The following is a 72089-nucleotide window of genomic DNA, read 5'->3' as shown; positions in this document are numbered from 1 at the left end:
TTATTCCTTTCATTTCTTTCTCTTGTTTGATTGCTGTGGCTGGGACTTTCAAAACTGTGTTAAATAGAAGTGGCAAGAGAGGGCATCTTTGTCTTGTTCCTGATTTTAGAGGAAAAGCTTTCAGCTTTTCACCATTGAGTATGATGTTATCTGTGGGTTTGACATAAATGACCTTTATTATGTTGAGATATATCCCTGCATACCAACTTTGATAAGAGTTTTTATTATATATGGGTGCTGAATTTTGTGAAATGCTTTTTCTATGTTTATTGAGATAAGCATGTGATTTTTATCCTACACTTTTTTTGATGTGGTGTATCACATTGATTGATTTGCCAATATTGAACTATCCTTGCATCCCTGGAATAAATCCCACTTGATAGTGGTGTATCTTTTTTATATATTGTTGAATTTATTTTACTAATATTTTGTTGAGGATTTTGGCATTTATATTCATCAGAGATACTGGCCTGTAATTTCCTTTTTTTTATAGAGTTTTATCTTGTTTTGATATCAGAAAAATGGCAGCCTTGTAGGATGATTTTGAGACTTTATTCATCCCAATTTATTAATTTCTTCTAGCTTGCCCCATTGTTGGTATATAACTGTTTGTAGTATTCTTATGAGTTTTTTGTATCTCTGTGATATTTATTGTTGCGATTTCTCTGATTTCTTTTCTTATTTTTCCATTTGGGTCCTCTCTCTTTTTTTCCTGGTAAGCCTGGCTAAAGATATCAACTTAGTTTATCTCTTCAAAAAACCAGCTCTTGGTTTCATTGATTATTTTCTATTATTTTTTGGTCTCTATTTTATTTCTTTCCTCTCTGATCTTTATTATTTTCTTCCTTCTGCCAATTTTGGGCTTTGTCTTTCTTTTCCTAACTCCTTTAGATGGTAGGTTAGGTTATTTATTTGACATTTTTCTTGTTTCTTGAGGTAGGCCTATATTGTTATAAACTTCCCTCTGAGAACTGCTTGTACTACGTCCCATAGATTTGGAAAGTTGTGTTTTTATTTTCATTTGTCTTGAGGTATTTTATGATTTCTTCTTTGATTTCTTCATTGATCTATTGGTTTTTTCCCAGTAACATATTGTTTAATATACATGTATTTGTGTTTTTTCCATTTTTCTTCCTGAAATTGATTTCTAGTTTCATTCCTTTGTTGTAAGAAAGATACTTTATACAATTTCTATCCTCCTTAATTTGCTGAGATTGTTTTCTGGCCTTGAATGTGATCTATTCTGGAGAACTTTCCATGTGCACTTGAAAAGAACGTGTATTCTGCTGTTTTTGGATGGAATGTCCCATAGTTATCTATTAAGTCCAACTGGTCTAATGTGTCTAATTTAAGGCTGCTGTTTCCTTATTGATTTTCTTTCTGGGTAATCTGTCCTCTGATGTAGGTGGGGTGTTAAATTCCCCTACTAATATTGCATTACAGTAAACTTTTCCCTCAATTTTTCCCTTTATGTCTGTTAATATTTGCTTTATATATTTAGGTGCTCTTATATTAGGTGCATATATGTTAACGAGTATTATATCCTCTTCTTATATTTATCCTTTATCATTATATAATGCCATTCTTTGTCTTTTGTTATATATTTTTGTTTTAAAGTTTATTTTGTCTGATGCGAGTATTGCTAACCCAGCTTTTTTTTTTTCATTTCCATTATCATAGAATATCTTTTTATATCCTTTGACTTTCAGTTTGTGTATGTCTTTAGCTCTTAAGTGAGCCTCTTGTAAGCAGCATATAGATGGGTCTTTTATTTTTTATCATCGAATCAGCTACCCTCCATCTTTTTGTTTTTTAAATATTTTTTGAGGTGGACCATTTTTAAAGTCTTTATTGAATTTGTTGCAGTATTGCTTCTGTTTTTTTATGCTTTGCATTTTTTTGGCTGAGAGGCATGTGGGATCTTAGCTGCCTGACCAGGAATCAAACCTGCATGCCCTGCATTGGAAGGCGAGGTCTTAACCATTGGACCACCAGGGAAGTCCCCACCCTATACCTTTTGATTGGAGCATTCAGTGCACTGATTTTTTTTTTATTGAATTATAGTTGATGTGCAATATTATATAAGTTACAGGTGTACAATATAGTGATTCATAATTTTTAAAGGTTATACTCCATTTATAGTTATTATAAAATATTGGCTATATTCCCCATGTTGTAAAATATATCCTTGTAGCTTATTTTATATCTAACAGTTTGTACCTCTTAATGTTCTACCCCTATATGTCCCCTCTCCATCCCCCTCCCTATTGGTAACCACTAGCTTGTTCTCTACATATGTGAGTCTGCTTCTTTCTTGTTATATTCACTAGTTTGTTGTATTTTTTAGATTCCGCATATAAGTGATATCATACGGTATTTTTCTTTCTCTGTCTGACTTATTTCACTTAACATAATGCCCTCCAAGTCCATCCATGTTGTTGCAAGTGGCAAAATTTCACTTTTTTAATGGCTGAGTAGTATTCCATTGTGCATATAAATGTGTGTGTACATATAGCTGAGTAGTATTCCATTGTGCATATATATGTGGTGTATATATGTATATACATACACACCACATCTTCTTTATCTATTCATCTGTTGATGGACACAGTTTACTTCCATATCTTAGCAATCTTAAGTAATGCTGCTATGCATATTGGGATACATATATTTTTTCAAATACATACCAAGGAGTGGAATTGCTGGGTCATATGCAGTCCATTGACATTTAAAGTGATTGATAAGTATGTACTTATTGCTATTTTGTTACTTTTATTATTTTGTTTTCTGGTTGTTTTTGTAGTTCTTCTCAATTCTTTTATTCTTCTCTTTCTCTGTTTGATGATTTTCTTTAGTGATATGTGCTGCTTTCTATCTAGTTTTTGTGTACCTGTTGTAGGTTTTCAATTTGTCATTACCATGGTGTTCATATATCTTGACATAATTATACCTACTTATTTTAGACTGAGAGTCATTTAAGTTCAAACATGTTCTAAAAGGTCTATAATTTTTGGTCCCCTCTCCCACATTTTGTGTTTTTGATGCCATATTTTACATCTTCATGTTTATCCCATAAATGTTTATAGTAGTTGATTTTTTACCACTTTTGCTTTTACTAGTGGGATTTTTTTTCTCTTTCCTATAAATTCTTATTGTTGAAGTCTTTTCTCTTCTACATAGAAAAGAATTTTAACATTTCTTTTAGGGTCAGTTTAATATTGATGAACTCTTTTAGTTTTTGCTTATCTGAAAAGTTTATTGTCCCTCAATTCTGAATGATAACCTTGCTGGGTAAAGTATCCCAGATTGTAAGTTTTTCCCTTTCAGCACTTTAAATATATCATGCCACTCCCTTCAGGCCTGCAAAGTTTCTGCAAAAACAAAAATCAGCTAACAGCCTTATGGGGTTTCCCTTGTATGTGACTTGTATGTGACTCTTTGTTTTTCTCTTGCTGCCTCTAGAATTCTCTATTTCAACTTTTGCCATTTTAATTGTCATATATCATATATCTGTTTGGGTTCATCTTGCTTTTGACTCTCTGTACTTTCTGTACCTGGATATCTCTTTCATTCTTCAGGCCTGGGAAGTTTTCAGCCATAATTCCATCAAATATATTTTTGGCCCCTTTCTCTCTCTCTTCTTCTTCTGAGACCCCTATAATGTGAATGTTAGTATGCTTGATATTGTCTCAGAGGTCCCTTAAACTATCCTCATTAAAAAAAAATTTTTTTTTTCTTTTTGCTGCTCTGATTGGTTGATTTCCACTATTCTATCTTCCAGATTGCTTATGCATTTTTCTGTATCACCTAGTCTGCTGTTAATTCCTTCTGGAGTATTATTCATTGCAGTTATTGTATCTTTTAGTTCTGTTTCTTTCTTATATTCTCTAGTTTCTTGTTAAAGTTCTCACTGTGTTCATGTATTTTTTCCCCCAAGTTCAGTTAACATGTTTATTACTATTGCTTTGAACTCTTTATTTATTAAATTATTTATCTCTGTTTCATTAGGGTTTTTTCCCCCTCATTCTCTTGTTTGAAGTGTATTCTTCTACTTTCTCATATGCTTAAATTTCTTTGCCTCTATGAAATTAGGTGAAATAGTTACCTATCCTGGTCTTGAAAGGGTATACTTTGTGGGAGCATCCCTATGCGGCCTGTATGTGACCAGCGACTTTGGTGGGAGAGGAGGATCTGAAGTGAGCATGGGTCAAGTCTTATCCCTGAATGTGCTGACAGCTGCCATCTTGATGTGAGATAGGTCTAGAGCCAGATCCAGGTGTGAACTGAGGCTTCTCCTGTGCTCAATGACAGTCACCACCTTATGAGGTGGTTGGGGTTCAAAGGGCTGGAGCAAAAGTTCTGAGGGTTGGGTCCAAGGTGGTTTCATTTCCTCTATGTATATGCACCCTCTTTGGGAATGGCAACATCTATCCTAGTGGAGAGCAACGCTGGAGCAAGAGAGGCTGGAGCAGGTGCCTGGTGTGAGCTGGGTTGCAGGCTGGGGTGGTCCCAGTGAGCTGGTCAGAGATTCAGGAAGTTTTCAATCTGCTTCCTCCATGCTGTTCCTGGGAGTAACTGAGGATGTACATACATTCTTGCACATATGAGCAGAGTCTTACTTTCTTATAACTGTTTTCAAACCAGCAAAGTGGACTCCTTTTGTTGGACTCCATGGCTGGGGTTCTCAATATGTGGCCTGAAGCCTTCACTCTCCAGGGAGGATCTCTGAACCTGTGATAGTGCCCCTCCTTCCATGGATGCAGGGCTCAATCTGATTGCTTCTCCATCCTTCTTACCCAGCTCCATGTGGATCTTTCTTTACAGCCTTGGTTGTAGAAGAGCTTTCCTGACAGCCTCCAGTTTGTTTCCAGTGAGAATTTCTCCACATGTAAATGTATTTTAATGTGTTTGTGGGGGAGGTGAGGTCAGCATCTTCCCGTTCTTCTATCTTGATCTTTCTCCTCCCTCAAGTGGTTTAGAAACATCACTTCACAACATAAGACAATATATAATGAAGCACAAATGTGTGGGACTCATTGTAAATATATGATAAATTTTCCAGGGAAATCAGAGGAGAAACAAATCATTATTTATTGCAAAAATAATGCTGCATAGGAAACAACCCCAGAACTTAGTAGTTTAAAAAAAATTAGTAGTTCTCAGAAATTTACAGTTTAGCTGGGTATATTTTAATTTAGGTCAGATATGTCTGCCCTGGGCTGGGTTTATTCAAATGGTGGGCCAGCTGGGGGTGACTGATTGAGGATGGCCTCAGGTGGCAGAACATAGCTCTATTCCATGTGCTCTCGCATCCTCCAGCCTCCCTTCTGAGCTTGTTCTAAAAGGAATTTCTCTATTTCAGCTGTTGTCCAAATTTTTGACCTCAGAAAATCTTCACATTCATAAACTTCTTGAAGATCCCAAAGAGCTTTGATTTAGGTTGGTTATTTCTATTGATATTTACTGTATTATATATTAAGATGGAAAACTTAAAAATCTTTATTACTAGATTATAATAACAGTAATAAACAAAGTAGTAAAAAGCAATAATAAAATTTTTTAACATAAATGACATATTTGTGAAAAATAACTATATTATTTGAAACAAAACATTGGAGAAAGTGACGTTGTTTTACACGTTTCATAAATCTTTTTACTGTCTGGATTAATAGAAGATAAATTCTCTTATCTGTTTCTGCATTTAATCTACTATGACATGACCTTATGCAGATCTTTAGATGGAAGAGGGAGGAAATTGCAGACTCTCTAAAAGGTCTTGGGGATCCCTAGGATTCTTTGGGCCATACTTGGAGAACTGCTCAAGTTCTTCACAGAATTTATTATGGCAACCTTTGGGAAAAGAGTTAAAAATGCAGAAAGAACATATAACAAATTGTGATATTTTCCCCCCAAAATGGGCTATTCACAGTGAATGTCCAAAAAAAATGATTTCCTCTAATTTGTTGTAACAAGAACAACAACAAAAAATCTATGATTTTTGGGCCAGTGCCCCAAATCACATAGTCATCATGCCAAAAATGCAACAAATAAAAATTTAATCATGGGAAAATTTTTCAAAGGATCTGACTAAATGCCTAGGTTGAATTTGATAAAACTGTGATTTTAACTCCCATATACCTTGCTTTATTGAAGGGATATTTTTTTCACTACGCAAAAAATTCCAGCTAATTTCATTGAGATTCTTCTTGTTCCAGAAACTTCCTCAGAGCTGACCTTTCATTCTCTGGTGACCTGGGCAAGAATTTCTGAGAAATCAAAAGCCTGACTGCTCAGTCAGATTGGGAGTGGCATTTCCTAACATTTTGATTGGAAAAGAAACCTTGAGTTCTAATAAATTCATTTCAAAAAGAATGAGCTGAAGTTTCTCTGCCAAATGCCATTTACAAAGCTCACTACAAATTCTTAAACTAATGCAATTGATGAAGAAAGTGAATTATTAGTTCCGGTTTTAAAATCCCGTTATAGTATCCATATCTTTCTGTTCTACTTCAAAAAGTAGATACTAATATTAATATTCATCCGAATCTTTACTTTAGGTTACAGATTATAGAATAAATGAATTTAAATAACAAGTATCTTAAAATCTAGTTTTAAAGCATAGAAAATTTAAAAATTAAAAAGCATACAGGAGGAAAGATAATCACATAAAATCTTCTCCAAAAACTACCACTGTTACCATTTATTTTCCCCAATGTTATTTAGCTTTGCTGGCGTTGTTAATAAAAAGATATTTTTACATTAATTTTACACTTTTCCTTTTTACTTAAGACATATGATGGATGTTTTCCCCTTGTGATTAACCACAGGGATGGTTTTTTTGTTTGTTTTTGAAAAAAAATACACAGGGTACTTAGTGAGAGGAGTTCTAGCTTTACATGTAACCAATGACTTGTAAAAGGCATTAAAAGTGACCTCAGAGGGAGAGAGATGGAACAAGTCCCTAGGAAGCCTTAGATCCTCCCAGGCAGTGATGGCTGTGCATTTCCTTCCTATTACCCTTGAGAGGGACGTGTGGTTTGAGCAGTCCTCTGGGTTGACCCCTCTTGGGAGAATAATTCTGTCATTTCCATTAGGAAGATGATTTATTGATGGCAGTTCCTTTTTAGGATTGGACAGGAAAATCACCCTTGCAACCTGACGGAGCTTACTTCCTCTGCAAAGCCCTTCAGTGATGAGGTGGTAGCAATTATGTTGGCCTTAAACGGAATCACAGGCACCTCTCTAATTCCTTCTGTAATCTTATCTGGTAACACAAAGGTAACCACTGTGTCCTCCTGGTTTGGGGTGGATGAAAAGCAGGGAATGTAGCTCCCAGATTTCTCATAAGAGAGCATCCAGCCCAGTAATGGATATGCCCTAGGGCCATGCTGGAGAAGCCAGATGCTGCGGGGGGTGGGGTGGGGGGAGGTGGGGGGGAGGGGGTGTTACAGCTGCACAGACCCTTGTAAAAGTGAATACGACTGCAGCTGGAAAATAATTTTCTATTAAGGCATATGGCAAGAAATTTAGCTTCCATCTACGGATATCTCTGCCTACTCCCTTTATTCCTCTTTTGAGCCTCAGGGAACTCAATGATTCAGTCTCTCTTTTTTAAAAACTCTTCCTTTAGGTACAGCTAAGGTACGCCCCTCTGCATCCCAGTAGAGGGCAGTTTCCTCATGCCTACAGTAGTGCATCATTGCTAGACTCCTCTCACTTCTCAGATGTGGTGTTCACACCTTGTCCTGGAGAAAAGTAAACTTGTAATCAGGTTACAGGATTACACTGGCCACACGGCAGCTTGCGTTGTGCTAAACTGGTCATTCACACAGATGCTTCCTTAAAAAAACAAAAGTGAAGGCAGTTGTGGTTGTGAGGAATGAACACCACGGGGAGAGTAAAGAGATCTGGGTCCTGGTCTTGGATGTGTCACTAAATAGCTATGTGACTTTAAGCAAGCCACGTTAGCTCGATTCTGCATCTGCAATGAGTTGTTTTGAACAGTATGACCTAAAAAATTTTAGATGCAGTAGAACGTTCCTATAATATCTCTACAGCCCTGATAAAAATATGTTTCAAGGCTGAGAGTTTGAAGTTAAAGAAATGGTGCTATATTAAGTAACAGTAATTCAAATAGTTTCACTGATTCATGATTTCAACTTTATAGGTGGTTACCCCTCTATAAGAGTCGGACGAAATCATTTTTTATTTTAGGAAAACTCGACAGGGCATGGCATTTGGGAATGAGAACTGATTTCTGGCCTTGCAGTGGCTCCTCCCTAGCTGTCTGACTTTGAATGAATAGCCTCAACCTTCTGATTCTCAGTTTTCTCATGAGCAAGATGAGTGCGGTGAGCTAGATCCGTGTTTGCCAGAAGAGGACCAGTAGTTGAATAAGTTTGGGGAAAGATAAACAGGGGTCTATATTGCAGCAAGTCTTGAACCCTTTCCACAGAGTCATTTCACACATATTTACTGGGAGCCCTTCCCCAGAGTGACAGTTAGAACACTGAACAACTGGCCAGCCTGTCCCTGACCCATCGGGAAGGAATCCTGGCAGCTCTGAATCCTCTCTGGAGGCCCCCAGTGGCATCTGCCAATGGCTGCTGGGTCCTGGGGAGGTCTGGAGAGGAGCTGGATTCCTGGCGAGACTGTGCCCTGGTCCAATGGGTGTTTATTAGTCTATATGGAATTATGTCAGTATTTTCACAACTGACATAGCACCATATAAGTACCTCACACTCTCACATCAGCACAGCTCTAGGATAAAGAGTTCTCTCTAAGTTTGTCTCTCAAAACATGATGGCTGGGCCAGAGGCGGCAGCAGCCCCTGGGAGCTGGCTAAAAAGGCAAATTCCTGGATTCCACTTCAGATCTCCCGAAAATCCAGATCTGCATTTCCACATGATCCCCAGGTGATCAGTGTGCACCTTACAATTTTGGAAGTGCTGGTAGATGAAATAGGCTCAGTTACTTATCATGCATAGGAGTTTTGGCTGGGCCCACAGACGATCACCAAGGCGGGCAGGTTTACACTGAGAAGAAAAAGATACAGTAGTTTCTGCTGAGTCTGAGGACGCCTTTCCCTGCTGGTTGCCAGGCACTGGGAGCACGCCTGTTCTTTCGTTTCCTCTGCTCTGCCTGGTGACTGTGTACCCTTGGCTGCCCCTCTGTTTCCCTGTGGTTATTATTAACCAGGCAAGCACTCCTGAATCTTCCCTTCTCATAATTAGATGGGTTCTAGGTTGGTTCTTGATGGGCTCAAGGCCTTATCTTCTCAAATTCTACGTCTAGGAACTGGCTCTCCTTAGCTGGCTTTGGGACCAGGGCCAAACCATTTAACCCTCACGGATTTTAGTCTTCTAAATTGTAAAATGGCCTCAAAGGCCTTTTCCTCTCAGGCAGGGACAGCTACATCATTTGCAGGACATAACTGAAAGTGAAAATTCAGGGCCCCTCGTTCAATAAAGAAAATTTATAAAATGCAGTCGGAGTAAAATACACAGCTTTTCCCTTTAAAAATATTGTTACTAAGAAAATGAAATGGGAGTAATAGTGATAAATGTGTAACAGCATAAACTTACAAACACAAAATATAGTATTTCTGTGCCAGAGTAAAATAATAATAATACTTCTTCTCCATCAAACGTGATGATCTTTAGATTAAATTGCCCTCTGAAGCCTGCAGGTACCTGCTTCGCAATGTTGCAGCTGTTTTCAAAACCAGAGGCTCTAAACTGACAAATTCTAATAGTTCCCTGATATGTCTTATTGCAATGCCCATGTGTACACTTTGACTTTGTAATAATTTACTGACAAAGTTTACTGCTCGTGTACTGAAAGTTTCTGTCCCTGTGCTAGGGCAGAGAGTTAAGAGCTGTGCAGATACTGCGGGGATGCACTCCAGGCAGGGTCAGGCCAACTGCTTTCCCACTGAGGGTCTTCCCCCATGAGAGGCCCTCCTCTCCTCCAGGGAGGCCGTTGCTGCTGTTGCTGCCACTGTCAATGCCATTGTGGGTCTCGATCTTACCACGGCTGCTCCTGGAGGCCCTGAGGAGCCCAGGACTTACCCCAGGTGTGCACACTGATCGGCCAGGCCAGATGCTCACCGCCAGCAGTGACCGGACCTAAGCCCGCATGTGGGCTGGCTGCTTCCCAGTGGGTCGCATCTCCTCTGCTCATGAACATGCTTCATGGTCCCAGTGGGCTCAACTTACGCAACTCGGGTTCAAAGTTTGGATTATTAAAAATTCCAAGAAGGCAAAGCAGTGCTTAAAACCAATTGCTTGGCCTCTGCTGAGAGTGAGACCCTGTGTAACTGCTCAGGTGTGACACCCATGAAGGCCACCATGCCGGCAGGTGTGACAGAAATTATGCTTCCAAACTGGATCTGTATCATTATTGATTCAGATAAGCCATTCATTCTTTCTTTCTTTCTTTTTTTTGGGGTAGCACCGTGTGGCATGTGGGATCGACCAGATCGATTGGCATGTGGCATCTTAGTTCCCTGACCAGAGATTGAACCCGTGCCCCCTGCAGTGGAAGCGCAGTCTTAACCACTGGACCGCCAGGGAAGTCCCTCACTCTTTATTAATGTCCCATGTGATAACCCTTCTTAAGGGGCCATTGATATTCATAATGATGGATTCAGATGGAACATTTAAGAGATTGCTTTTGCAATTAGAAATTTATTCTAAATGAAAAATGAATAAATCACTTAAAAAATCCATGATCTGCAGAATATATTAATTTCTTGATTAAGCAGGTACTTTTCTGTAGGAGGTTAAAGACACAACATATTTAAACTCAGGCTAAATTTCTTTGTGAATCTGGAAGTCTGAACCAGGCCTTTAATGAATACTGGATGAATGAATAAAAGTTTTCTTGAGGAAAAGGTGGAGAAAACTTAAGTTAAAGAAAGTTAGAAATTGGGTCAGCTGTTCTAGAATGGTGGTTTTCAAACCATATTTTGCACTGAGAATCACTTTGGGAGCTCAAGAAAAAGGCAAATACCCATGTCTCTGCTCCCCAGAGGGTTCTTATGGAACAGATCTGGGGTGAGACCCAGGGATCTGTAGATCTAATAAGCATCCCAGGTGATTCTGATTCAGGTGATTGATGTATCAGCAAATTCAGTGTTTTAAGTCCACATAGGGGTTCTGGATTTTATCCCCTAGCAAAACCAGACCAAGAAATTAATGGGATTGGGCAAACCATGATGAATAGAGCAAGAATTTTCCTACCTGACTCTGAAGTAAAAGAGTACCTACCCCTTTAGCTATTTTTATCTCCAGATATTGATATTTATATGGCCTTCCCCTTTTATCCAGGAGCATGCATTCATATAGAAAAGCTATCAGGGAAGGGGGTTATGCTTTTGAAAGACATATGCTTGAATCAGGTAATGATGTGAGAAGGAGGTGAAGGGGAGGAAGAATACAAGGAACAAAGGAGAAGAAATAAAACTCAAAGATTGGAAAAAAATGTTAATTCCATTATGTATATTTTTTGTATGTCTACTTTATTCCAAAGGGAATTAGACCCTGGGGAATTATAAATGGAAAAGATCCAGTTTTTAGAAGAAGGTGCCCATGTTTTTTTCTTTCCCAGCAATTCTGCCTACTCATCCCAACTCTCATCTTACTGTCCTCTCTCCCATCTTAAGATTAATGAAGGAGAGAGGAAGAAGATGAAGGAAGGGCAATGAAGAACTCTGTACAAGGTAGTCTTGCCTGCTGTTATGTCTCAGCCAAATTCAAACCTTTTTGTATTTCCATTATTGTTTTGAGCTACCATGAAAGAGGTAAATTTTTACATCTCTGCCTTCATTTGGACTCTATTTCATTGCTACAACTGGTATTTGATTTGAATAAAGCTAGGAGTCATTAGTGTTCAAATATCTCGCCAAAAGTAGGAACTCAGTGAAATCCAAAGTTCTCAAAATGTTCAAGAAAATTCATCCTATCATAAAAATATCAATGCTTCATTCCTCAATCTTTTTTTTCTTTTTAGCCACCAGAGCCCAGTAAAATAATTATCCACGTTACAAATCATTTCAAAAGAAAGGAGTGCTCAGAAAATCAAACATATTTAACTGGCTAGAAACCATCAACTAAATGGGAAGTTCAAATTAAAACTAGACTATATGTAATTTATTTAATTAGCTGATTATCAATTTTGCTCTTAATAATTATAATAAATGATTTGGATAATCAATTAAAATGTTTTTTTGGATACAGGTTTTATCTATTCACAGCTAGATACAAAGACTTCAACGTCATGGATTCTATCAGTTTGGTTAAACCCAAGCCACATAAGTGACCTGTTTATTTCTTCATTTTTTGCAGGCACAGAGCTAATCCTAGGGCAAAGCAATGCCTTTAGGTAAGCCCTCATCCTTCTCTTGTGACTCTCGTCCTTGTCCAATCTTCCAGGTATTTACGTACTTGATGGTTTGCTCCCACTGGCATTTCCAGTGCTTCTGCTTGCTTAGTTTCCCCTTCATATGGAGACAATGAAGGTATAAAAATACTGTCCCTGCGAAAGAATCTTATAGCCTTTTGAAGCCCATGCTTCAGGTAGTTGTGGCACTTATGCAAAGAACATTGAAAATAACAAGAACAATAGTGACTCTATATGTTTACACACTTCAAAATACTAAGTTTCTAACTCTAGGAGAGGCATAAAGATCATATAGCGCAGTTGCCCTTTGGTAAATTAACTTTCTCCTCAGCTCCTGTAATAATGTCTGATGTCTTTTAACTTATATTTGAATATCTCCAGTGTAGGGAAACATATCTCCCAAAGTTCTGTTAGAGATGTCTTCCTTTCCATTGAGCCCAACCTATTTCTCTGTATTTATACTTAGTTTGTGTGTGTGTGTGTGTATGTGTGTGTTGGAGGTAATATTGAGTAGTTCCAGTCTTGCTTCCATGGGTCAATTCTTGAAATATTTGATGACGTCTCTTTTATGCAACCCGTGTCATCCCTTTTCCAGGCTAAATATGCTCATCTTCTCTCAACTATTCATTACATGAACTTGATATAGGGTCATTTCTAATACTTTCACATATGTCACTAGAATTTATGCTCATAGTAACCTTGTGATATAGGTAAGGATTTGTAAAACTCTACATCTACAGTAAGAAAACTGAGGGGGTTAGAAGAGAAGAGAACTGATACCCACTAGCTTTTTATATTATGACCTTTTTGTTGCCATATTAAAAAAAATTAACTATTGCAAGAAAGAAACAGTTTACTTTAGACATAAATTCAGGTCACAGAAAATTACATTAAAATTAAAATTTTTAGGTGTCTTAATGTTTAATCAAGTATATAAATTTTGGAAGTTCCTGAATATTAAGTTGGTAGATCATAAGATAAGAATGTGAGAGAAGCCATCCATTTTATTTACCCAGTGCTCTTCAAGAAATATGTATTGACTGAATTTTTTGTTTCTAGAAAAATTTCTAGACTCAAGTTAAAAAATCTACATGTACCATTTCCTGAAATAAAACAATCTCTCTTTGCTATAGTTTTACATGGCCTTGATTTGCACTGCCTCTTTTTGGCATCAGGAGTTCTAGAGATTTTACTAATGAGCTCATAAGTTTCCAGTTATTTATACATTAAGAAATAGAGAAAGAATACTGTTGGTCTCTTTTTAAATAGAAGGTGTACTTTCTCATGGGAAAAATGCTTATACCTGAGAGGTACAATTTCATTTTGTATGCTCTACCTTCTAAATGTTACTTTTCATGCTGTAATGAATTCAAGAGGAAACTCTACCCTTTCCTCTAAATGACTCATGATGTAATGCCTTTACAGATTAAAAGCACAATTTGACTAATGGGCCTCATTCTTACTTGTAAAGTTTTATACATTTCATCACGTTCACCCTGTTGGACACACCACAGACTACATAACTTATACGTTCTAAAAATAGAACATATGAAAATTGTTGATTCAAGAATCAGAGGTCTCATTCTAATTGAGATCTTTAGCTTGGAATTTAACCACTAATAATACTAACTTATAATGTCATGTAGGTACTTTTACGGATGGGTTGAGTGTAAAAAATAAAACCATTGACAGCATTATGGGATTGTTTAAAGTAAAGATTATCACAATGAACCATTAGATTAGAACAGTAACCATAAACCAAGTGGCAAAATAAGCCCACTTATAATAATGTCTATTTTCTCATCTATTGATTATTTTGATTTTTAATGGCTGGTAATCCATATTTGTTTTTGAAAATAAAGAAGTCTGTTTAGATAGTTGATCATATATTTTAAATTAATTGAGCCTTAAAGATCCTAAATAATAAAGTAAATAAAATGAAGGATAAAAGGTAAGCGAATAAAGATGGGAAGAAGGAGGGAAGATACTTAAGAGTTTTAGGGGAAATTGATATAATAGGAACACATTATGATTGTAATAAAGGTACTTCATGCCATCAATTTTTTTTAACCTGATAATTACCCATGCCTTTAGGAGAATCAGAAAAGCAATTAAACACTGGAATAATATTAACTAAGATATTAATGTCCTCCTTCCTATATAGTTAGTTTAGTCTTTTATGGTAGCATATTCTAGTTTTTTTTAAAAAAATTTTATTTTTTATTTAGGTCTTGCCGTGAGGCATGTGGGATCTTAGTCCCTGACCAGGGATCAAACCTGTGCCCCCTGCTTTTGAAATGTGAAGTCTTGACCACTGGACCGCCAGGGAAGTCCCTAGCATATTCAACTTGTGTATTCACCTGTTAAGCATATTTTTTAATAGGCGTAAAATACATCAAGTTTAGAAGTTTCAGATGCTTGTTCCATTTTACTTAGAGGAATTGCTTCATTTGGGATAGATGAGGTTCTGGTACCCATGAACCATTTGAACAGAGATGTCAGGTATACCTTTGGTTACAGGGGAGGCAAAGGAAGAAGCCTCAGCTGGTGGTAGTCATGGAACAGGATGAAATTGCCTTAAACAGAAAAAAATACAGTTATATACAATCTCATAGTGCTTTTATAGAAATGACAATTCATACCATACTTACATATTCATTGGAAAAAAACCCTGCAGATTTAGGTCTTTTTGCCAATTCTCCAGAATTTGAGAAGCCTGATCTATAGCTATAATGATTTCACTTCTGTACTGATGATAATTATGGACTTTCTATCTTTCACATTCTGCTTCTCCTCTCTGTCTTCCCTCTTCCTTGTACCCAATTTACTGAGAATTTTATTTAGAGAATTTGTTTTCTAATAATTGTGCCTAGCATAATTCACCTACCCTTACGTTTCCATAAATAGGCAGCAGTGAAAGAATGAGAATAATACACAGTTAATAAAATGCATCACTAATAGTATTTTGTCCCAGAATTTTCCTAGGCATAACTAATATTAGGCAGTTACCTTCTACACTGGGTGAAAATTGTTGTATCAGGATTGTGAACTGGGTTGACCAAATGTTCTTGTACCAAGGAACTAGTAGTTAGGGATGTTCCTGCTTCCCCTGAGCACATTTGGAAAATGATTTCTATTTGTCAGAAAGGATTTGGAAATTTCTGTGAAAAGGTGATACATTCAGAATATTAATTGCTTATTAGTAGACTATTCCCAGTTGAAACAATAGAAAACTCCAGGAAACCTGATTAAAAAAAGGGAAAACCCCACCTGTCCCCTCCCTTTTTATAGATCCTTGGGAAGGGTGCGGACAGGAAGAGGCATGATAGGTACTCACTGTATTCATAGAATGGAATGTAAAACTGAACACACTCTTTGCATCTGAGCACGAGTGACAAAGATTCCATTATGCACTGACCTTTAGAGGAAGGGGTCAGGGAGGTCTGAATAGTCAGTACTTGGGCTGTAAGACAAACCATTCCAGGACACAGGCTTTCTGTATGTATTGAAGCTTATCCCAGAGATCCACAGTAGCAAAAACAACACAGAATGCAAAGGAGGTCAAGCCAGGGATCTGACAAGAGGAAGTTGTGCCTACATAAAATAAAATAGAGTGTTGAGAAGCCAGCCACAATGCTCTCATAACATTGCAAGGATCTCCTTTCCATCTGTGCCCCTTGCAATATTGTTCTGTTAGGTACCAAGCAAAGCTGATTAACAAACATGAAAAAGTGGTCCTCTGCTTCGATTATTTTATAATCTAAGATACTCATAAAACTACTTCCTGTCAACCGAAGGCACTTTGGAATATTTAGCTACCAGTCTACATTGTACCGTACACAGTGTTTAAATCAGCAGATCAACATGGTAGTCTGAGAACTGGCATTTATTAACTTTGAGCATGTTACTTCATCTTTCTTTGCCTGACTCTTATCTGAAAAATGAAGATAATTGCTGGGATAACATACAAGAAAGCACTCTGTGAACTCAAACGTTTTACATGATATTACCAATCTTGGGGACAAAAAAGCGAAAAAAGCCATTGTCATAGAATCGAGTTTGCTTATCCAGTGAGAGGGAAATGGGAAAACTGCTGGCTCGGGCAGAGGAGGGAAGATCATTTGGGGAGTTCAGAGGCTTTTGGCCAGGGAGAAAATGATGTAGGGGTTGTCATTAAACATTTACAAATCCTCATTTGCAGAAATATAATTTTTAAAATAACTTCTCTTACTATAACAGCTTCCTTGTCACTCTCAAGGAAAACTTGGTTTTGCAATTTAAGTTGAATTAATCACTCCATCTTTACATTTATCAATTTAGGATTTAACTTGTGTCAACTCAAGATTCTCTCTTTCCCATTTACCTTCTTATCCTTTGGATTTAATTTGGGTCCCAGAATGGGCATGTGTATTATCTTGGCTTTCATGACATTTGCTTATGCTATTGACTTACAAAACCTATCCAGTGCTTTAAATAACTTTGTTTCAGACTATATCTGTCCAGGATTGTGTAAGGAAAGCCCTTCCTATTACTTCAGTGATTGGGGGAAGAAGATGGTAAAAGAAATGAAAAACCACAATGACAAACAAACATAAAATTATTACGCCTCAGAGGGAAGACAATTTACTCTTTTCTGGGTCCATCAAATTACTGTGCCAAGGTCACAGTGATGCCTGACATCTAAAGCCTTTAGCAGTTAATTCTTTGAGATGGACTTAACCTTGGAGGTGACGACTTCACAGGAGAGGCCTAGGGAAGGAGAATAGCCTTCAGCAGCTCCATGATTGCCCTAGAGATGGTGGAATGGAGCAGTGATTTGTCGTTAGTAATTACCTCTCCCTGTTGGAGACAGAGGGGATAGTAAGAGTAGAGGTGGTTATTGAAGGATGCAACAAGTGGTGGTAGCAGTAAGGAGAACTTGTTGCATTGATGCTAGAGCATCAGGAAGGTCCCCTGTGTGTTCTGGGAGACCCAAGTCAAGGAAAGCTTGATGGGTGAGAAATATTTAATGTAACCCTATTGCTGTGTATTTCTTCCTTTCAAACAAAGCAATGGTTCTTAGCTGGGACAGATTTTGCCCTCTAGGGGACACTTGGCAATGATGGAGACATTTTTGGTTGTCAGAATTGGGGGAGAAGTTGCGGTACTGCATCTAGTAGATAGAGGCCAGAGATGCTGCTAAACACCCTGTCATGCACAGGGCAGTCCCTCACAACAGTTATTCAACTTAAATTGTCAGTAGTGCCAAGGCTGAGAAAACTTGACCCAGAGGAAGATATTTTCAAGGGCTAAGATTCCACTGATCCACAGGGTGGCGTGGTAGAAACTTGAAATACAAATAACTCTTTTGGACAACATTTGGCAGGTTAGTACCTACTGTAAGTATTCAACACAAACTCAAGTGCTTAATTCAGACTATGTCTATTTAATGGTTTTAAAATGATCAAGGAAAAATAGCAACCAGTGATTAGAATTTTCTTTATGAGTTCCAAAAGAATCAGAATTGTTCAGGTCTATGTATTTCCCAATTTCGGCTGCTTCTCAGAATTACCTGTGGGGATTTATGAGTATTTTAGAAATTCCGATTCAGTAGTGTAATTGTGGAGCCAAACATTTGTGTTTTTTGAAAGATTTAGATGAGATTCTGATGCCCAGTCAGAGTTGAAAACCACCGTTTCATAGTCACATTAAGAAAGCTAAACTGACTTGAATAACATTCTCACTCTTGCTTCTCTGAATACAAATCTGATGGTTTAGTGGCTTTAGTTGGGAAGAGAGGGTCATGGAGATGTAGAAACATGTACCACTCCCCCTCCATTCTATATCTTATCCAGAGCCTAAGTTTAAAGAACAATACTAGTTTGGTGATATATAGACAGATGTACCTACAACATCTTTTCTCTTTCTTGCTTTTTCTAATGAATTCTCCCAGCAAAATAGTGCGGCCAGGGAAGATTTGATGAGCTATTCAGGCAATCTACATTACTACTCTTAAAGAAAGTGATTCCTTGTATTTCCCCCTTTGCCCTCTTGACCTCCATGTGACTTCACCACTGCTCCACAACCCCCCCCCCAAAACTCCCCCTCCACAACCACATTTGAATAAAGTTACTGATGAGGAAACAGGGTACAGAGATTAAGGTCTCCAGGTTACACAGGAAATCAGGGGGCAGATTGGGATCTCATTTCCAGCAACCAATCCAGAAATCCCACCTAAATAGTTTATCCGGAGTTCTGGAAGGGCAATTCATGCCAAAGCTGGTTTCAGATGAAAGAAAGTACAGGCTGGTTTGCCCATTTGAAGAAAACACCACAGAGACACACGTCCACACACATGCAAGGATTTAACTTTTACTTTTGGTTCTCTCCATTGTTTATTATCTCTTGATTTCAGTACTTCAATGTTCGAAACAATAGCCATCAGATTCAAATAAGCACAATATAGACTGTTAAACTTAAATCATATCTTTTCCTAAGTCTGTTCTAAAGAAGATGCTTTTTTTTTTTTCCTTTTCCTTGTTTTTCCTGCTTCAAACAGGAGGTGCATTCTCCTTCTTCTCCTGTCTTCAGGAAAGTCTGATTCCATAGTGTTATCAATATCCAGGGATTATGGAAAGACATCTTTAATTCTCTGAAAAAAAAAAGCAGTATTATTTTAGATTTTGCTATTGAATCCACTGCAAGCACAGCTCAAATCATTTCAAGCCCTCTTCATTTGCATGGAATAAATGACTAAAAGTGATTAATGAGAGCTCTATGAGAACTTTTGATGACAAGTTTATTGGGAAATGTGAATATGGAAACTGCTATCATTTCTGTTTCTAAAATCCATTGCCATGAAAAGAGCAAAAAACATTATTAAGCCCAGAAGGGCTTTGCTTTTACACCAAAAAGTGAAAATGGAATAAAAAGGCAAATCAATATAAACATTACGTGTTCCAGATGAATTTTACCACATGACCACAGAAGAGTGAGACAAGGTTCTGAGAAATAAGTGATAGAGACTGAACAAATGTAAACTGTAAGCCCTTTTCGTATTATCTAAAAAAAGTGTCACATTTTCTCTTGTGACTCAGGAAAAATGGTAGCTGATAAATATAATTTATTGTCAAATGCCAAAGGCAGATGTGACTGTCAAGATGCTTCTCTTTTGCTCTTTATTCTGGGATTTATGAACCAGCAGGATAAACTTGTGGGTAAAGAATTGCTTATTCACTCTGTAGGTCCATAAATGGGTATAATCTAAATTTTTATCACACTTTATAAAAATTTCAGGCAGGTTTGAAAATGCAGGAAAGGTAGACTACCTAGAACAAGGGTCCCTATTACCCAGTACTGTAGTTTGTTGCTTTATTTGTCAATAGAGAACTCAGGAAACCACAATTCTGAGCTACCCTTTGGAGTTATTAAGTAGAGGTAGCTCTGAGTTACCAACCTAGAGAATTCTCAAACCTGGCAATGTTCCTGGAGACAATGTGGCCAAGCAATTAGGAAGTTTCTAAAAAGAGAGGAGGACCTTTGGTATGTCCAGATATACCAAAGCACATTTCAGAGCTTCTGGACAGGATGTTCCACTTTTGAATGACATTATGCAAGGCCTGCGTTCTGATTCATCTTAGCGTGCTGTGTTTGAGAGCCCTTGTGTCGAGAGCACTGTGGCAGCTTTCTTAGTATTTGTGCTTAAGTGAAAAGCATAGAGGTTATCCCGGAGGCCAGAAAAGAGTAATGCATCTCCAGATAGCCTGATGGCATTGGAGTCCCAGAAATGCAGAACAGAGCCCAGAGCCAGCTACTGAGACGCTGAAATGTAACTTTAGCTTGGTTAAATTCTTGGTGGGGAATATGGCATAAGAAAAAGGGTTATGGTCGTATAACAATGATTACCTTTGGTTTCAAAACATTTACTTACAAAATGATCTTCAGGGGCATGTAATCACTGTGAAATTATAGTGTAACTCTCCAATCAAACTGCCTATGACCATCAAAGCGAAGAAAGGAGTAAAGTCAGTTCAGTTGTGATCTGTGAGCCAAGCTTGTAGAAAAAGACTGGATTCTTTGGAGTAGTTTATCTTCCACTATCTCCACACTGACAGTCAAATCACTAATCTTCCATGTGCCCTTTTTTCTTCAGTTGCAAAGTAACATGCATACCTAGCTCAGAAGACCTTTTAGGGAAAAACTAAGAAAGTGGTTTTGTTTTTGTTTTTGTTTTTTTAATTACAAAGAACAAGTTGCTATAAAAAGGTATAAAATTATTTAGGGGTTGCTGCTGGCCTACAAATGAAAGTATCTTGTTTTCTTTGATACTGCAAAGGGATTATTCTATGACATGATTTTATAAGTTGATCATATGTTATATTAAGTATCTGACTTGGAATGTACTTTGCTAAAGTATTTTAATAATAAAATCTTAACAGCAACAGTAATTATTTGTGAGTTTTGTAACACCGTGTCAGATCCTGTGACAGTATTTTATGTGTATTATCTCATTTACTCCTAAAAACAATGGCAAGCCAATCAGCTGCGGAGATATTATGAACTCCAGCTTCAAATATGGGACACCTGGGGTTTGGAGAGTTTGGAAAAGCTGGTCCTCCAGTTAGAAGGTGGTGGATGCAGGATTCACATCCACTTCTGTTTGATTCTAGAGCCTCTGCTCTTGGCCACTGTTGTGGCTGAGTTGTGCCCCACCCCTCCCTGCCAATTCATATGTTGAAATCCCAACCTCCGCTACCTCAGATTGTAATGATATTTGGAAATAAGGTCTTTAAAGAAGTAATTAAGTTTGAATGAGGTCATTAGGGTGGGCCGTAATCCAATACAACTGGTGTCCTTATAAGTAGAGGAAATTTGGACACAGACACACACTGAAGTAAGACCGTGTGAGGACACAGGGAGAAGACAGTCATCTACCAGCCAAGAGAGAGGTCTTAGGAGAAACCAACCCTGTCAACACCTTGATCTTGGACTTCTAGCCTCCAGAATTGTGAGACAATAAATTTCTATTGTTCAAGCCACCCAGTCTGCAGTATTTGTTATGGCAGCCTTAGCAAACTAATACAATCACCATTATATCTTAGCTCATCAGGGAGGAAAGATATTCAGCCTAGAAATCCTTAGCTAATCTGAGAAAATCATCAAGTCAGAGACAGATAATTTCAGCTTGTTTCTATCTCTACCTTATGTCTTCTAAACCTAGAAATTTCTCATCTTTTCTGTGGTAGATTACCTTACTATTCAGCAAATAGTCACTCCCCTCATCTCCATGGAGGAATATACCTCCCTGCCCCCCTTCTGTTTACTTGGTCACGGTACTTACCTTAGCCAATTAGATGTCGAATTGAGGTAAGACTGAGATGTTAAATTGAACAGAGTCTTGAAATGTGTTTGCACACTAATCTTGCCTTTGAAATTTGGACCCCAGAAAAAACACATGTTGAGCAGACTTGAACCTATTCTGCAGCTTGTATCAGGAGTCCAGCCTGGCTCAGCCGAGCTGCATCTGTCACCCACACCTGTGAGAATAAATAATCGTTGTTCTAAGTTATGGATATTTGAAGTGGATCTCTTCTGTGTAGCATTATTGAGACAGTAATGATGCACCTGTTATCATTTTATCATGTGGTATCTAGTAGCACACCACGTGTGTATCATATTGTGTAATGAAAGTCTCCATGGTTTCATTTGGGAAAAACTCATGCCAACCCTCCTCCGAATATTTCATACATCCTGGAGTTTAAGTCTGGAGAGGCATTCCGTTCAGTTTAAATGATTTCTGGTCTTCTGGAATCTTCTTCTAAAGGGAAATTTGGGCAGAGGTGTAAATTCCACAGACCAAATCAGCAAACCTATTGCTATTAATTGCAGCTGGAACAGGATAGACTCTATAGAGAAAAAAGACATTGAGAAGGGAGGAAAATATATAGTGGGATGCCCAGAACAAAGAAATAAGCAATATCAAAGGCAAACTTCATGCTCTTTGATTTTGTCAAGGATCAACCCTGGTCCTATTATAGAATAGCCCATATTAGGAATTACCCAATATCCAACAACAGTAGAATGAATAAATAAATTGTGGTATATTTATACAATGGAATAAATTATAGCACTTGTTATGGCTTTAATTGCATTCTCCTCCAAACTCACATATTGGAGTCCTAACCCTCAGAACCTTGGAATGTGACCTTATTTGGAAATAAGGTCATTGCTGATATAATTATTTAAGATGAAGTCATACTGAAGTAGGTTGGGCCTCTAATCCAATATGACTGGTGACCTTATAAAAAGAATGCCTTGTGAAGAGAGAGGGATACACACAGGGAGAGTGTCATGGGAACATGAAGGCAGAGGACTAGATGATACACTTGTAAGACCGGAAGTGCCAAAGATTTCCGGCAAACTACCAGAAGCTGAGAGATGAGCATGGAACAGATTCTCCTTTACAAGGAACTGGCCCTGCTGACACCTTGATCTTGGACATCTAGCTTCCAAAATTGTGAGACAATAAACTTCTCTTAAGCCATCTGGTTTGTGGTTACAGCAGCCTTAGGAAACTAATACAACAATGAAATGGACATATTGATACTTTTCTTCCATGCAACAACATGGGTGATTCTACTGACGATATTTTTGAGTGGATGAAGCTAGATGCTACAGAGTGTGTAACATGAATGTCAATTTATATAAATTTCAAACACAAGGAAAATTAACTTTTAGTGGTTACCTTTCAGGTGAGGGGACTAGTATATAGACTATAGATAGACTTTCTGGGTACTGCTGTATTCTATTTCTTGACTCTGCAGTGGGTACATAGATGTGTTTTTTTTTCACTTTGAAATAGTTTACTGAGCTGTATTCTTATGATTTACTATGTTTTTCAGGCACGCTGCATGCCAATACAAACGATAATTTAAAAGATATCCATGGGGAGACGAAGTGGGGGAAGAGACTGAAGCTAGAAGATTTAGAAGCTACACTTGACTTTGTAAGTAAGTGCATGAGAAGGGGACATGGGATGACACCCAGGGAACAGTGGAGGGTTTGGCTTAGACAGAAGGAAAGACACTCCTGTGCTTGCTGAGAAGATACAAGGTGCAGTATAACAGAAGTAGGGGCTGTGAAGTTTCCACTTTATCAGAGTTCTCTTCTTTCCTTTGTCTCCAGTAAAAATTGAAAGTAGTATTTCCAAAATATTTTTTTGGCGAGTCTCTTTGCATTTTCTAAAGTTCATTTAAGACACCATCCATTTCTCTGGCATAGCCAGGGAGCCCTTGTGTCCGTATGACATGACTCCTGTTGCTATGGTAATTGAATGTTTACTAGAGAAAATATTACCAGTTAATAATAGCCTGGATGGAAATAATAGCTACTGCTAGGCCCTTCAGAGTTACACACCATCAATTTCCAATTTGCTGAAATAGGTGCAATTTGCTTTTTGAGTTTCAAAGTATTACTTTTTCCAGGCCTTCATGATCCTTCCCCCACACCATGCACCGCAGGCCCACACCCACACATCCATATGCTTCGAAAGAATGTTCCATTTGTCCAAAGTGATGATTGGGGGAAGCTGTTGTGTTAGAGCCTGATCATCATCTCAACAGTAGGAATAATGAATAAATGAGAAGTTTACTATTTATTGGCTTTGGTTAATGGTGAAATCACAGAGGGAATAATCACAGAAAGAGAGTATAACTCATATTATTTCTTATACTCAATCTTTTCCAGAATCTCATTCCCAAAGAGCAAACCAGCAAGCAGATGTGTCGAATTACTGTGTCAAAAATCATGCCTGTGCATCACAAAAATGTCTTTCAAGGTATTCAGCCCACTCTCTCCCTGAGTCTGGGCTTTTTATGCATCTCTTCCTTTCTTGATTGATTGCTTCTTTGTAGGATCCATTACTTCAGCAAATGTGTATTGAGCTAGTCACAAACCTGGTTCCTGTGTGTACAGACCCTGCCCCTGCCATCAGAGGAGCTTTCAAGATCGTGGATGCAGTGTTTTGATGAAGTCACCCCTCCCACCACCAGCTTTCCCACTGGATGCCAACAGAGAGTACAGCTGGAAGGACACAGCTCATGACTCAAGTTCCATGTCCTCCCACAATTAGCCACCTTTTGCCCACATGTTGGAAGCTGTATGAAAGTACAGGGTGGGCGTGTAGTCTAGTGCCTGGGCTTGTGGGAGGGAAAAGCCCACCTCCAAAAGTCAAGAAAACAAACAGCACCTCTGAGAGACCAAGCTTATGCTTCCAGAAAAAAACCTGGAGAAACATTTAACCACCATGACGACCAGCTCTATCACATTTCCACCGGACCTATGAGGGTAGGAGAAAGGGCAAGTGGACCAGTTTGACACTTTGTGGACACGCAATAAGAAGGCCAGGTCATCTTTGGAGATGGGCTCTTATCCTCTTAGCCAGTGGTTCTAACACTTAATATACAAGAGAATTACTGGGTGGGGAGGAGAGGGGTTAAGAAATGAAGACAGGCAGATTGCTAAGCCCCAGCCCTGACTGTGATTCAGTATTTCCAAGGTGGAGCTCAGGAATATGCTTTGAAACTAACTGTCCTCCTTGTTTTGATCATGGTGGTCGCCAGGCTACAACCCTGCCAAACAAAGGACAGGTTGACACTTTAGGTAAAACGTTCTTAACGGTGGAGGGCACCTGAAGTGGGGAAAACTGAGGTGCAAGAGAAATTAGTTAGAAGGATAATGTTCCAGGTAATGCATAATGAGCCTGTGTAGCAGCAGGGGGTTTGAAGAGGAAAGGTGGGTGAAACTTCGAGAAAGATTAGGTCAGGAGGTAGAAGGGTTACAAGCCTGGCTATCTTCATTGTCCAGGGAGAGAAGTCACAGCACAAGGACCCCAGCTTTATATTTACTTGTGTGGGTCTGTATGGACTCACTTCCATCCCAGCATTTATCCAGATGCTTAGAGAAGGTTAAAGTGAATGAAAGAAAAGTGCTGTACATCTCAGTCTATGGGAGATACATACAAGATAATACTGCATTGTAGACTCAATGATGGTAACATGTGTAGAGATGGAGAGATTTTTAAATTTTATTTTTGTTTGTGTGTTTTCCTGTATGAGCATGGTGATGGGTTATGCCGGGAACCAATCTTTGGGAGGATCAAGGGGAACAGGGTAGCGGCCAGAAGGTGGGAGACACCCTGACCATTAACGTGCAATTGTTGAGGAGTTGCTGAGGTAGACACACTGATGGGACACTACATACTCCAGAGGAGTGTGACCCAAAAATAACTTGGATTATAATTCTTCTGCTCTTTAATATTTCGTTGTGGATCCTGCCCCTGCTGGTTAGAGCAAAGGCAATGACAGAAATTCTGCAGTGGTGGCTCCAGAGCAAGGAGGAAGGGAGAGGAGGACAGGTAGCCAAAGGGATGATAAGAACACCTAGAAATCATGCATTTGGCAGGGTCAAAAATACAGGATGAGATGATGGGGACTCAGTTACTATAAAATAGGAGAGCCATAGTCTGGAAGTCTTTGCATCAGAAGCCCTGTGTGATCAGCTGCTGTTTCCCTCATCAGAGACTTAGCCTCTACCACTTACCCTGAGAGAGAAAGTAAGACGGGTTGACCAGCAAGCCACTCCTCCCCAGGGCTAACAATGGTGTTTTGGCATTAGGGTCCTGCCCACAAAGGCTTGGGATCATGGAATGGAGAACAGATTACACTTATATAAGAATGCACATCATCTTTACTCTTTGCTTATAAGCTGCTTGTTAGAGAACTAGTTTATGTGGTAGCTAGGATGAAAGTCAAGGAAGCAGGTACTGTCAAGTATATTGTTTGGTCTAAGCGGTGGAAGAATGAATGATTAGTTTCAAAATAGATGCCTTAGCTCTCTCATATTTGTAACGAACATATATCCCTATTTTGGCACTTTGTCTTCAGAACAGGGATTGGCAAAATACAACTTGTGAGCCAAATCTAGCTATGTCCATATGTTTACATATCACCTATGGCTGCTTTTTCCCTACAGCAGCAGAGTGTCATAGCTGAAGGGACTGTATGGTCTGCAAAGCCAAAATGATTTACTATCTGACTTTTTACAGACAAAGTTTTCCAACCCCTACTTTAGAAGAATCCTTTAAAAAGTTAGAATCACTAGGATATATTTCCCTAATGATTAACATCAATGAGGAAAATAAATTTCATTAATGAAGGTGACTAATATTTGTAAAATGTTTTTACATACATATTAACCTCATGAACTCCATGAAAGGGTTTTGAGGTAGGTATTCTGAAACCTGTTTCATGAATGAATATGTTGAAGAGGAGAGGTAAAAGGATTTACTTGATTCTCACTTTGGGGAACCAGAACCAGCATCCCAAATCTCCTAAATTCATGTGACTTTCATTATTCTAACTCTACCTTCGAGCTGAGTGTATCTATTTATGGAAAACCCCATCATGTATAGTTTCCAAAGTGTTGAGAAAGCCTTTGAGCCCCCAGATACCTCAGCCCAAATCCCAGCACTAGAAATTCATTTCTTAGGAGCAACACGTTCCTTTTCCGAGATGTAACATGCCTCTGGGAGAGTAAGCATGTTAAGTGTGGCTACAAGTCACTTGCATTTTCAGATGAATGTTTTTCTCCTAACAAGGAGACGTGATGCCCTGTGGTGAAGGTGGGTTGGAGGAGGACGGGCAGAGTGGTCAGTGCAGAAGGACAGATTTCTGAGTGCGGCCAAGGATGCAAAGGAATAGATCTGGCACTGGGTGTCAAGGCAGTCAGGAGAAATAAAAAGGGTAAGTCTCCAGAAGGTGCTAAGTTTTCCTTTTATTCACAATTCTTCTTGTTCTAATCAGTACTAAGTGAGAGTGGTGCTTAAGCTTAGGAAAATGGATGATGGGTCTGATTTATTTAAGTGATTCATACATTCTTATCATCTTTTCCCTCCAGCCCTATGACCAACCTTGTGCTTCATCTCACAGTTGCCTGGATACTTGCAACCTGAGTGCTGACAAGCTTCTCAAAGATGAGAAATTTGCTTTTGTGAGAACTCTAGAGTTATATCCCCAAGGAGGTTTCTCACCACCAGAGTGTCCCTGGAGCAAAGCTGAATATTCTAGCAGGTTGTTAATTTTGCATATGGTGCTAGTAGAGAGAAGAAAGGATAAGCAGCAAATCTCAGGACCACATGGTTTCCAGTTAGCTTGTAGTCAATGTGATATTTGTATGATACACTGTGTTCTCTGTTCAAAGATGTTCTTGAGAGAGAAGAAACGTTGCATGTTTCTTTTGTGCCAAGTGATGAATAATCAGGAGTGAAACTGGGATGGAAAATCAGTTTTGGATTTGAGTGTTGTTAGATAGAAGCTAGAATTGTGATCCTTTATGTTGGTGGCATCTTCTTAACAAAGTGGAAATGCATTTTTCTGTCTCACTTGGTGGTAGATGACAGAAAATGATGTTCAAAACTGATATGTATGCCTTATGGATGTTTCTATTTTTGTTTTAAAGAACACTCTGTAAATAATAGAGTTGAAATACATGCCTTGAAAATTTGAAATTAACTCAGTGAATAGGTTAATTCCTCTATTTTAGGATATTACTAATTCAATATAGAGAAACATGTAGCTTTCATAGATGAAACCCAATAACCATTAGGTTTTCATAATGGTGCCATCTGTCCCTGTTTTTTGTTTTTAGAATTTTATTAATGTGTGGGGATCTTCCTTCATAGGGTAGAGAGAGAATTGAACTGGGAGTGTCATTCTTTGGATATCATCTCTATTCTTGCTGTTAACCAAATGGTTTCAGGTAGATCACTGTGTTTTTCTTACTCAATTGCCTTATCTGTACAATGAAGAGATTGAATTAGACAGGTTCTTTATTTTCTTTTACCTCTTAGGATATAATTAATTCTCTGCTTTGTTTGGGCCACAGACTCTGGTCAACATTCTTCTTCTTTCCTTTTTATCCTCTGAAATGCCACTTTCTCTCGGCTCACTAAAATTAGATTATTTGACTTCAGATTCATCATCTTTTATTCTTTTTGTTTCCAGTCATTTTGCCCTCTGTGTTAGCATCTTGGCTTCATTGAATTTGAAGAAGCATAGGTTAGAGTCTCACCTCTTATCCAAAACATCCTGATTCCTCTTGTTCCTCTCCAGGAACAGAAAGCCCGTAATTTCCAAAGCTCAATGCATTTATGCTAGCTTAATAATAGTTGTGTCAAATAGGACTGAAGTCTTGTATGAGTCTCTGACACATTAGATTCAGTTAAGGATGCCACCAATCTATTGTTATTATTTTTAATTGGAGTATAGTTGATTTACAGTGTTGCCATTCTATTATCTTTAAACCCATTTCTTTGGATAATATAATAGGCTTATTGCCCCTACGTAAGTGTATCACACAACCATTCTAACCAAGGTTATGAATCATTATGATTTCATCAAGTGTGAAGAGAAGGAAGGAATGACTGGTGGTATGAAGCAATGCCAAAAAAAAAAATCGCAAAACACATAGTTCTGTTTTTAACATTTGTGAAAGTGTTACATGCACAATTTTGCTTCGAGTAAAGGAGGGAGGGAGAGAGGAGACCGGCTTAGTAATGATGATGTGCTGTACGTTATAATGACAAGGAGGGTGATGTCCCAGGCTGCTCTGAAGAGTCCGTTTGGAGTGAGAGGTCTACTTCTAACATGACTGTGTCCGTATGAAACAAACGTATCACATGACTTTGCCCGACATCATTTTCCCTGTTCACTCCAATTGTCTGGAGACCATGGAATGAGATGCTGTTAAGTCATAAGCCCACAGCTATGTAGGGGCACTTAGCCAAGGCAAGGTTGGCAGCTTGGAAAGTTGTTTTATGACACATGCTAGGTTCATCTTGGCCTTTTTGAGAAAAGTTCCTTCAACACAGTGAATGATTCCTGGTTTCCCTGGGAAATGAAAGCCCAACAGGGGTGTATACACATGAGCAGTGGTCAAACTCTTGATTAAAAAAAAAAAAGAAACCTTTGAATGAAGTGAGAGATTAGCATTGACATATATACACTACCAAATATAAAACGGATGGCTAGTGGGAAGCTGCTGCACAGAACAGGGAGATCAACTCCATGCTTTGTGATGACCTAGAGGGGTGGGATAGGGAAGGTGAGAGGGAGGGTCATGATGGAGGGGATATGGGGATGTATGTATACATATAGATGATTCATTTTGTTGTACAGTAGAAACTAACACAACATTGTAAAGCAATTATACTCCAATAAAGATCTGAAAAAAAAAATAACTTTAGAAAAAACTCAATGGCCATATTGAGACTGCTTTTAGTCCAGGAATTGTTAGGAATAGAATTCCCTCATGTGTACACATTCAGCCCATTATGGAGCTGCTGCTTGAAGATGGGACATGACTGATGCTTGTCGACCATCTTGGCTGCAGTCTTTCTACTAAAAATGCATCATTTCACCTTCAACCCTCTTGTACTCTTTGAATCAGATTGTTTCAAATAATAACATAAGTGAACTACTAATAGTCTCGTCTTAATGTTACGATCCCAGGCCCAACGTCTGAAGACATTCATCTTCTTTTCTCTACAGTGTCTATATATACGCATTAAGATGCATATTAATAAAGGGAAAAAAATGAAATTCAGAGGAAGAGGTCACAGAAGGCTGCCGTTTTTAAATATTGGGTCTTGAAAACGACAAGCAGAGAGGAAGAAATAGGACAAGGGTATCAGTGTCCTTGGCTTCTGATTTATTTCAAATTCAGCTGACTTGGGAGTGTGATCCATTTCTTCCTAGTCTACGTTTGTCCCACATATGTTTCCTGTGTTTAAAAAAATGGGAGGCATCTTGGCTGTGTATATGTGGGGAAGGGTGGTGGAGAATAGCATTTCCAGAGGGTTTTCTTTTCTGCCTTTCAGTGTTTTGCAATCCGTGTTATAGTTATTAAGTGCCGATATGCCAATATCATTTGCTCTCGAAGTGGACTATTTAGAATGTTCATTTTAATAATTCAACAGATTTCTTTGGGCCACCCCATCTAGTTATTACCCCAAATAAATATTCCAAGTAAACTCATATGGAATAATTGCAGACAACTGTTTTCAGCAATCCCTTTAATCTATAGAACAAATATTTTATTCTGTCACAAATTGTCTACTGATGTGTATTTAAAATTTTTCATCTCTAGTAAATATTTTAATTGCTATAAAGTGAAGAATTAAAAATGGATGGATGATTTGATTTTGTTAGACTTAAGCAAAGGCCTGTGTATGACTCATTGGTTTGTTCTATTCTTTGAGAGACTTAAAATTAAGAATTTGGAGATGGTCTTCCCTGGTGGCGCAGTGGTTAAGAATCTGCCTGACAATGCAGGGAACATGGGTTCAATCCCTGGTCTGGGAAGATCCCACATGCTGTGGAACAACTAAGCCCATGAGCCACAACTACTGAGCCCACGTGCTGCAACTACTGAAGTCCATGCACTTAGAGCCCATACTCTGCAACAAAGAGTAGCCCCCGGTCGCCACAACTAGCAAGATAGCCCGGGCACAGCAACAAAGACCCAAATGCAGCCAAAATAATAATAACAATAATAAAATAATTTGGAGAAAAATTGGAGATTTGGATTATTTCCAGCCGAAGATTAAAGTGTTTTTGTTACCATAATATATTGATTTTGGGCATGTGATGTCCATAAATGGGAAAAGGAAAGAATAAAGAATCTCTAGCCCTTAATTTGAAGCTGTATGGACCACTTACGACTACGCTGATAAGAATTTTATCACCAGGATGTGGATCTGCTTAGAAGAAAGCAGCCGATAAGGTTTACCAATTTCAGCCCCTCATCAACTTATTTTCAGCCTATGGGCATTTCATTCTAATTTTCTCTACTTCAGAGGTCTCTCTAAGCTGAGCCTCAGATGGAGAAATTTCTTCTCTGGAACCTTTGGCATCTGGAGCAGACTCTGCATTTTCACCCCTTGTTCCAAATCTCAGCTGGGATCAATCACGTCTTCCTTATTTTATGTCCCTTATCTTCCTGTGTGTGTTGAACAAGTTCCCACAACTCAGCAAGTGACCCCAACTTGAGTCAGGCCTGTGTGCTTTGAAGGGAGCCAGTCTAGCACCAGCCCTGACCCAGAGCCCCTGGGAGAAACTGCTAAACAATTAGGGTTTATCCTTGGGAAGCACTCCTCTCTCCATACTTTTGGGACGTTAGTTAATAGGACAAAATTTACTTAATAGGAATTAATGAAGAGGCTTTGTAAAACCAAGAGTTCTGCTGTGTCCCAGGCCTCCTGGGAGCCCTCTGGTTATTCAAACATCAGAGGAAGATGTACCTGCCTTCCTCTGAACCTGCCAATGGCACTTCTGTCCTTTGTCACACACTCACCTCTTAGATTTCCTCCAGTTTCGAATGCACTTTCAGCTTTTCCTTCCCCAGGTCGTCCTGGGTCTGCTCCTGTTGTCTCTCTCGGCCATTCCAGGTCCCTGCATATGACAGGGATATTCTTGGCTTTTGCTGGTGAAAACATTCACTTCCTGCCTAGCTGCACACATATCTCTCTTCCACAGTCCTCCTGGAGCCTCAAGTCCTGAAACAGCATTTCAAAAATGTCATCAGGCAATATTTTTCCCTCTTCTTTTTATCCTGAGCTACAAATCATCGAAATTTACTGCCTATCCCACTTGCAATCCCTATTCTCTATAGGAGTATTTCTTCACAAATGTGCATGGGTATCACCTGCGTGGGAATTGGTGAGAAACAGAGTCTGTCGGTCCTCCAGTGTTTCCAGGTGGTGCAGGTGCTACTAGTCCCACAATCACACTAAGAATCACAAGGCTTTATAGTTCTTGATTTTCATTCTTTGGAGGCTGTACTAGGTTTCCAGGGTCACCATAACAGAGTGCCACCACCTCAGTGACCCAAAACAAAAGAAATTTATTCTTCCACAGTTCTGGAGGATAGATATCCAAAATCAAAGTGTCTTCAGAGCTCTGCTCCCTCTGAAACCTGTAGAAGAATCTTTCCCTGCTTCATCTTAGCTTCTGGTGTTTTCTGGTAATTTCTGGTGTTCTTGGCTTGTAGATGCATCATTCCAGTCAGAGGGCATCTTCTCCTGGTGTGTCATCATGTTGTCTTCCCTCTATGTGTATCCATCGCTGTGTTCACATTTCCCCTTTTTATAAGGACACCAGTCATATTGGATTAGAGTCCACCTTAAGGACCTCATTTTCACTTGATTAACTTTATGAAGACCCTATTTGTAAATAAGGTCACCTTTTGAGGTACTGAGGGTTAGGATTTCAACATATCTTTTTTGGGAGTCACCACTCAACCCATAAGAGAGGCATACTTCCCACCCTTCCCCCCAATTAACTTTATGTTATTTTTTTCTTAAATAGAATTCAGTACTTTGATCAACAACTAAAACTTGAGAAACTAAGGATCTTTAGATGGGCTAGGAAATGTGCAGATCTGGAATCACCAGGAAAGGAACTGTAAAATAAGAATATTTAAAAAGAAAAAGAATAAAAAAGGAGCCCTGGTGCTCTGTTCTTCCAGGGTTTAATAGTAGGAAAAGCATGAACTTTAGTAGGCTAGTTGTAAAATTTGAATCCTGACCTGTAACTTATTAGTTCTGTGATTTGGGGGGAAAACCTACTTGCTTCTGCTAAACTTGTTTCCTCATAAGAAGAATGAGTCTAATGACACTTGATAAATAAAAGATGGTTGAGGGAATCCATAAGGCTTCCAAAGTACCTGGAAGTAGTTGACATTGAATATATGGGATCATTAGTTTTGTAAAGTCTGTGTTCTGAACGTCCCAGTAGAATTGTCAATGGCACCCAGCCAATAATCCAACTGTCAGTGGACCCCCACAGGGCTGCCAGATCAGCTTGCAGCAAGTCACTGACTTTCTCTCTCCTCCCAAAACCACAACAGTGAATTCAGAAGAGCAAAAATGACAAAGGGACTACATTTTATTGTGTTTCTGTGTGATTTCCCATCATGGATCTAAAAGGAAAATACTATTTTCCTCTCTGTTTCTATATTTTAATTTTTACCATCATTTCCCTTATTGAATTCATATTTTTTAATAAATAATTTTCCCTAAGTTGATGCCTTATAGAGATATTTCCATCCTTTGATTATTGTTTGTGTATAAAGATGGACATAGGAGATATGGGTGCTTCTAAAATGAATGTAGCAGGACTCACTAGAATAAAGATCATTCACTGTGGTGTTTGGATGGCAAATGACATTATCTGTCCAGCATGTGAACACTTGTTGGTCATTTATATTAGAGATAAGATTTCTGAAATAGAGTTTGAATGAAAAATGGGAATAGTTGAGGAAGATATACGATAGTTGCAAATTCATTTGTTTCCTAGGTCTCTGTGAATCTTATACTGCAAAAGTAAAAAGACCATGCTTAGGCTAGGTTGAGGTTCTAAGCTGAATTTGGAACAAGTATCATATGTTTCTTAAGTGCCAACCACATTAGAAGCTTACATATCCAAACAGTAGGGTATGTGACAATGGAAAACTTTGTCCTCACGTTTCTGTTAATGTTAAGGCAGACATCATTCCTGAACTGGCCTATTATTATATGTACATATAAACTACAGTGAACTAAGAGGATATTGAGTGTGTGTGGGTGAGTTCAATATGCAAACATTACACATACATGTAATGTGATTACCCTTACAGTTCTGTATTATTTTACAATTGCCAAAGAGGGGGAAAATCCTTGTTTGAAAGGAATAAGGGTAAAACTTTTTTTTGAAAGTTATTTGATTGCCCCCCCCCAAAAAAAAAAACATTTGGTAAGTGTGAATGGGTTTGAAAGACTTCAGAGGAAAGCGGCACTCCAGTTAAGAGTTTACTTGAAGTGAAGTGAAATTCAGTTGTTTCACAAGTGAAACAGGCTTAAAGAAACATACAGGGCATTCTGAACGCTTGCATCTGGTTTGATTCAAATGGTTTCACATTCGTGGAGTTTCAAATGAAAATAAAGTTCACAGCAAAACGAAATGCTATTTAAACCGTGTGAACTGGAGCCAGTGAAAAAATTCATCCTTATAACCGCAATGTGTGAAGTTCTGCTTGGTAAGTCATTTTTCAGAGAAGGTATGCAAAATTAAACCAGATACACCTGCATGCTTGGGTTAGTTCTTGGGGTTAAATTAGGTCAACCTTTCTCATCCAGTGTCTCAGCAAACAGTTTCCTCAATTTTCTTCCCTCTAACAACTATTTATGGAGCTTCTACTATGTTGGAGGTTTCACCTAGGTGTGTTGGTGCTACAGTGATGGTGTGTGTGGCATATGATTTATGCCCTTGAGGAGTTTACACTCTGGTGGTAAAGACAAAAGCACAAGTTTTTACGTGGTAGAATAATTTACTGAGTACTAATGAAGCTGATAAAAAAGGGGGAGGAAATAGAATTGGTGGTTCAACTCCTTTAGGTCAAACAGCTAGAAACAAGTGGTTCTTTACCATGTGTGGCCCCTCCTAGGACTTCTGTGTTGGGCCAAAGGGGATTACCACAGCTATGAAAAGCATAAACTTGCTACTTTACAGGGTTTGGGGGAGAACGCTTTCATGGTCAATCACAAAGTTACCTGGATCAGGTACCTCAAACAGGCATTATTTACCTGTATTAGTCAGGGTTCTCTAGAGAATCAGAACCAACAGGAGATATACAGGAGAGAGAGAAAGACACAGACATATACACACATACACACACACACACATGGATTTAAGAAAATTGGTTCACATGATTGTGGAGGCTTGACAAGTCCAAAATCTGCACAGTGGGCCAGAAGGCTAGAGACCCAGAGAAGAGTTGCAATCCAAATCCAAAGGCAAACTCCTGGCAGAATCCCTTCCTGCTCAAGGGAGGTCAGTCTTTGTTCTTCCCGTTCATGCCTTCAACTGATTGGATGTCCTCCACATTATGGAGAACAATCTGCTGTAAGCAAAGCCCACAGATTTAAATGTTAATCTCCTCCAAAAACACCTTCATAGAAACATCCACAATAGTGTTTGAATCAAAGATGGTCACTAATTATAAGAAAATGTAAGTAAGTAGTGGTTTCCAGACAGAGCATGGACCTAAGCCCTTCTGGTTGGTTTTGCCCTCAGGTAGCATTCCCTCGAGGCCAGATCTCAGCCACAGCCTGGGATAAGAGATCCACCAAACTACCATTGAGTAGAAACCACAAATGTCAGTCATGCCCATGATGGGCAGATGGTGAGAACCTCCATTTTCCTTTTAGGAATCAAATTAACATCCTGGATTCTGGAGCTGCCCTAGATGGCTCCAGGACTGTTTGAGTTAGACTTTCTTATCATCTCTGTGGACTAGGAACTCTAGAACAGATAAAATTATATCTTCTAAAGCTTTAAAAAATACTGGAATTAAATTTGAAAAATTAAAGTTTAAAAATGGGTCTTTGGACTGAGATTCATAGCTGCTATATTAAACTAGTCAGAGGAGAAAGTACTGGAGGGAGAGTGAAGGGCAAAAGATGTTGTTAATCGGAACATCAAGGAAGACTGTGTTAAGAAATTAACATCTGCGTTTGCCTTGATGACTTGGCAAAATGAGACAACTCGTTATTGCTAATCCTCTCTGGGTGGAAAAATCAGGCCTTTTTCTACAACCCTAGCTTATGTTCTGCCATCCTCTGACTTCTTGGAAGCAACAGAGGCCCATAGGTCATGGACTCTTCACCTCACAGTCTCTCTTCATCCATCATGCTCACAGTGCTCTGAGGTTGTATCCTCCAGAACTCCTTCTTTAAACCCTAAATACAGTTGACACATACAACCTTTGAATTTCTAGAAATACACATTCTCTTTTCTCTTTTATTCCTCCTCCCTCTACCCTCCCCTTTTCCTTTCCTTTTAGTCAGTTTAGCATGCCTCTATTTAAAAAATATCTCTCCTTTCCAACCTCAACATCAATTTTTATGAGTCTGAACAACTAGAACCCTACAGTAGGCATAAGTCTTGGCATGGAAATGAGGTAATAGATGTACATATATTAAATAAATTAAAGCACAGTATATTATTACATATCCAGATTTTAAATACACAAAATAATATTTTTCAGATTACTAAAGAGACAATTTAACAAAAGAAAAAATATGAGGTGGTAAGAGATTCAAATGAAACAGGGATTTAATGGTCACTGCTATATTGATGACTTTGAACTATGCATTCTAAAGCAGCAATAATACACAGCTTTACTTTGAAGTTCTGATGGCAGAAAGTTTATTGATCACAACTCTTCCAAGTTCTCAAGAACTCTTGTAGGCTCCCTTATCTTCTTACCTTCAATCACTCAAATTTCTTATAGAGTGTTAGGTAGAGAGCAGTTTCCTCTTTATAAATATTAAAAGGAGACTTTAACATAAAGATCAAAAGGATTGTTCTTTGATTTTTTTTGAAGTAGGAAAGCTTTACTTTTTTTTAAAACAGACAATATTAAAGAAGATTTAATGCCAATGCCTCTCAAAATTTTCCAAAAATTAAAAGAGAAGAAAACACTCCAGAACTGATTTTACGGTATTATCCTAATGCCACAGCTAGATAAGGATACTACAAGAAGAGAAAACTACAGGTCAGTATCTCTGATGAATATAAATGCAAAAATTCTCAATACAAGTCTAGCAAACCAAATTTAACAACATATTAAAACTGTCATGTACCATGATCAAGTAGGTTTTATCTCTGTGATGAAAAGATGTTTTAACATATGGAAACCAAAAATATGATATACCACTTTAATAGAATGAAGGTTACATTATAAGACCCTTTTGATAGATGCATAAAAAGCATTTGACAGGGCTTTCCTGGTGGTGCAGCGGTTAAGAATCCGCCTGCCAATGCAGGGGACACGGGCTTGAGCCCTGGTCCAGGAAGATCCCACATGCCGTGGAGCAGCTAAGCCCATGCACCACAACTACTGAGCCTGCTCTCTAGAGCTCATGAGCCACAACTAATGAGCCCACGTGCTGCAACTACTGAAGCCTGAGCACCTAGAGCTCGTGCTCCACAACAAGAGAAGCCACCACAATGAGAAGCCCACACACCACAACAAAGAGTAGCCTCCGCTCATACAGTAACTAGAGAAAACCTGTGCACAGCCAATAAATAAATAAATAGATAATAAATAAATATATAAATTTATTTAAAAAAAAGCATTTGACAAAAGTCAATACCTTTTCATGATAAAGCTCTCAACAAATTGGGTATAAGAGGAACATATCTCAACACTGTAAAACATATATGATAAGCCCACTGCTAACATTATACTCAACCATGAAAAGCTAAAAGTTTTCCCTCTAAAATCAGGAATAAGACAAAGGTGCCCAGTCTTACCACTCCTATTAAACATAGTACTGAAAGTCCTAGCCAGGGCAATTAGACAAGAAAAAGAAAGAAAAGTCATCCAAATAAGAAAGGAAGAAGTAAAATTATCTCTGTTTGCAGATTACAGTTATATATAGAGAAAATCCTAAAGCTCCACTGTAGACCTAACAAATAAATAAGGTTGTAGAATATAAAATCAACATACAAAAAGTCAGTTGCAACCAGTTACATTTGTATACACTAACTCTGAAAGAGAAATAAAGTAAAGAATGCCATTTACAATATCACCAGAAACAATAAAATACTTAGAAATAAATTTAACCAAAGAGGTGAAAAACCTATACATTGAAAACTACATTCATTGATGAAAGAAATTGAAAAAGACACAAATGAGTGGGAAGATATCCTGTGTTCATGGATTAGAAGACTTAACATTGTTAAAATGTCCATACTACTCAAAGCCATCTATAGATTCATTGCAATCCCTTTCAAAATTTCAATGGCATTTTTCACAGAAATAGAAAAAATAATACTAAATTTATGTGGAACCACAGAAGACCCCAAATAACCAAAGCAACCTTGGGAAACAAGAACAAAGCTATAGGCATCACACTTCCTGATTTCAAATTGTACTACAAAGCTATAGTAATCAAAACAGTATGGTACTGGCATAAAAAAAGACCAATGTAACAGAATCAAGAGCCCAGAAATAAACCCATGTGAATATGATCAACTAATATTTGGCAGGAATACTCAATGGAGAAAATATAATCTTTCCAATAAATGGTGTTGGGAAACTTGCATATTCATATGCAAAACAGTGGACCCCTATCTTACATCATCCACAAAAATTTACTTGAGAGGCGACCCAGCACTGGAGCTTACAGGCTCTTTGGTGGAGCTAATGGTGGACTCTAGAAGGGCTCACACCAATAAGCACTTCTCAGAACCACTGCTGCCAGTGCCCCGTCTCCTCGGTGAGCCACAGCTGCCCCCCACCTTGGCAGGCAACCCTCCAACACCAGCAGGAAATGGCGGGGATATCAAAGATGGTGGCGAAGTAGAGGGACATGGAGTGCATCCCTCTCCACAGATGCATTGGGAATGCATGGAAGGAGGCAGCGATTCCCACAGAGAACCAGCTGAACACCAGCAGATGGCCTCGGACACCAGAAAAGACCGCGGGGAGCATGACATAGCCAGTAGGGAGGCATCTATGAGGGCTCAAAGAGGGTGAAGCAGCAGAGCTGTGGCAGACGGGAGGGAGTGAGAAACATACGGAGGGTCCGCAGCGCAGCTCAGTGTTCCTGGACCGAGACGTCGACCCGCGGCTGAACGGAGGGTCTGGGAGTGGGAGCGTGGGAACCAGAGAGCTGGTTCAGGGTGAGAAACATTGTTGCCAGTAAGTTGACAGACCGAGACGACAGGAGGGAGGAGGTCTGCGGAGAGGAGTGCCCGTCCCTGAGAGCTGCCCGGCCATGATGGTGGCTGGAGGCTGCAGGCTCACGGGTCGGGGGGAGGAGCCATGCGTGTAGCCTCTCTCTCTCTTTTGGTGCCTCTGCAACAGGCAGTGGAGAGATGCCTGTGGGCCACCTAAGGTGCTCAGGGATAACAAGCACCCTCAGGCACTTGGGCGGGGCTAGATTAAAACCCTTTGGAACGCCAGCAGCAGGGAGGCTGCCGAGAGAAAAAAAAACAACAGCAACAAAAAGAAAACCCCGAGAAAGGCCCAACTCTAAGACTTTCTGTTTACACCTGAGCCACCAGCGTCCCTCTGCAACAGGCACCTCCAAGCCCGACTGAAACAACAGTGCGTCACTGCTCACTCACTCCCAGGAGAAGGAGCCACTATTGTACCCTCTCCCTCCCCACACACGGACGCTTACAGACGAACAATAAAGGAACCTCTGCTGGTCACAGAATAATGCAAAAAAACTCAAGGCAAGGAGAAGGACACTTACAGCTGAGATGCTAAGGACACAGAAATAGTAGTATCAATACCTATTGAACTGGTCCATTCTGGGATCAGTTCTGGAATTTTTTTTTTTTTCTTTTTCTCTCTCTCTTTTTCTTTATTAAATACGATCTTAGCCCTAAGGGATCTACAAGTTTTATAACATAATTTTTTAATGATATTTTTTATTCTTTTTTTTTTTTTGCCTTTTTATATACTTCTATATCTAGCTAAGTTTTTGGTAGTACGGACAATATATCTCTCATACTTTCCTCTCATCCCTATCTTTTATACATTTCTATTCCTTTCTTTTTATTTGCATATTTCCAACCACATTATGCTCTTCTGTTCCCCTTTCTACCAGCCTTTTTAAGTTTATTTTATCTTAACATACTTATAAGCAACACTGTCGGTCTGCTCAGACTCCTTGCTCTATTCTCCAGATGATGCACTGCCTTGGTATTTAATATTAGGCTTTTGTCTTTATCTTAGTTCTTAGTACAGTTGTCTAATTACATCCTGAGGATCTCCACTCTCTCTGGTGGTACTCTGGCTCTTTTCTATGTTTGATCCTAGCTTACAAAATCTCCCTGGATTAATGTTTGTATGTGTAAGGTGTTATTTGTTTGTTTGTTTGCTTTTGCTTTTGTCTCTGATTTGTTCTGTTTCAGTTGTCAATTTCTGTTGGGTTTCTCTTTGAATATCTGATAGCACACTGGGGTTCTGTCAGGTCTTTCTAGAGCCTTATGTCCTAATGGATTCAGTAATTGTATGTATTATACATGTATGTGTTTCCTAGACTTAATATTCGTTTAATCCAATACTTGGACATTAGTCTGAGGCTTGGACAGTCTTCTATAAACACCTCTATCGCCAGGACAAGCAACCCCAAAAGTTTGCACAACCATGAGGAAACAAAGAAACACCATGCAGGCAAAGGAGCAGGAAAAAAACCCACAAGACCAAATAAATGAGGAAGAAATAGGAAAAATGCCTGAAAAAGAATTTAGAGTAATGATAGTAAAAATGATACAAAATCTCTATAACAAAATAGAGAAAGTACAAGAAACAGTTCATAAGAACTCAGAAAAACAAACAGCAATGGATAACAAAATAACTGAAATTAAAAATACTCTAGATGCTATAACCAGCAGAATGACTGAGGCAGAAGAACGAATAAGTGAGTTGGAAGATAGAATGGGGGAAATAACTGCCACAGAGAAGGAAAAAGAAAAAAGAATAAAAAGAATAGAAGACAGCCTCAGAGACCTCAGTGATAACATTAAGCGTACCAACATTCGAATTATAGGCATCCCAGAAGAAGAAGAAAACAAGAAAGGGTCTGAGAAAATATTTGAAGAGGTTCTAGTGGAAAACTTCCCCACCATGGGAAAGGAAATAATTCACCAAGTCCAAGAAGCACAGAGAGTCCCATACAGAATAAACCCAAGGAGAAATACACCAAGACACATATTAATCAAACTAACGACAATTCAACACAAAGAAAAAATATTAAAAGCAGCAAGAGAAAAGCAACAAACAACATATAAGGGAAAACCCATCAGGATAACAGCTGACCTTTCTACAGAAACTCTGCAGGCCAGAAGGGAATGGCAGGATATACTGAAAGTCCTGAAAGAGAGAAACCTACAGCCAAGAATACTCTACCCAGCAAGAATCTCATTCAGATTTGAGGGAGAAATCAAAAGCTTTCCAGACAAGCAAAAGTGAAGAGAATTCAGCACCACCAAACCAGCCTTACAACAAGTGCTAAAGGAACTTCTCAAAGTAGGAAACACAAGAAAAGGAAAACACCTACAAATACAAACCCAAAACAATTCAGAAAATGGTAATAGGAACACACATGTCAATAATCACCTTAAATGTAAATGGATTAAATGCTCCAACCAAAAGACACAGACTGGCTGAATGGATACAAAACCAAGACCCTTCTATATGCTGCCTACAAGAAACCCACTTCAGACCAAAGGATACATATAGACTGAAAGTAAAGGGATGGAAAAAGATATTCCATGCAAATGGAAGTCAAAAGAAAGCTGGAGTAGCAATACTCATATCAGACAAATTAGACTTGAAAGTAAAGACTATTAAAAGAGACAAGGAAGGGCACTCCATAATGATCAAGGGATCCATCCAAGAAGAACATATCACAATGGTAAATATCTATGCCCCCATTATAGGAGCACCTCAATACAGAAGGCATATGCTAACAGCTATAAAAGGAGACATCGACAGTAACACAATAATAGTGGGAGACTTGAACACCCCACTCACATCAATGGACAGATCATCCAAACAGAAAATAAATAAAGACACACAAGCTTTAAATGACACATTAGACCATCTTGACTTCATTGATATTTATAGGACATTCCATCCAAAAACAACAGACTACACTTTCTTCTCAAGTGCACATGGAACATTTTCCAGGATAGATCACATCTTGGGTCACAAATCAAACTTTGGCAAATTCAAGAAAATAGAAATCATATCAAGCATCTTCTGAGACCACAACACCATGAGACTAGATATCAATTACAGGAAAAAAACTGCAAAAAAGACAAACACATGGAGGCTAAACAATTCACTCTTAAACAACCAAGGAATCACTAAAGAAATCAAAGAGGAAATCAAAAAATATCTAGAAACAAATGACAATGAAAACACAACAACCCAAAACCTATGGGATGCAGCAAAAGCAGTTCTAAGAGGGAAGTTTATAGCAATACAATCCTACCTTAAGAAACAAGAAAATTATCGAATGAACAACCTAACCTTACACCTAAAACAACTAGAGAAAGAAGAACAAAGAAACCCCAATGTGAGCAGAAGGAAAGAAATCATAAAGATCAGAGCAGAAATAAACGAAAAAGAAAGGAAGGAAACCATAGCAAAAAAAAATAAAACTAAAAGCTGGTTCTTTGAGAAGATTAACAAAATTGATAAACCATTAGCCAGACTCATCAAGAAAAAAAGGGAGAAGATGCAAATCAACAGAATTAGAAATGAAAAAGGAGAAGTCACAACGGACACCTCAGAAATACAAAACATCATGAGAGACTACTACAAGTAACTATATGCCAAAAATTGGATAACATGGAAGAAATGCATAAATTCTTAGAAAAATACAATCTTCCAAGACTGAACCAGGAAGAAATAGAAACCATGAACAGACCAATCACAACTACGGAAATTGAAGCAGTGATTAAAAATCGCCCAACACACAAAAGCCCAGGACCAGATGGGTTCACGGGTGAATTCTATCAAACATTTTGAGAAGAGCTAACACCTATCCTTCTCAAATTCTTCCAAAATATTGCAGAAGGCGGAGCACTCCCAAACTCATTCTACGAGGCCACCATCACCCTGATACCAAAACCAGGCAAAGATGTCACAAAAGAAGAAAACTACAAACCAATATCACTGATGAATATAGATGCAAAAATCCTCAACAAAATACTAGCTAACAGACTGCAACAGCACATTAAACAAATCATACACCATGATCAAGTGGGGTTTATCCCTGGGATGCAAGGATTCTTCAATATATGCAAATCAATCAACGTGATACACCATATCAACAACTTGAAGGATAAAAACCATATGATCATTTCAATAGATGCAGAAAAAGCTTTTGACAAAGTTCAACATCCATTTATGATAAAAGCTCTCCAGAAAATGGGCATAGAAGGAAATTACCTCAACATAATCAAAGCCATATATGAAAAACCAAAAGCCAACATCGTTCTCAATGGGGAAATACTGGAAGAATTCCCTCTAAGAACAGGAACAAGACAAGGGTGTCCACTCTCACCACTATTATTCAACATAGTTTTGGAAGTTTTAGCCACAGCAATCAGAGAAGAAAAAGAAATAAAAGGAATCCAAATTGGAAAAGAAGAAATAAGATTGTCACTCTTTGCAGATGACATGATATTATATATAGAAAACCCTAAAGACTCTATCAGAAAACTGCTAGCACTAATTGATGAGTTTAGTAAAGTAGCAGGATACAAAATTAATGCACAGAAATCTCTTGCATTCCTATACACAAACAAAGGAAGAGCAGAAAGACAAATGAAGGAAACTCTCCCATTCACCATTGCAACCAAAAGAATAAAATACCTAGGAATAAACCTGCCTAAGGAGGCAAAAGATCTGTATGCACAAAACTTTAAGACATTGATGAAAGAAATCAAAGACGACACAAACAGATGGAGGGACATACCATGTTCCTGGATTGGAAGAATCAACATCGTGAAAATGACTGTACTACCCAAAGCAATTTACAGATTCAATGCAATCCCGATCAAATTACCAATGGCATTTTTCACAGAACTAGAGCAAGAAATCTTACGATTTGTATGGAAACGCAAAAAACCCCGAATAGCCAAAGCAATCTTGAGAAGGAAAAATGGAGTTGGTGGAATCAGGCTTCCTGACTTCAAACTATACTACAAGGCCATAGTGATCAAGACAGTATGGGACTGGCACAAAAATAGAAAGGAAGATCAATGGAATAGAATAGAGAACTCAGAGGTAAACCCAAGCACATATGGGCACCTTATCTTTGACAAAGGAGGCACGAGTATACAATGGAAAAAAGACAGCCTCTTCAATAAGTGGTGCTGGGAAAATTGGACAGCAACATGGAAAAGAATGAAATTAGAACACTTCCTAACACCATACACAAAAATCAACTCCAAATGGATTAAAGACCTACATGTAAGGCCTGACACTATAAAACTCCTAGAGGAAAACATAGGCAGAACACTCTAGGACATCCATCAAAGCAAGATCCTTTGTGACCCACCTCCTAGAATCATGAAAATAAAATCAAGAATAAACGAATGGGACCTCATGAAACTTAAAAGCTTTTGCACAGTGAAAGAAACCATAAACAAGACTAGAAGGCAACCCTCAGAATGGGAAAAAATAATTGCCTATGAAACAACAGACAAAGGATTAATCTCCAAAATATACAAGCAGCTCATACAGCTTAATACCAAGAAAGCAAATAACCCAATCCACAAATGGGCAGAAGACCTAAATAGACATTTCTCCAAAGAAGACATACAGATGGCCAACAAACACATGAAAAGATACTCAATATCACTAATCATCAGAGAAATGCAAGTCAAAGTCACAATGAGGTATCACCTCACACCGATCAGAATGGCCATCATCACAAAATCTGGAAACCACAAATGTTGGAGAGGGTGTGGAGAAAAGGGAACTCTCCTGCACTGTTGGTGGGACTGTAAGTTGGTACAGCCACTATGGAAAACAATTTGGAGGTTCCTTAAAAAACTACAAATAGAACTACCATATGATCCAGTAATCCCACTCCTGGGCATATACCCAAAGAAAACCATAATCCCAAAAGAAACTTGTACCATAATGTTTATTGTAGCACTATTTACAATAGCCAGGACATGGAAGCAACCTAAATGCCCATCAACAAATGAATGGATACAGAAGATGTGGCATATATATACAATGGAATATTACTCAGCTATAAAAAGGGATGAGATGGAGCTATATGTAATGAGGTGGATAGAACTACAATCTGTCATACATAGTGAAGTAAGTCAGAAAGAGAAGGACAAATATTGTATGCTAACTCACATATACGGAATCTAAAAATGGTACTGATGAACTCAGTGACAAGAATAAGGATGCAGATACAGAGAATGGACTAGAGAACTCGAGGTATGGGAGGGGGCGGGGGTGAAGGGGAAACAGACGAAGCGAGAGAGTAGCACAGACATATATATACTACCAACTGTAAAATAGATAGTCAGTGGGAAGTTGTTGTATAACAAAGGGAGTCCAACTCGAGGATGGAAGATGCCTTAGAGGACTGGGGCGAGGAGGGTGTGGGGGACTCGAGGTGGGGGGAGTCAAGGAAGGGAGGGAATACGGGGATATGTGTATAAAAACAGATGATTGAACTTGGTGTACCCCCCAAAAAATAAAAAAATATTTTACTTGAAATGAATTAAAGAGTTAAATGTAAGACCTGAATTTGTAAAACTCCTAGAAGAAAATATAGGGAAAAATCTGCTTGACACTGGTCTTGGCAATGATTTTTTGGATATGACACCAAAAGCATAAGCAACAAAAGCAAAATAAATAAGCGGGGCATTGTCAAACTAAAATGGTTTTCCATAGAACAGAAATTTCCAAAGAAAACATACAAGTGACCAACAGGTACATGAAAAGATGCTCAACATCACTAATCATCAGGAAAATGCAAATCAAAACAACGAGATATCACCTCACACTTGTTAGAATGTTTGCCATAAAAAAGACAAGAGGTAAGTGTTCACAAGGATGTGGAGAAAAAGAAACACTTGTGCATTGTTGGAGAGAATGTAAATTGGTATAACCACTATGGAAAATAATATAGAGTTTCCTGAAGAAGTTAAAAATAGAACTGCCATATGATCCAGCAATCCCGTTTCTCGGTTTATATTCAAAAGAAACGAGATCACTGTCTTGAAGAGATATGTGCACCCCCATGTTCACTGCAGAATTATTCACAATATCTAAGACGTAAAAACAAAGTGTCCACTGACAGATGAATGCATAAAGAAAATGAGACATATATGCATATGTATACATATATATGACTACATATACATGAATATTATTCAGCAATAAAAAAGAAAAGTTTCACCATTTACAACAACATGGATGAAATTTGAGGGCATTATGCTAAGTGAAATCAGTCAAACAACAAAAAAGAAAAATGCTGTATGAGCTCACGTATACATGGAAATTGAAAAATTGTCTTAGTCTTTTTGTTTTACTTAAGATCTGAAACACGTCTGTTGGAGGGTAAAGCAACCAGATTTTTGGGCTCAACTTCTTGTCCTTCCCTTTTCTTAGATCCTGATGCCTCAAGACTTGTCTGTCTCAGTATCTCTTCAAATATTTATTTATGTAAATGTAAATTTACATCTATTTATGTATATATAATGTATATTTGTACATAATCTGTATATTTATAATACTTAATCCATCCTTTCTAGTTGTTTTCAGTGGAATGGTTAGTATAATATGAGCTAGTGAGATTGCCAAGTGGTACATTTCTTCTTTAAATGCTGAATATTTAAAGATGCTAAGTCATAAACTAAAACTTTCAATATAGTGATACTATTGGAAAAATAATTTCAGTCCTAGGAATGACTAATTCACAATGATGAACTCTTAAAATGGGATTAGAAATATGTGTCCTTGATGATTTCATATGTCTTAGGCTTTCCAGGATGAGAACAAAGCAGATGGCTAAATAATTATTTAGGAAATTTCAAGCAAAACGTTTAAAAGTTCTCTGCAGGTTATTTCCTCATTGAAATAATATATTTTCTGTTGCTGAACTTTAACACATAACATACAGGCCATGACTGTCCATTTAGAGGGGAGAAAAGATATACAGAGTTAATGTAAATTCTCAAAAAATGATCCAAGAACATATAGTTTCATTTCATTTTTCTTGCTATGCTGCAGTTAATCTTTTCATCTGTGAATGCAATATTCTAATAGCTTGAACATCCTATTGCATAAGACCAGCACAGCATATGGTTGTGGTGGTCAAGATAATTAAAAATGGTAGGCATTCTGGGAACACATAGTCACAAAAGCAAAAAAGGTCAAAATGAAAACATATTTTGTAAGATGGAAATTCAAAACCTCACTTTCCTTGAATAACATCTCTTCTTTATTTCAACGAAAATTTCTTTTCTAAAAAATAAGTTTTGCTCTTCAGTCAACTGGAAGAGACTTCTATAGAATCTTCTTTTGCAGTAAGATAGCGCCTTAAAGTGGGATGGGTGAAGGGAGGATGGGCAGAGGAGTGGGAGAAGCACATCCTGTTTACCTGCTTTGTTATGATTCATTTTTTTCTAGAATGTCTGTGAATACTGGACTGAAGTGCTCTATGATACCAAGGGGGACAGAACGTCAAAAACTGTCCACGTCTGCTGAAACAGTCCAATAATTACACATTGTTTTTAGCTCCAAAGATTTGAGTTTATTTTTATTTTACTTTTCCACTAAGATTAGAAAGAAGCCAATCTTCTAATTTCACATATTGGAAGAATTAGTCTTCAGAATTCTAAAACAGACTGAATAGGATGGGATGATTAGTGCTCTACATTGCTGACCTAGTTTGTCTTCTTTCTGTTTAGTTTCCTTATAATCATGAACTATCAGAGCTGCGTGTGACTTTAAAAAGCAAAGTTTATGATTCTGTAAAATGGAATTTTAAGCTTTGCATGGGTATGTGGTCATTAAGATTGTATTATTTTCAACAAATGTATCCTATTTTGGTGGAAAGTTTCATATTGCCCACTTTTATTGAGAAATGTTTAAGTAATTAGTTTAAAAAAATAGTCTGTTGAAAAAGAGTTTTATTTTGTGACAGGTCATGGGTGACTTTTTCAGGGCTTCTTAGTCTTTCACAAGAGGACTATAAAATACCTTTCCAGCCTTGTTTCCTGAGACCATTTTTCATCTGTTCTGCGTTGCAGCTGTGGATCTTCCAGCTAGCACCTGAATAAACTGTGTTTGCTCAGTCAGCCCTGACTTTGCACTAGAACCTTCCCTCGTGTGAGGGCTCATCCCCCACTTTCCCTAATTTTTTCAAGACTGAGCTCAGATGGTATCTTTATGAGAACTCCAAGGCTTTATGTAAAAAAATCTTTCCTACGTTGTGACAATGAACATACACTGTGTTATAATTATTTGATAATGTGTTTATTTCTCCCTGTTGAGGTTGAATTTATGTGGGGGCAAAGTCAATGTTGTATTATTGTTCTTTGAATTCCTGATATTTAATATGGTACTAGGCATGAGGAAACAATGAATACATCTTTACTGAATAAAAAAGAATGAATCTATGCGAAAATCCCAAGTACCAGCATTTCTTTCAATGTAATGTTCTTTATATTCAGGTTTTCAATATTCTTGTTATTGTTTAATTAAACATTGTCTGGGAAGAGTAAAAGTCTATTTTTATTAATGTATGGGTCTATAAAATATCTGACACTTGATGTTGTATTATTCCTAAAGATATAAGGATTTTAATTAAAGACTATAATATATGCCTTTGAAAAAATGTCTGTAAGGGTGCGCCTACATGGACTAATTTAATCGCTCATCCCTGTAGAGGCTTCTGGCATATCTGAAGTGAGTGACAGCAGCCATGCATCTACTGATTCAGTCTTAGCAGGCGGTCACATCAGCTCACTCAGGATGGAGCTCTTTGGTGCATCAGAGATGGATGGATGAGTCTCTTTGATGGGCTTCTCTTTCTCTCTGGAATCTTAGTGCACAAACTTATACAGGAAAAGAGGGAACTGACCGCCTTTTCTCAGCATGAAGCAAGAACTTACAACCTTTTCCCCAAAATGAGAACCAACCTTCAGTCAAAGGATTGCATTTGGAAATTATCACCACCTTGTTTGGTTACAATAGAAACTGATATGCTACTTAATTCTTGTATCTAGTGTTCACTCAGAGGAATTTCACTGTAGATGAAAATTACCCAGATCAAGAAATAAATATGTTTTTTGCTAGTAAAGAGATTGTCTTTATAGGAAAATAATGCTTTGTTTGTGAAGAAAAATGTTCTGATTTTTTTTACTCATGAAATATATATTGTCTCTTTACTAGTATATTTATTTGGTATTATTATGCCTAGGGCATTGCTCACCAATTTATTAATTCTGGATGCTACCCAAATACAATCTACATCCAGATTCTTCAACTTTGATGGAATTCTTCAGCATCATTAATATTTCTCTTAAGTTCTCCAGTATTTCAGGTAATTATGCATATCCACCCCACAGGCCAGTAAATCTATTAAGGTTCTATAGACTTCCAACTGTGTTTGTTACCACAAGAACATTCAATTCCTAGAAGCTAAAAGCGTATCTCTAAGCAGCTCATAAATTCTGGCTTTAGGTTTAAACTGATGTCAGATGCCAGAGTCAATAACCCCCTAAACTGATGTGATCTCAATTCCGTATGGTGTCATTAATTCACTTGATCTTAAAGTATGAATCTGCTACATAGATGGTTACCTAAGGCAGGATGATTCCTATAGTTAAGCATGGGATCTTGAGTTTAGCTCTATATAAAGGGACATTCATTACTTTGAAGTCTGAAGGTTATTTTCTTTAGAATATTTAGAAATACTGAAAGTAGTCAAGCCTGTTGATCTCAGTGTCGAGTGTGTATAGGAATCATCTAAGGGGTTTAAGATGACATTCAAGGGCTCCACTCCCAGATAATCTGGTTTACTGCATTGAGTTGTGGATACAGACCCTGGTGATTACGATTCAGATGGTCCAAAGATCATACTCTGGGAATCACTGCCTTGAGCCTTATAATCCCTCTTCTTGGCAGGTTTCTGAACCAGTTGTAGAACCACAGGAGCTTGTAAAGCTTCTTCTCAGGGAGAGAGACCTTTTGCGGAAGGCTGTGAGGACTGGGGAGCAGAGTACCGAGAAAGAAGGTAAAAGACCTAAAAATCTTTGGTTCAGTTTAAAAATATTACCTCTTGTCTGTGTTTATGATTGACAATGAGGAATCATTTGGGATTATAATCATGTTCTAGTGAAGAGAGACTGCTGACGTAATTAAGGGAAATGACTTTATGTTAACAAGGAAGGGGTGACGTTTGTCTTTGGTGACACTAAACTAATGTTCCAATCACTGTACCCATTGAGTTTGTATCCCTGGATTGGACTCTATTTTATCCTCCATGCACCTCCCAGAGGATGAGGTTGTGTGTATGAAGACTGTAGTTGGGGTCACATTAAAAAAGGATGACTTGCTTATTAAGAAAGAGGATGGAGCTGGACTCAGCTCCTTGGACTCAGCCAAAGCTAGAAACTCAGTAGGAGACCAGGGATTGAACCTGTGCCCTCGGCAGTGAAAGTGCAGAGTCCTAACTGCTGGACTGCCAGAGAACTCCCCCATCCATCATTTTAGACCCCAATGTAAGCCAATCAAGCCATGTTTTATTGAAATTGTCATTCTGTAATTAACCTTAAACTTACACTAAAAAATATCAAAAATGATGAAGCTTTATTTAATAGGTGATAAACGTTCATGGACTCTGACTATGTGCTGAACACCTTTCAGAATGCTTTGCAAATATTAATATATTTAATCCTCATAAACAACCTTTTATGTAGATATGATTATTATTTTCCTATCACAGGTGAGAAAACAGGAGCATCAGGAGGTTAAGTCACTTGCTCAAGGTACATTAGAACTACTCACTACAGGACAAGTCTGACTCCAGAATTTGTCTTCACTCTTATGTTTTACAGACTTTTTTTAGTCTATCCATTTTTTAAGTGACTTGACTAGCACCGTTTATTTCCTTACAGTTTTTTTTTAAATTTACTTTTACAGACTTTTTGATATAAGAAATGGCCAGTACAAAAAAGCAGACTGATAGCATTTCTCTAGTGGGTAAGAAGTATGGTTAGGACTCAGAATGGCTGGTTTCTGATCAGAAATAGAGAGGCTACCACCTTTACCAACAGAAAATATGTAGGGAAGAGGCACATTTTAGACAGTTCACCAGCTCAGCTCTTGAAGACTGAGACACCACTCTCAGTCTTTGCAGCGCCATTGGTTATTTCAGGCACCATCTCAGAGCACTCATTTTTCACCAGCTTTATGCAGATGAGACAGACCTAACAGTATCTCTCCTTGCATCTCCAAACATCTCTTCTTTCCTACTGTGGGGATTCTTAGGTGTTGCCGTGGGAGCCCAGTTGGCCCTCACATACGTGCAACCTGGAAATTCAGGGAATTAATGCCCATAGCTTCACCTTGAACCAACAGGGCGGGGGTGGGGTGGGGCAAAGTCTAGAGATCAATGCTATCTCCTAATTTTAAGCTGCATTTCATAAGGCTCATCAGTAGTCCTGTTGGTCTGAACCCGGTCAGTTGTAGTAGTTGACCATCTGGATGAGGCAGCCACCTACTGGCTTTCTTTCATTCCCTGCTTCACTTTTCCTGGACTTCATTTCTGCTCCTTGAGATCATATCTGCATATAAATTCCTGGCATGTAGACCTTTGTCTCACTCAGACTCTGCTTTGGAAGAACAAAGGCTAAGACGATGCCATGAGTTAGAACATTAGTCCTATTGTCAGAGTAGTTTGGTAATTAATTATGGTGTAAATGGTAGAATATGACATTGCTATTCCTATAGGAATAAAGCAACACTGATTTGCTTTTTAGGTTCAAACATTGAAAGATGAGAGGTGGATAAAATCTCCAAACTGAGCTCTGGATACGAAACTCCATAAGATTTTGCCTCTGAAGTACAGAGATCAGAAGCACGCATCAGGCAGAACTCATCATAGTAAAGTCAGACAAGCAACATTTAGCTCTGGGTTCCATCACAAAATAATTTTAAGATTTGGGGAAGGTAATACTTTCATGGCTCAGTACCTCCCTTTTCTGGCTGGAACACAGGCATGTGGATGGTTGCTTCTTCAGTGTTTCGTAAAATGGTGTTTATAACACGATTGCTGCTGTTTTGAATAAACCCTTGGCATAATCACATAAAACAGTGTCTAGGAAGCTTCTGCATAGCACAGGGAGATCAGCTGGATACTTTGTGATGACCTAGAGGGGTAGGATAGGGAGGGTGGGAGGGCTGCTCAAGAGGCAGGGGATATGGGGATATATGTATGCATATAGCTGATTCACTTCGTTGTAAAGTAGAATGAACACAACATTGTAAAGCAATAAAGATGTGGAAAAAAAAAGTCTAGAATTGTGAAGGTGGTGAGATTTTTATCCTACTTGCAAACTAACAAATTAGCTTGCCGCAGGTTTTTGGATGCTGGTACGAGATACAAGATACAAGATACAAGACCACTGGGTCAGAGATAAAGGGCAGTGTACTACTCACAGCACTAGAAGTAGCCAGAGTATCAGCATTTTTGTGCTGGTTCTTCAGAGCCAGTTCACATCAGGTGATGCAAACAGGGCCCGGTGATATATACACATGTGGTGGGCTGTGTTACAGGAAATGAACTCTGAGTTTAAGGAACTCAAACCTTTAATAATCGGAAGCAAGATGCCTCCCCTTTGCTCTGGACGAACTTTATCTTTACTGATCCGGACAGTAAGCAAACATGCCCTTTACTCTGGAGGGAAACATTATATCCATTTTCTAAGGCTGTAATCAAACCTTCCTTTGGCTCCAGAGGGAGATACTATCTCTATTTTCCAAGGCTGCTCAGTACACAAACATCCTTGAAAATATAATCTGGATGAAAGGCAGGACATGAAGGAATTTGACCCATGGACTATTATTTCCCAGTAGCTCTTCAAAAGCTTTGTGTGAAGAGTATATGGGGTATTACACTTGCATGGGACCCATGCCTACTGCCTGGGAGGGGAGAGTTTTGGGTGCCACGATATGGAAGTAGTCATACTGATGCTACTACCCTTGCACAAGGTGAAGAAAATATATTCTTATCTCATTTATACAAACACCAGTTGTTTATTAAAAAACAGTCTATTGTTCAGAAATGTAATATATACATATATATGTATAAGTAAATAGATGTATTAGATATATAGTCAGAGCTAAGCATAGATATATAGATGTATAATTGAACTCTTTTGATCTTAGTATAAATGATATGCATGACTTACTTTATTATTGCCACTTGGGTTTCAAGTAGTATTTTCCTGTATTAGATCTCATTTGGAGATGTTATTAAAGTTGCTATGGTCATTAGAAAGAAAGATAGTGCAACATGACATGCTTATATGGTAATGATTTCACAAAACATTCACCAAAGGGGCATATGAATACTATTTGGGTAATATGCACTGGAGAAAGAGGACTATATAGACATTTCAAGGATATTTGGACATAGGGTCTGAGCTGCCATTGACACCCAGGGACTGAAGCACAATCATATTCCATTGTTGGAGTGGGCATATAAATGGAGTACTAGCTCTGGTCAGGTTCATTGTGGGTGGGGCTCATTCTTCAGATTCATATGGAGGTCATATCCCTGGTTCTTCATATGTATAACAGAAGTGGTTATACTGTATCAGCCAGAAGCTCTCAGCTTGAAAGAGCAATGGGATACCTTTTTCAGTACAACTATGTCAACTTTGTATTGGCACCTGGAAGGATGGGGCACCATCCTCCAGGTGTATTAAATAACCTAAATCAGTGATCATACGATGATGCTGTTTTCCCAGCAGATGGAATAAAAGGGTCTAGAAATAAGGGAATGGAGTTGCCAGCTTGCCACTGCTACTACAACCCACTTGAAGGGAATTTTAGCTTCCTTTCCCTTTAATTTTAGGCTCTGTGGGTTTGGAGATTCTTGATCCCAGGAGAATGCTTTCACTAGGAGACATAATAAAAATCCTATTGAACTTTAAGTTATTATGGCTGCCTGGTCATTTTGGGTTCCTCATATCAACAGATAAGCAGGCAAGGAAAGAAGATATGTCAGGGTAGGTCACCCCAATTATCAAGTGGAAGAAAGTTTCCTGTTTCACACAGGGGCAGTTTGGCACCACTGATCTGCTGGTGTGTCTCTTGATACTCACATGCCCCATTGTGATGGGCTGGTAATGGCCAAGTACAGCAGCCATGACCCAAGAATTACACGGTGACCAGGGATTCAGACCCCTTAGATCACCCAAATAGCTAAGCTGCCTAGACCAACAGAGGTACAAGCTAAGGGTGTGGAGAATCTAGAATGCGTAGTAAAGGTGGGCACTTAGAGCCTTGAGAACAGCTGTGGTGGAGAGGGCTGCAGTAGTTCATCCTACTAAGCTTCCTCTTGTAAGCTTCATTGGAAAATGAGGCCAATTAGAATACTGAAGAAGATGGGGAGAACTTATTACTGGAAACAACTAGATTCAAGCATCTTAAATTAGGGTGGACTGTAGTGGACACCATTATGTGCCATCCAGATCACCCTCTTCAGAGCCAATGTGCTCATTCTCCAACCCCAAACATATTGGCTGTTGATGGCTTTGAGCTATGTCACTCTCTGAGAATTGCCCTTGGTAGATGGCCACTCCTTCCCTCAAGTCTATGCTCCCTTGCTGGGAGCACGCAGCATCTATTAACTGTCCTTTGGGGGTCCAAAGTCTTGACCCCCTTGACTTAGCTTGGGATAATTCTCAAGGGCCATTCTTGACACAGAGCTCTCCATGCTGAAGCCTTTGGTGTAACTGCACCACAGCTCAACTTTTCCCCCTGCAAAATCCTTCTTCCATCACTTTCTTACATGTATTATTCATATGAAGACTTGCCAGTAAACCCCATGTATGCAAATCTCAGTGTCTATAATTCAAGAAATCTGATTGAAGACAACCTGTACATCTATTTCTGTGTGGGACTGTTTGGGTGATTTAAATTAATAACAGCATACTACCTTTGGTTTCATATTTACTTAGTTTGGAATGCGGGTGAGAGATTTCAGGTAAGAGAGTAAATATATTACAATATTTTTCCATGGTAGATGATCAAATACAGGGAAAGAAAGGTGTACCTTCTCCCTTTGTAACAATTATAAAAGGAGAAATACAGGAAGGTGCCCTCTCTTTTCTGAGGCTCTGATGCCTACAGAACTTGAAAGGGAAAAACCACTCCAATTCGGGTGTGCACTACTTTGCCTTTGGCCTTGTAAAGGGCAAAATTGAGACTGCAAGAGTAAAAGTGAAAGAGTAATTGTCTGTTTCTCTTTCAATTCCCTTGCTATTGGATTTCACTCCAGGCTGGCTCGCCTAGTACTGTGAAGTTAATGAGCTGTGTTCTCCTTCTGACTCAGTGTGAGGCCACACACTTTTCAGGTCACTTTTGTTCGACAGCAGTGAGGGTAAATTTTTATTAGTAATCACCTCTTTCACATTCTTGCAAGTTAAGCAATGTTGGATAAAAACCCTCTTTTGACTCAATTCTGGACAATTTCAAACTGAAGTGTATTGTTACCATCATAAAGAGCAGACTAGAAACCCTGACACTTGACTGAATTTGTTTATTATTAGATATTCTCTCACTATGATGATGTGGTGAAGTGGCTGACAGACCAGCGCTACTCACTGTTCCCCTGCTTCCAAGAAGTAGCACAGTGATGGTTAACAGACATGGCTGTAGGAAGCTTTTCTTTTAAAAATTCCTATGACTGCATTCAAGTGTATGCCAAATATATACGAATGTATAACTAAAAATATGGGAAGCATGTATATTTCCAGTCGCATTTAATTGCATCAGCACAGAGTTCATATTGGCCGTTGCAGCTATAGCTAATGAGCCATGTGTAGCAGAATCTAGGTGTTTAGATTACATGCTCATTTCCTTAGGGATAGATCAGGGTCAGCTTCCCTAAGGGATTCCTGGGGCTACATATTGAAAGATGCGGTTTTGACAGTTGCAGATTAGGGAGAAGGTAAGTGAACAGAACTGAATGAACCAAAGGCAGATAATGAGGAAAAGGCAAAGTATGTTACACACCTGCTGTATTTTCATATTTAGGCTCTTCTTTTTGGGACAGAACATGGATGGAACATTTCAATACATCAAATGGAATTCATTTAATGCTATCAAGCTGTGAGGCTCGGTGTCCTTTAGTGGGAGGCCACTAATTTATTTGTCCCAATGACACTAAAACACACATGCCTCCCCTCCAAAGCTCCCACCTGATTTGATACTTAGTCTGAGAAATAAGAGAGTCAGGTTCATGGACATGATTGTAGGATGACAGGAACATGTGGCTTTCAGAAGAGTAAGGAGAGAGAATAAAGTGTAGAAATAGTTTTATCAGGGAAAACTATAGAAAAGAAGCAGTTCTGAGATCATAATCACTCTTCCTGGTCCATTAGGTGCAAACATCAGCAAAAACAGTACTGATTTTGCTCTTGCAATTGTTAATGTTTGAGCAGAAAGCAAGATAGGGCGGTCTTACAGATGTGTGCTATGGGTCTTTTTTAAAAAATATTTTCTTTTTGGCTATGTTGGGTCTTCGTTGCTGCACACAGGCTTTTCTGTAGTTGTGGTGAGTGGGGGCTACTCTTTGCTGCGGTGTTCAGACTTATTGTGGTGGCTTCTCTTATTGTGGAGCACAGGCTCTAGGCTCACAGGCTTCAGTAATTGTGGCACATGGGCTCAGTAGTTGTGGCTCATGGACTTTAGAGCAAAGGCTCAGTAGTTGTGGTGCATGGGATTAGTTGCTCTGTGGCATGTGGAATCTTCCAAGACCAGGGATAGAACCTGTGTCCCCTGCATTGGCAGGCTGATTCTTAACCACCTCACCACCAGGGAAGTTCCTATGGGTCTTTTTTTAAGTCACAACTGTCAGTGATCTTTTTGTTTCTTCTCTCTTTACCATTGTATTCACTTTTGGGACTTCAACTTTGACCTCAAAGTAAAATTCATCTAAACTGATGTCTTTGGACATCTTTTTTTGCAAAGCTCTAGTACCCCATTCCAAGCTATGTGCTGGGGCTTCAGACTCAGCAGTGCAAATTTTAGCTCCTCTTTTAATGGCTCTCCCTCTTCACATCCTTGCATCTCCCAGCCGGACCTCCCACCTCCTATTGATCCATCTCTTAATGGTAGTTGTTTGCTGTTTGCTCTCTGTGGTCAAAGCTTTGGCTTCATTCAATTCCTCTCTCTTTTGAACTTTAAAAATCAGTTGCTTACATCAGTCTGTTTCATTTCATTTTCTTTACAATTGAAATGACTCATGAATCCATCCCTTCTTTTCCACGCCAAGCACTAATGACATAGCCTGGAATTTCAGTTTCTCCTCGTGTGTGCCCTGCAGCAAGGTTCTTAATCAGTTCTTCTTAATCCACTTTCTCATTCCTTTATCTGGACACATTCTAAAATGCAAATCTGATTATAATGAAGAAGTTGGTAATAGTACCTAATGGTAGGGAAACTAAAACCTCCCACCTTGCTGGTTTGTGGTGAAAATTCATTAAAATGCTGTTCATAAACAATTTAGCTTAGGGCTTCCCTGGTGGCACAGTGGTTAAGAATCCACCTGCCAACGGATTCAAGCCCTGGTGTGAGAAGATCCCACATGTCACGGAGCAACTAAGCCCGTGCACCACAACTACTGAGCCTGTGCTCTAGAGCCCATGAGCCACAACTACTGAGCCCATGTGCTGTAACTATTGAAGCCCACATGCTTAGAGCCTGTGCTCTGCAACAAGAGAAGCCACCACAATAAGAAGCCTGTGCACCACAACAAAGAGTAGCTTCCGCTCGCTGCAACAAGAAGAAGCCCATGAGCAGCAATGAAGATACCACGAAACCAAAATAAGTAAATAAATAAAAATAATTTAGCTTCGTTCCTGGGATATAATATATCCTAAATAAATATTGACTAGTATGTATCTCTTTACCTTAGAAACACTATGTGTATATTCCTTTTCTCAAACTCACCTGATTCTCCCTCACATCTGGGGCTTCTCGTATCCATCCCTTTTGCTGGACCACACCTCTGTCCTCTCTTCAACAGGATACTTCCTATTCATTCTCCAATGTCTGTTCAACATTATATATTCACATCCAGGTCTTCCCTGAGTAGCCAGACCTGTTTAAAACTCTCTGCTGTGCACTCCTGCAGAACTTTCCATTCTCAAAGTTCTCGTGTGCTGGAATAGAAAGTCTTCACACCAAGAGGTAGATGGGCAAAAAATATGGAACATATTTATTTTCTATAACTGATAACATCTTCCTCAATGATCCTTACTCTAGTGAGGAACTCTAACATGCCTTTAGGTTATTTCAGTTTTTTCCTGTGTAATTGATTGGGTGTCATTTGATTTCTTTCAGGTTTGTGTCCAGGCTTCCATATTTCTTCTCTCCCTGCAAGGTCACCTACAATGGTCCTTTCTGGAGACTTAATACCACCTTGGCTCTTACAAGCTTGGCAGACCTCTGTGAACTTCAGCCACACGCTGCGTTAGTGGTCCACTGCAGTCTCACCAGTTCTTAATTTTTCTGCCTTTGGAAACCTCCGCGTGGCACATGAGGACTTCTGAGCCACCTTTCTACCATGCAGAATCAGAGGGAGATTCAAACCTTGCTTCAGCTTAGCCACGTTTGCAATCATCTGCAAGGTGAACGAATTTACTGGGCTCCAGGCATGAAGAGGATGTGGCATTAGAACAGTTTCATTCAGGAGGAAAATAAACTGAAAGGGATATTTGAAAACTATCCGTTTCAATCCAGGGGAGGGTGGGAAGGATAAGAAGCCAATAGGAAGGTCCCATTTGGGATTCTAAGAAGAGGTCCCCTCATGTGATGCCTCTCACCCCAGCCTGGGTTGTTTTACGGTAGAAATAGCAAGTATGCTTCGTCAGAAAGAAGGTCTGTGATCACACTTCTAGTCCTTTTTCTCCTCATAGCATTTCCTGACACATTGCTTTGCCTCCATTTTATCCTATGCATTTTTCTATTCTCATACACAAGTCATTCATTGCATTTTCAATATCGATCTCCTCCTTCTCAACCAGTAGTCCTCAGTTGGAGGTTATCTTGCCCCCAAGTGACAGCTGGTGATGTCTGGAGACACTTTTCATTGTCATAGCCTTGGATCGGGGGTAGGGGGGTACTATTGGCATCCAGTGAGTAGAGACCAGGGTGTCATTAACATCCTACAATGTGTAGGATGGTTCCCCACAACAAAGAATTGTCTACATATCATCAGTTCTGGGGTTGAGAAACCTTATTCTAGACTGTAAGTCCTCAAGGCATGAATTATGTCTTATCTCTAATACCTCATGTATTGTTTAGTACACAGTAGAGACTTAATAATTGCTTTTTTAATGAGTATGTGAAGAGCATGGATAAATGAAGAGCAGATATTTAATTTTTGAAAGCCTCAAACCCTTTTGGTTTTGATTCTATAAGATGAAGTTTGGTATTTGAGCAGAATAAACATTACACCTAATCTCTTTTGGATTTCAGACACTGGTAAAACTTTAAAAATTCATATGTCTTCTGAAGGAGAAGAGGGAGACAACATGGCAGCACCCCCTTGCTTATTCCCGCTCCAGTCTGCCTCCCCTAGCCAATAGAGAATGTCATGACCCTGAAAGCCTTTATGGGGCTGCATCAGAACTCAGTACGCTACTGGATACTTCCTTCCAATGATTAAGAAGTTTCACTAGAATAGTTCTCCGGGCGTGTAGCATCTTCCTTTAAGAATGGGAATGGGTAGTGAATTATGGTCCACATGGTCCAAACCATGCGCCACTGTATGGTTTGGTCTCTTGAAGAGCATCTCCTGAAACAAACTGTAAATGAGAGAAATAGTGCAAAATGGTTGTGTCCATGGCAGAATTCTGGTGAGAAGTATGCAAGTGACCCAGAGAGCCTGAGTTTGTAGTTTTCTCAATTATTTACACCCAGCAAAGTCCTACCTCATGTCCGCAGGTCCACAGTGCTCACCCTTAACTTGTTTGTACAGTTTTCTCTATCATGCTGTCCTGCTGACAGTTTCAGATAGCCTTTAAGATATTTGACATTCTGTGTGGTCCTTTGATAATTGACATGAGTGAAGAAAAAAAATGAAAAGATTAGGAATTATCATTTTTCTGACTTCCAAAATGGCCCTTTATATGAAAGAATTAACTTGGTTATAAGAGGTCTATTTTTATGTGAGAGTTACTGTTTTAAGGGTAGATGTTCTACTGATATACACTAGATAATCCAAGACATAGATGATTGCTAATAGATGTATTAAAAGTTGACTGTGAACTGAAATTTGCAAATACTGATTTTACAGTATCCTTTAAAATGAATAACCACTGTTTCTTTTTCATGAAAGAGCCATATTTGGTAGCATGGAGGGAAGAAATAATTTAGTCAGTGAGGGCTTCTATCAGATCAATAGCAGAGGGAGAAAGGGAACATCCAAGATGGGAGGGAGCCCTGGCTTACTCACACTCGACACTTGAAGCCACTCTGTGATTTTTGATCCTCAGACAATCCCAGAGCGGGCCCAAGGGAAAATATTTATCCTCCGTACTAAGGATGAAGAAAATGAAGCATTGAGAGGCTGAGTCACTCACTCGAAACCACACAAGTGGCACCTTATGTAATTACAGCTTGAGTGCCCATCTATGGGGGAATTCCCTTCCATCACCCTGCTGCCTTTCTCATAAGCAAATAGAGAGGCTAGTGGTCCTCTATCTAACCTGCTACCTATAACAATCACGTGAGCAGCTTTCAAAGGACACATGTCCAAGTCCAACCCCAGAATATCTGCTATAATTGGTTTGAGGGTGGAGACCCAGAAATCAGTTCCTTTTATTTGCTCCCCAGTTGATTCTAAATTGTTACAAATGTTGAGAACCACTGGCCTGAGTCCTAATGTTCCTGCAGTTCATTTTGTCCTTTGTATCTGAGCAAGTCTGTTTATTTTGGACTTTTTCATGGCACTTTTACAAGAATTTCACAACGAATTAAATATGCCTTAATTTGAGTGACACAGAGCAACTTCTTTTTTTCTTAATTAATTTTTATTGGAGTATGGTTGCTTTACAATGCTGTTAGCCTCCACTGTATAACAAAATGAATCAGACATACACATACAAATATTCCCTCCCTTTTGGACTTCCCTCCCTTTTAGGTCACCACAGTGCAGAGGTAGAGTTCCCTGTGCTATACAGTATGTTCCCATCAGTTGTCTATTTTATACATAGAATCAATAATGTATATGTGTATATATGTCTTCCACTTCCTCCCACCCCACACCTCTCCCCCTTGGTATCCATACATTTGTTCTCTACCCCTGTGTCTTTATTTCTGCTTCAGAGCAACTTCTTGATTATTTTCCATAAGAAGGCAGGATGTTATTAAACTAGCTCTATTAAGTGGGGTTTAAAATGGAAGATCATAGGGTTAAACATGAGTCAAAGAACCAAAGGTTAGCTGTGTGAAAGGTAAGAAGTCTTTTCAATTTACTGCACCATATCTTTGGAATCAGTTACCAGTGGCCTGGCCCATCAGTGGAGCATTCTTGAGGCAACTGCAAAAACATGTAGTTCACCAGGCCATGAGCTAGTTAGTCCTGGCCCCAGGTCAAGTAACTCTTAGATCTGAGGTCACTCTTCATTCTGTTGCATTCATTTGAAAAGTGTATTCCTTATATGGGAATGCCTTTGTGTTCTCCTCTCCAGGTTAAAGTGTTAGGAAGCCATACTGTGATGTTTTTTGCATGCTGAAGTATAGATCCAATGACAATATTTTCTTCCATGAAGAATGCGTCCCTTGACTATGTCTTATTGTACATGGAATTTACTTGTCTCCTGAGATATCTTTAGTTCATTCTTAGCACATGCTTTTCTTTATTTTCTAAGTTTCTATTCTTATCCTTTTTATTTTTGTCTTTTCTACATTGTTTTTCTTTTCTCCCTACCTACATCTTAGGTCTACCAAGGATTTGTGACATCACCAATGAGTCTCATTCATACTCAGTGTGGACCATCGGACTAAAGAGGTCAATTTTCTCTGGACTTAAGTACCAAATTCTTTCTATTTTACATTCAGTAGTTTTGCCTATTGAGGGAGACATACATCTGTTTGCGATTTTAGAAACAAACTACATAAAACCAAAATTGAACAAAGGGTGAATCTATGCCTCAAAACAGGGGCCTGTAAACGAACCTTTGAAAGAAAGTCAATTTAAAGTGTCCATCTTTTAAGGAGAAACCCTAAAATTAAGTGTGTCTCTCAAATACTAAAAGCTTAAGATATTAGCAGGGGGATATGCGATAAGATGAAATAAGTCCTGTCTAACCCACACATTTATTGAAAATGGAAATTTTTATGTTCTCAAGAGCTTTATTTTTGTAATGGAAATGATCCAGTTCTTCAGTATGAAAACTCATGAATCACAACTAGACAATGATTTTGAATGACAAAGTTCTGTGTGTGCCTTATCCCATTTGATATTCACATTGGATGTATTGTCCTTATGTTGCCTTCAGACCTTTTAGACCTTGTAAAAATGTGGAAGAGTTGTGCTGTGAATTCAAGGCTTCCGTTCAGACTTTCCTTGTAATATGAGATGCCTCATGACGACACTAACTCGGATACCAGGGTAGATAAAGAGCTATAACAGATCAAATTTGAGCTCTTCCCTCCCAATGTATTGCGACTCCCACAAACATAGTCTCTAGAATAAGGGCTAGGAGTTGCATTTTTATGATTTAGATAACTTTAAGACATCCTTATTAGCTGATCCCTTACAAATAAAAATAATTTATGAAAAGACATCCACATTAAAAAAAAATCAACTCTTTATGAAACCTGAGAGGACAAACTGTCACATTGGCCTCACTGTAAAGACATTGCAGCTCTACATTTTTTATTCTTTTCTAACGAAGGGAAAATGTAGGTAATATGAGGGTGAGTCAAAAATTATCTGCACTCAAGTTATATTAAAACTTCTGTTGGCCACACTGTCTTATCAGCACTTTCCGTTCAAGGCTACTGTCTCCCCAGTCATTGCTGTGCAGGTGTGAATGTGTTACATCAGTTCATCTGTTACTGCAGTGCGAGCAAAAAATGGATGCCCCACTTGTGATCTGCACAAAGTAGAGCAGAGTGCAGTGATTTGTTTTTTGTGGTCTGAGGGTGTGCACATCTGCACACTTCTGCCCACACTGTTGACACGCTGCAAAAACTTCATTTTGAGGTGTTAAAGCATCCTCCCTATGATCCGGATCTTGCTCCATTGAACTTTCAGCTGTTTGGTCCCCTGAAAACAGCCTGAAGAGGGTGAATATTCACTTCTGATGAAGAAGTGAAGACAGCAGTGCATTCATGGCTCGCAGCTCAGCCTAAAACATTTTTTAGTGAGGGAATATGAAAGCTTATTCACAGATGGACAAAGCGTGTTGAAAAGCAAGGAGATTTTGTTGAAAATGATGTATCTGTCTTTTCTAAAAGTTAATTAAAATAAATTCTATAGCCAGAGTGCAGATAATTTTTGACTCACCCTTGTGTTTTGGAGTCTTCCAGCTTGGTTGAGCTCACTAAGGGCCTGTCAAGGATTCTGAGAGCAGAGAAACCTGCATCTAGTACATATATTCTGTGCCTTCTTACCAATGTACATCGACTCACAGATCCTTCTCCCCAACTTGCTTCCCTCTCTGCTTGTACACCTGTCATGGTCTCCTCATCTTCATTTCATTCCCTCACCCTCCATCTGAAGTTTCCAAATACATTTTTATGTTTTATGCATAAGGCAGACTTGATGCATTATTTGATTAAAGCTTATATAATACAAATCTCTTTTCTTCATCGTCATGATCATTGGTGTTGTTTTTTTTGGTTTTGTTTTGTTTTTTCAAGCCTAGATCAGTGGTGCTGAGATCAGCTTTGATCACTGATTGTAAAATTCCTGCTGAAGAAACTGTTATCAAAACAGAGCATTCTCAAAGAGTATAAAGTACCAGAAGTACGAGAAGTATGACTGTAATGTGTCACCAAAATGATTACCTTTGGTTGTGCTACTGTTTCAGAATTTTTTTGACAGAATTATTTCCCAGCAACATTTTTCTGGAATTGTTTGTTTTTTATTTGTATGAGGATTCACAGTTACAGGGCATCCATGAATGATGTTACACCTTTTTTTTTATGTTTTGGAAACTGTTGCAAATGAGCAGTGCATTGTGACCTCATTGGCTGTACTTGATCAAATCGATGTGGGGTTATGGGTGAGGGGTGAGAGGGGAGTAAGTCACCTCCATAGTAGGCACACAGAGGTGTTAGATAGTTCTGTGCCTTTTGAATGTGTGTCCCCTGCTCATGTGGTCTATAAGGAAGATGCCTAGAACATCTCACAGGATGTACATGGTTGGCAATTGGAAATTGTGCATCTGGCAGATGTCATCTAACAAGATAGCTTTGTAGAGAAAGTGGTATTTAGTCTGAAAATTATAGTCTAGTTTGGATTTTGATAGGTATAGTTTCAAGAAGGGAGAAGAGAGTGAGAATAGCAAACATAGGGCAGTGAATACAAAGTCAGAGAGGTGAAAAGACCTCGGAAATTGTTCAGTTGGAATGTGAAACACGGATGAACAGGATGCTTTGAGAAATGAGATTGGGAAAGTTGCTGTTGCTGACTGTGTTCCCATGCATTCTGGGAGATGATGTGCTATTTCTCTTTTACTAGAGATTTTGAAGATGATCTTGGTGTGAAATCAGAAGCTTGAAGGAGTTCACCTGGAATTTACAGATCAGCTATCTGGCCCAACTTCTTCTCTTCAGAGATGGAAGTGGTATTATGTACTGACTACAAACAGAGTGCTGATTTGGGGGATGGGAAGAAAACAGACTCCTTGTATTGACTCCGTGATTTACTAGCTTTGCGAACTTGGATGAATTACCTAACTTTCCTAAGCTTCATTTTCCACCTCTGCAAAACAGCAATGAAGGGGTTGTTGTAAGAGTGAGGAAAACAGTGCGTGCAGTGCTTAGCTTAATGGCTGGAATATAGTACATGTTGAAAACATTTGCTGTTATTATTACTGGTAGTGGTATTGTTATTACTCATAACTTCAGTGCTATAGTCTTTCACTCTTCCTTGCTTTGCTTTTACTGAAATTGCCTAGTTTGACTAGAGTCAGTGGTCAACTGTCCTTACCTCAGGACAATTTGGTAAATGCAAAGTCCAACATGCAGCAAGTCACCTAGAAGTCAGCAGTCAGCATCCTGGAAGAATTGGCCTCCTGTGCCACACTTTCTGTAGGAATTTCTCTTCTGCATCTGGTTATTTCACTCCAGCTTCCGGGTAGGGGACTGGTAAGAGTAACATGGAGCTAGAGAGATCTCATCCCCAAACTCTCCTTTTTGAATGTTGCTGACTTCAGCATTTTCTAGAAATCTTAAGCAGCTTTCAATCTCAAAGAATAAGACAAACATTTATTTTTTTCTTTCCAGCCATTAGAGTACTTTTATTAAGTCATCAGACGAGCACTTTCTAAAGGAAAAATAGCTTGTGTGCGGTTTGGATGCTAAACATTGACTCAGCGTCAGGCCTAAGAGGAATAAGGCCAAGTGATGCCTGGTGACACACAAGTAATAATAATGGAAAACATAGACTGTCCCAAGTTTGCTAAACAAAGCCATACGTTTGGAAAAGCACAATACCACCAAACGCTTATATGTTCCTTTTTTTTTTTTATTCAAGATTATTCTTTTCATTGCTCACCAGCATTATATATTTTTCTTCCAATACACATAGTTTCCCAAGTTCCACTGTTGCCCTAGTCTTCTCCCAGGTGTTCTATATTTTTGTGCATGTGCTTGTCATGGTTAGGTAGTATTAAGCAATACTTAGGAAAGCAAGCTGTTTGAAATGACTTCTCAGGCTAGGAATTTCATAGAGACTGTAGTTGTTCTTCTTACTTTAGGGATTAATTACTTTTATAATACAAACAGTGACTGCAATATAAGCTGTGAGAGACTGACTCACTAAGGAAATAGGACAGGTTTGGGAAATGGATCCCTTACCATTGACGCACATGGGAGAACTTTCTAAAAAATGGTAATCTGAGAAATTTAATTACCACGAAACAGTTCATATAAAACTGATACTAACAGGAAGTGGGCCATAATTAAATATTCTGTGATTACATGTCAGTTTCGAAAGGATTGCATTGCACAGCCAGGTGTTTTGATTTCTTGAGATGAAAGAAAAGGGAAGTAAATCAGTTCTCAGTTATGTGGTGCTGTTTCAGTTTTCCTCCCCTGGGAAGTCATTCTGTAGAGCTACAAAATGAGTTGAAGATGAGCAGACAAATACAGGAGGTGAAAAAGCAAGGAAGAAATGTTTATTTCCTATGTACCACCTTTGTGACATCGGAGTCCTTCATCTTTCCGTGTCTCTCTTTTTTTCTTTTTTTCATTTCTAATATGGGAAAAACTCTTTTAGGCCAGTGCTCTGGGGCTAGTTGCCCAGAATCCCTTCAGGGATTCACTTTAGGGAGCATTACAGATAGAGGCTGGGAGAACAAATAGTCCAAGTGATTGTCAACCAGGACAAAGCCATGTTTTATGTTGGGCTTTTATTGATTTTGAATGAAGTATTCTTTGGAAAAAGTATTTTTAAACCAGTGGACTGCTAGGTAATGTCTAAGTCTTTTGTAGCGTTAACATCACTTGAATTTATGTCTTTAATGACTACTTAGAGGCACCTGAGCAAGGGGAACGGGAGAGAAATTAAAAAGCAAAGAAATCGATTCAGTTCATAATCCTTTAAAAGAACCCTCTTTCGTTATTTTTTTTCTTTAAATGTTTATTTGCTTCTGTTATCTTGAAAGCAATATGTATTAGTTGCAAAAAGGTGAAGGAAAGATTTCACAAATACTTGCAGTCTTACAGATCTACTTCTTTTGGTAGCTTTTAACTTTTAATGATAAGTTGCTGTGGTAAGCATCCATTCTTTTATTTATGTTTATTCTTATTACTTGGTTTCCCCAAGTAATAAGCCTGCATCTTATTTGTAGCTCTTTTTCCTATGTCATTACTGACATCATTCTATGAGTCAAAAATCCTGCTACATAGGAAAGCATGGAAGCTAAGACTTATACTCACAGATGGTTGTATACATACATATAAATGTAAAAAGAATATTTACAATCCAGCAATTCCACTTCTGCATATTTATCTGAAGAAAATGAAAGCAGTAATTTGAAAAGATGTACACACCCCAATGTTCATTACAGCATTACTTACAATAGCCAAGATATGATAGCAACCTAAGTGTCCATTGATAGATGAATGGACAAAGAAGATGAGGTATATATACACAACGGAATATTACTCAGGCACAAAGAAGCATGAAATCTTGTTATTTGTGACATGGATGGACCTGAAGAATAGTCTGCTAAGTGAAATAAGTCAGACAAAGACAAATGCTATATGTTTTCAGTTATATGTGGAATCTAAAAACCAAAACAAATGAATATAAAACAGGAACAGACTCACATATACAGAGAATAAACTAGCGGAGAATGTGGGGCTGGATTCTAGACAAAATAGGTGAAGGGGATTAAGAGGCACCAACTACTAGTTATAAAATAAATAAGTCACAGGGATGTAATGCACAACAAAGGGAACATAGTCAATAATATTGTCATAACTTTGTATGGTGTGTAATCTACAAAAACATTGAATCACTTGCATTGTACACTTGAAACTCGTATAATACTGTAAGTCAGCTTTACTTCAATAAAAAAAGAATATCTAAGCACTCACTTCCTTTCTATTAGTACATAGTTACGGTTGAAGGGCAGTTGGTGTGTGTTTGGGTGTTTGTGTGTGTTGTGGGAAGCAACGTAGAGGAAGTGGGAGGCCATTTAATGTGCTGGGATGTCATGGAATCCCATGTTTTGTGTTGCGTAGATGCTACATTGTAGGAGTAACATTATTGTGAAACTGCTCAGTCCCAGTTTTCCTCAAAGTGGATTTGGTTCAGTTTTTCCATTTCAGTCTTAAGGTCATGACAGTGTATCATAATCTTCTCTGAAAACAACCTCTGACAGAGTACAATGAGGAAAAACAAACTCTTTTGCCTAATATAAACACATAGAAAATGTCTCCCTGGAACCTACGTCATCAGATCTGTCTCATTGTTCCCTCGGTGCCAAGCGAGAATTGACATCTGTCTACCGAAGGTTTCAAGAAAAGAAGACTTTGCTTTTATTTTAGAAAATGCCTTTTTACAATATTCAGACGATGCTGACTCTCTTGACTTTATATATGCTTGTAATGATGACTGTCCTCAATTCCTGTTATAACTAGTGCCACATAGCTCTCACTGTAGACTTAGTTCATTCTTCCACCTTGGGGACATACTCTTTCTTTGAGGTTCAGACGCCTCTATGTCATAGGCTACCTGGATTTGCTTTATAGTGGGTCTTACTCTGATCTTGTTTCCAGGGCTCCTAAATGAAGCTCTTTTCATTCTGTGTCTTTTGTCCAAACTTCCATCTTATACTGGGAGAGGCAATATGACGTATAGAAGAAAAATCTTGGATTTGGTTTAGAAGACCTGGATTTAAGTCTTGACTATTCACCCTTCTTGGTAGGATGATGTGGAGAAATTCACAACATTCTTCTCCTAAATTTCTTTATCTGTAAAATGGGGTAATAGCTATTATCTTCTCCCCAACATTGTTGAGTTGTCATAATGAGATGCCCTATAAACTGGCTAGCAGTAGTCAAATTATCATTATTACTACTAACATTATTATTATTACACTTCAAGTAATTGTATTGCTGTCATTTTTCTGTTCCCCAAGGCTAATTTGCTCTCTAGGAAATTTTCTGAGATAAGGATAGATCCATGGCCTTGTTGATCTTCTCAGGACCTAGAAATCTGACCAGATGAGCCCTGACAACTATGATTAAGACTTGATTCTGATGTAACACTTGTCCAGCATTGATAACCTGCCTTTCTATCCCAGGCTCATGCTGTTCTCTCCCTGTCTAATTTTTTTGGGGGGGTATAGCTGCTTACTATACCCCTTTTTAATTGGCGTATAGCTGCTTTACTATGTTGTGTTAGTTTCTGCTGTACAACAAAGTGAATCAGCTATATGCACACATATATCCCCATTTCCCCTCCCTCTTGAACCTCCCTCCCACCCCACTTTCATCCCAGCCAGCTAGGTCACCACAGATCACCAAGCTGAGCTCCCTCTGATATACAGCAGCTTCCCACTATCTATTTTACACATGGTAGTGTATAGATGTCAATCCCAATCTCCCAATTCATCCCACCCCCTCTTCCCCCACCCCCACCCCGCCCCATGTCCACATGTTCGTTCTCTACGTCTGTGTTTCTATTCCTTCCCTGCAAACAAGTTCATCTGTACCATTTTCTAGATTTCACATATATGCATTAATATACGGTATTTGTTTTTCTCTTTCTGACTTACTTCACTCTGTATGACAGACTCTAGGTCTGTCCACATCTTTACAAATGACCCAATTTCATTTCTTTCTATGGCTGAGCAATATTCCATTGTATATATGTACTACATCTTCTTTACCTATTCATCTGTCGATGGACATTTAGATTGTTTCCATGTCCCGGCTATTGTAAATAATGCTGCAATGAACACTGGGGTGTATGTGTCTTTTTGAATTATGATTTTCTCAGGGTATGTGCCCAGTAGTGGGATTTCTGGGTCATATGGTAGTTCTATTTTTAGTTTTTTAAGGGACCTCCATATTGTTCTCCACAGTGGCTGTATCAATTTACATTCCCACCAACAATGCAAGAGGGTTTCCTTTTCTCTACACCCTCTCTAGCATTTATTGTTTGTAGATTTTTTTTTTTTTTTGGAATATATTTCCTCTACTAGAATCCTAGTTCCATGGAGGAGGCAATGTGCTGTATATATCCCTCCCTTTGTACCTTAGCATAGCAAAGCAACTGTGGCATAGCAAATGAGCAATGAAGTTTGTTAAAAAAAAACTGCTTGTTGTATATTGTATGGTATAATGTGCCATTTATTTCATAGATTCCTTGATATCTATTAGTGGAATGGATTGAATCGTAGCCTTCTAAAAGATATGTTGACTAACTCCCTAACTCCCAGCACCTCAAAATGTGACCTGATTTGGAAATAGGGCTGTTAAAGGTTTAATTAGTTGTTTAGATGGTCATCTTGGGGTAGAGTAGGCCCCTAATTCAATATGTCTGATGTCTTATAAGAAGAAGTAAATTTCAATTCAGACTCCCACAGAGAGGAGAACTCCATGTGATGATGGAGGAAGAGATTGGAATTATACTCCCTCAAGGCAAGGAATGCAAGGATCAAGAGCCACTAGAAGCTACGAAGAAGCAAGGAAGGATTGTCTCCTAGAGGCTTCGGGGAGAGCATAGCCCTGCCAACATTTGATTTCAAACTTCTATCTTCAAGAACCATGAGAAGATAAATTTCTGTTGTTTTAAGTCAGCAGTGTGTGGTGATTTGCTACAGAATCCCTAGGAAATTGATACAACCACGTATTGACTAGGTTCTGGGATCCACAGCCACAAAGACACATGATCTCCACCCTCATGGAGCTTTGCACTAGACATCTTCTCATTACCCCTCTAGGTCTGTTCTTCACCCTTCGCCTCCCTGCTTCACCCCTGAGGCTGACCAGTATGGACTGTATCAAAATGTTTCCATTTTTTTTTTTTTTTTTTTTTTTTAGATTCCATGTATATGAGTAAGCATACAATATTTGTTTTTCTCTTTCTGGCTTACTTCACTCTGTATGACAGACTCTAGGTCTATCCACCTCATTACATATAGCTCCATTTCATTCCTTTTTATGGCTGAGTAATATTTCATTGTATATATGTGCCACATCTTCTTTATCCATTCATTTGTTGATGGGCATTTAGGTTGCTTCCATGTCCTGGCTATTGTAAATAGTGCTGGAATGAACATTACGGTACATGTTTCTTTTTGGATTATGGTTTTCTCTGGGTATATGCCCAGTAGTGGGATTACTGGATCATATGGTAGTTCTACTTTTAGTTTTTGAAGGAACCTCCAAACTGTTTTCCATGGTGGCTGTACCAACTTACAGTCCCACCAACAGTGCAGGAGAGTTCCCTTTTCTCCACACCCTCTCCAACATTTATTATTTCTAGATTTTTTGATGATGGCCATTCTGACTGGTGTGAGGTGGTACCTCATGGTGGCTTTGATTTGCATTTCTCTAATGACTAGTGATGTTGAGCATCTTTTCATGTGTTTGTTGGCCATCTGTATGTCTTCCTTGGAGAAATGTCTATTTAGGTCTTCCGCCCATTTGTGGATTGGGTTATTTGCTTTTTTGGTATTAAGCTGCATGAGCTGCTTGTATACTTTGGAGATTAATCCTTTGTCTGTTGCTTCATTGGCAAGTATTTTCTCCCATTCTGAGGGTTTCCTTCTTGTCTTGTTTATGGTTTATTTTGCTGTGTCAAAATGGTACTGATGAACCCAGTGACAGGACAAGAATAAGGATGCAGATGCAGAGAATGGACTGGAGGACATGGGGTTGAGGGGGCGGGGGGCTAAGGGGAAGCTGGGATGAAGTGAAAGGGTAACATAGACATATATACACCACCAACTGTAAAATAGATAGCTAGTGGGAAGTTGCTGTATAACAAAGGGAGATCAACTCGATGATGGGTGATGCCTTGAAGGGCCAGGATGGGGAGGGTAGCGGGGGGTCGTGGGAGGGAGGGGATATGTGGATATGTGTATAAATGTGTATAAATATGTGTA

This window comes from Hippopotamus amphibius, chromosome 10 (genome assembly GCF_030028045.1).
Source record: "Hippopotamus amphibius kiboko isolate mHipAmp2 chromosome 10, mHipAmp2.hap2, whole genome shotgun sequence".
NCBI classification, from domain to species: Eukaryota; Metazoa; Chordata; class Mammalia; order Artiodactyla; family Hippopotamidae; genus Hippopotamus; species Hippopotamus amphibius.
This window is presented reverse-complemented; position numbering follows the sequence as displayed.